Source organism: Raphanus sativus, chromosome 9, assembly GCF_000801105.2.
Source record: "Raphanus sativus cultivar WK10039 chromosome 9, ASM80110v3, whole genome shotgun sequence".
Lineage (NCBI taxonomy): Eukaryota > Viridiplantae > Streptophyta > Magnoliopsida > Brassicales > Brassicaceae > Raphanus > Raphanus sativus.
In genome coordinates this window covers 29,116,940-29,189,028 of record NC_079519.1, presented here as the reverse complement: position 1 = coordinate 29,189,028, position 72,089 = coordinate 29,116,940, and the positions used below count along the sequence as shown (strand labels likewise).

At 32.4% G+C, this 72,089-nt stretch overlaps 5 protein-coding genes and 1 long non-coding RNA gene across 10 annotated transcripts; 2 read left to right on the top strand and 4 right to left on the bottom strand.

Annotated features, from left to right (window-relative positions):
- Window positions 1–3,100: 3,100 nt before the first annotated feature.
- On the bottom strand, window positions 3,101–8,293 carry LOC108823562 (leucine-rich repeat receptor protein kinase HPCA1-like). 2 transcript variants are annotated; one of them, XM_018596796.2, is made up of 19 exons: window positions 8,155–8,293; window positions 7,955–8,078; window positions 7,801–7,872; window positions 7,626–7,700; window positions 7,451–7,522; window positions 6,893–7,057; window positions 6,726–6,800; window positions 6,543–6,614; window positions 6,373–6,444; window positions 6,225–6,293; window positions 6,047–6,121; window positions 5,876–5,947; window positions 5,642–5,782; window positions 5,084–5,568; window positions 4,849–4,998; window positions 4,638–4,774; window positions 4,332–4,551; window positions 3,790–4,025; window positions 3,101–3,723 (listed from the first exon to the last, which is right to left on the bottom strand). In XM_018596796.2, the coding sequence occupies exons 1-19, from the start codon at window positions 8,252–8,254 to the stop codon at window positions 3,292–3,294; spliced, it is 2,844 nt and encodes a 947-aa protein (XP_018452298.1). In that variant the 5' UTR covers window positions 8,255–8,293; the 3' UTR covers window positions 3,101–3,291. The 2 variants fall into 2 exon arrangements, with proteins under 2 accessions (XP_018452298.1, XP_018452299.1); XM_018596797.2 differs by having other exon boundaries at window positions 4,849–4,995.
- A 2,305-nt stretch (window positions 8,294–10,598) lies between these two features.
- On the bottom strand, window positions 10,599–12,081 carry LOC130500202 (GDP-L-galactose phosphorylase 1-like). The gene is made up of 5 exons (XM_056994959.1): window positions 12,026–12,081; window positions 11,848–11,954; window positions 11,663–11,757; window positions 11,060–11,398; window positions 10,599–10,978 (listed from the first exon to the last, which is right to left on the bottom strand). Exons 1-5 carry the CDS (start codon window positions 12,079–12,081, stop codon window positions 10,733–10,735), a joined length of 843 nt encoding a protein of 280 aa, XP_056850939.1. The 3' UTR covers window positions 10,599–10,732.
- Window positions 12,082–12,901: 820 nt separating this feature from the next.
- Window positions 12,902–17,743, bottom strand: LOC108823563 (CSC1-like protein At1g62320). Of its 4 annotated transcripts, none has more exons than XM_018596798.2 (13): window positions 17,248–17,743; window positions 17,113–17,148; window positions 16,676–17,029; window positions 16,138–16,293; window positions 15,886–16,021; window positions 15,693–15,794; window positions 15,490–15,609; window positions 15,338–15,418; window positions 14,931–15,271; window positions 14,605–14,850; window positions 14,207–14,531; window positions 13,579–13,812; window positions 12,902–13,425 (listed from the first exon to the last, which is right to left on the bottom strand). In XM_018596798.2, the coding sequence occupies exons 3-13, from the start codon at window positions 16,987–16,989 to the stop codon at window positions 13,141–13,143; spliced, it is 2,340 nt and encodes a 779-aa protein (XP_018452300.1). In that variant the 5' UTR covers window positions 16,990–17,029; window positions 17,113–17,148; window positions 17,248–17,743; the 3' UTR covers window positions 12,902–13,140. The 4 variants fall into 4 exon arrangements, with proteins under 4 accessions (XP_018452300.1, XP_056851414.1, XP_056851413.1 ...); XM_056995434.1 differs by having other exon boundaries at window positions 17,455–17,743; XM_056995433.1 differs by having other exon boundaries at window positions 17,113–17,743.
- Window positions 17,744–34,801: 17,058 nt separating this feature from the next.
- LOC108828395 (O-fucosyltransferase 15) lies at window positions 34,802–38,166 on the top strand. The gene is made up of 10 exons (XM_018602075.2): window positions 34,802–35,409; window positions 35,925–36,017; window positions 36,107–36,206; window positions 36,291–36,352; window positions 36,434–36,522; window positions 36,605–36,725; window positions 36,809–36,952; window positions 37,020–37,357; window positions 37,433–37,673; window positions 37,779–38,166. The coding sequence occupies exons 1-10, from the start codon at window positions 34,948–34,950 to the stop codon at window positions 38,085–38,087; spliced, it is 1,959 nt and encodes a 652-aa protein (XP_018457577.1). The 5' UTR covers window positions 34,802–34,947; the 3' UTR covers window positions 38,088–38,166.
- A 6,766-nt stretch (window positions 38,167–44,932) lies between these two features.
- On the bottom strand, window positions 44,933–48,103 carry LOC108823501 (homeobox protein SHOOT MERISTEMLESS). Its single transcript, XM_018596723.2, has 4 exons — window positions 47,644–48,103; window positions 46,910–47,165; window positions 45,979–46,232; window positions 44,933–45,382 (listed from the first exon to the last, which is right to left on the bottom strand). The coding sequence occupies exons 1-4, from the start codon at window positions 48,070–48,072 to the stop codon at window positions 45,173–45,175; spliced, it is 1,149 nt and encodes a 382-aa protein (XP_018452225.1). The 5' UTR covers window positions 48,073–48,103; the 3' UTR covers window positions 44,933–45,172.
- Window positions 48,104–68,142: 20,039 nt separating this feature from the next.
- Window positions 68,143–69,662, top strand: LOC130499661 (uncharacterized). The gene is made up of 2 exons (XR_008938545.1): window positions 68,143–68,908; window positions 69,344–69,662. It is a non-coding gene; the product is annotated as an uncharacterized LOC130499661 (long non-coding RNA).
- Window positions 69,663–72,089: the final 2,427 nt, after the last annotated feature.

The following is a 72,089-nucleotide window of genomic DNA, read 5'->3' as shown; positions in this document are numbered from 1 at the left end:
GATTTTACTTCAATAATAAGACAATTACTGTTTGTGTCAACTGTAATAAAGTTATATTTACCCGAATACTTCAGTAAACCTTTCTGTTAATTGAAAAATTCAGTAAACTTCTCATCTCAAATTAGTTTTCCTTACGTTAATATGGATATCAACGTTACTTATGCTAATCTATGATATGTATAATATGTCATTTCCCGTGTTTTCAATATCTATACATTAAATTTGTAATTTCTTTTAATCCGTTCATCCCGCGCAGGGCGCGGATCATCACCTAGTGTTTATATTATTTGATAGTCATAGTAGCACTTAAATTAATCGACTATCTATATGATATTGAGCCATGTTTCTTGTACTCAATGGGCGGATTAAGAAGGGAATACTGAATAGGGGGTAGGGGAGGGGGGTCAACTGACCCCACCTCATTTTGAAAAATATATGTAATTTTTTAGATAAGTAATATGCTGGCTTAGGGGTGGGTGTTCGTATATTCATTCCGGTTCGGTTGATTTATTCGGTTTTCGGGTTTGAATATTTCAACCATATTCGGATATTTATAAATTTCGGTTCGGGTTCGGGTTTGGCTCAGATTTTTGCAAGTTTGGATAACCGGCTTAAATTATTTTCAAAAAATTAAATTTATATATACTTTAATTTTCTCAAATATAAAAATAACAGAAAAATAATAATAATATATAACATATAAATTTGAATACATATGTCAAATATTAAAAGTTAACATTAAAAATTGATTTAACTTGAATATTTAGACGGAGAACCAATATATATTTTAAACTTTTTTGATGTTTTGAGTATTATTTAACTATTTTAGTTATTTACTTTTGACTATTCGTATATATCTCCAATTAATTTAGGCAACTCTAAAATATGTTATATATTTTGATATTTTGGATATTAGATCTAAAAATAACTAATATGTTTAAATATATCAAAATGATTCGGATACCTATAATATTTTGATTCAGATCAGATTCGATCCTAATTCTTTAGATCCAAAATTTTGAACTCATTCGGATAGTTAAAAGTTTTGATTTGGATTTAGTACTATTTCCGGATCAGATTTTTCTTAATAAAGTACACTCATGAATGATATATACTATATGTTGAAGTTCTCCTATGTTTATATTATTTGATAGTCATATTAGCACTTAAATAAATCGACTGATTGGTTGGGATTTAATTTTCAAAGTTAAAGTGTATAGCAAAAGTTTACAAACTATCACCAATCAAATTGTAGCTTTATATTTTCAAGATCCAGCAAAAAAAAAGTTAGAGTTTTTAATTTTTCTGTTCATTTTAGACAAAAATCCTACATCCCTACTATTTTTGGGGTGTAGAAAAAATTAATTAATAACTAAAAAAGAAAAGTATTTTCATCGACATATGAGATACGTATATATAGTCAAATATTTAGTATATTCAAATTAATCTTTGATCATAAACTAATAATTTAAAGCTAGATAACCTAAAGAAACCTTAACTTTTATAAGTACTATGTTTTCTTCAAATTAATAGACTAGAGACCATGAAAATGCACAAATGGTCGATTCTCGATAATATATTGAAGACTTTCGAGATATGATTGTAATAAATTTATGAAATTCTTCTAGATATTTATTTTTATTATTTAGATAGTGGTTTTTTTTAGTTTTTGTTTTTAGATGGTTTTTATTTTATTTTTAGATAAATATATTTTTTTTTTAAATAACACAAGTTTACAGCTACAACACAATTTATCCAATCATGTTTTGTTTTTAAAAAGTACAGCCAATAATTTACTGCTATAGTTATCGTAACTACAACAAAAATCTTTGTAGAAATATCTAATTTAGTAAATGTACAGCTAGATCTAATACACTTATAGCATAAATTCTATAGTAATTTTTTTTACCGTTACAATCCAACCAATCACCTCTTACTATATATATATGAGATTTGCGTATAATCATGGGCGGATTAAAAGAGAATAGGGAGTTAGTTGACCCCATCTCATTTTGAAAAATATATGTATTTTTTTAAGATAAGTAACTTAGGGGTGGGCATTCATATATACATTCGGGTTCGGTTGATTTATTCGGATTTGAAATTTTTTTGTATTTTATACATTTTTTATATTTTTTCTTTTTGACGCCGGTAAGAAAAAATTCTCACTCCACCACTGCTTATACTTACAGTTCAAACTCTTTACAACCGCCCTCTTTCACACTGTATATTGTCACCATGTTCCTTTTCACTTCATCATTTGGAGTTGTTTGAACTCCTTTCTTTTTTCTCACCAATATCTTATCATCTTCATAAAACATTTATTTTCAGTTTAGTTTTTACCAAAAAAGTGTTGATAAAGAATTTTTTTTTATTTTTTTTATAAAATTAGTTAGGCATATAATAGACAGTTGGATATCTATTCATATACGAATCATTTTTTTGGGTATTGTTTTTTTGGGATTTGAAATTAGACCCCCCTTTTTGATGGGTTTTGAGTTGGATCTTCTTGGAACACTCATCTCAACGTACAAATCTTTGCAAATGTCGAAATTTTCACTATTACATGAGTCTAATAATCTCCTTGTTGGAGTTTTCACTACAAGAATATTCTTCGACGACCACCATAAAACGATGAGAGCAGTGGCGGAGGGAGGTGGAGGTGGAGAGGAAGGGTGGCAGTTGCCCACCATGAAATATTTATTTTTGTGCATTTTCATTGATTATTCAATAATTTTTATGGTTTACATGGTAAAATTTCTATGATTGCCCCCTATAATTAAGTTCAAATCTTAGATTGCTCCCTGTAAATTTTAAGTCTGGCTCCGCTACTGGATGAGAGGCTCCAAATATGCATATCATGTTATAATCAATTTGAAACATCTTGAGAATCTAGTGTTTCAAAAAAAAACATCTTGAGAATCTAAGCAAGGAGAACCTACAGTTAGAAGACCATTTGATAGACTCTTTTTTTTTGTTCACCAAGACCATTTGATAGACATTGTAAGGAATTACACACATGATGTGTTCTTCTCAAATAATTTTTCTATCGCCCAAAACTTCGTTTAACAATATAGAAGTTGATAATTAAAAAAAAAAAGAGACGAATCAAGCAGACAAATGAATTATAGGTCCACAAAATCCTTAATACTTGAGAGTCAATTGAACCTGTAGAGGGTGATGAAATTATAAAGGAGAAGAAATATTAATCAAAACAAAGTCACTTACGAGACCACAATCACGAAGCATCAAGAAAGAAATCATTTATGAGTTCACAAAAAAAAAGTTCAATCACTGGATTTCATTGCCATAAGGATCACCAGATCCTTTGCTTGCTTCTTCGTACGTTCTCGAATTAGCCGCTGAATCAATAGTAGGGTCTAAACCCGCAAGTTGCATAATGTTCTCAATCTCTTTGACAACCTCACCCATCGATGGTCTCTTCACTCCTTCCTGCTCCACACATCTCAAAGCAAGATCCACATACTTCTCAAACCCGTTTAGATTTCCACTGTTTGCAATGATAGTAGTGTCCACCAATTCTTGCAGGTCATACAAGTTCCTTGATTTATCCATCTTTGCCTTCACCTCTCTCACCACGTATTTGCCGCCCACTATCGGACTTTTACCAGTTAATAGCTCAAGCATCACCACACCAAACCCATACACATCGCTCTTCTCAGTCAATTGATTCGTCATGTAGTACTCAGGATCCAGATAGCCCTGACACAAACAATAACATGAGTTTAAATGTATGCGACAAAGAGGGCTAAATGATTCTCTACTCACCATAGTTCCTTTCACTTGGGTTGTCACATGATTTTTCTCAGGGTCTCCCACAAGTTTGGAGAGGCCAAAGTCGGCAACCTTTGCATTTAGACTCTCATCAAGTAGTATATTATTTGATTTGATATCTCTGTGTATAATAGGTGGATCAGCAAGCTCATGAAGATAAGCCAAACCCTTGCTTGACCCAAGTGCTATTCTGAGCCTTCTTGTCCAATCAAGTCTAATACCATTCTTGCCTGCATTATCATCAAAATTAATAAGACCTAATGAGGTTAGTATACAAAAGAAAATGGATTCTTAGAACATTTCCAATGTATTTTTTTTATTTTTACCTTTAAAATAGAGGAATTTTATAATATATGTGAAATTTATTCCAATATATTATTCAAAAATATCAATCTCTAATTATAGAGAAATAAATAAAAATTTAGAAAAGAAAAATAGCAATCTATATTTTAAAGAAATAGAGTTGGATTAGAATGGATTGATTCTAAATGCTATTATAGAGATATTTACGAAGGGATTGGAGATGCTCTTACTACCTGTTAGACTGTCCGTAAGAGAGCCATTTGGAATGTACTCGTATACAAGCATTTGTTCATTTCGATCAAAACAAAAGCCTAAAAGCTTGACAACATTCTTATGATGGACCCTTGAAAGAAGCTCAATCTCAGTTTTAAATTCCAACTCCCCTTGTGAAGATCCTTGTTGCGCTCTTTTGATTGCTAGGAGTTTCCCAGAGGGAAGAATCCCTTTGTACACCTGTTTCACCAATCATATTGGAATTTGATTTAAGCTAATACAATTTCTTGGTTCAAACTGAGGCCATTGTAATTAAAGATACAAACCTTGCCATAACCTCCACCTCCAACATCATTTGCCCCTGAGAAGTTGTCCGTGCATTTCCTCAACTCTTCAAAAGTAAATGCTTTCGCTCCCATTAGCTGCGGAGCATCAACACTGCTTCTACTCGTATTCCATTTGGCTGCAAGAGACAATGTCATTATTTTCACCAATCAAAGAAAAGTCTTCTGTAAGAATAAAACCATTTATTCTTACCAAAAGGATTATTTTGACCAGTGGCTTTCTCTGCTCTCTTCTTCTGCCTAATAGCGTAAATCCCAGCTATGGTTAACAACAGTAGAAGAACCACAACACCAACTACTACTCCGATGATAACGCCAATGTTTACTGAAATGGAACCTCCTACTGTGGGTCAAAAAACAGAGTAGATGAGTTAACCAGTTTTAGATCGGGTTAGATTGCGTGTGTTGTGTTTTTCAATAATATATACCAGAAAACGGAGGGTACGGATCGGCACTGAAAATGTAAGGCCCAAATATTGAAGGAGGGTTATATAGATGAGTGCTAAACGCAGAGATAGCAGTTTTCATTTGTGTCTGATCAAACCTCTCCATGTTAAATGGAAATAACAAGAGGTCTACTAGAAGCTGATGACCAGTTGTACTCTCTCTAAAGTTTCTGATGACCACGGAGGCGACATCATACTTGGGGTCCTTAAAGAAATCTTCTATCCCCTGCTGGAGCGTTATGAAGTAGGTGTTATTGTTATACCCTGAGAAGGAAGGAGACCTGAAGATGATTATTCCTGTGATTGGATACAGACAGCGGCACGCTGGACTCCATTCTCTGCCTTGACCAGTACATGGTGGTGGACAGACTATTGGTGGAACAGAAATATTAGCACTATGTTGGATTGTTCTGCAGAAGTCACTCTGTCGGTTCCCTGCTTCTTGGCACACTGGATTATCTGCCAATCTGTGAAAATATTGACACACATCATAAGTAGTTGACTTGAAAAAAACAAGAATATTTGTGAACTGATACATACACTACTTGGAGGCCTTTATTAGCTGCTGGTTTATAATATTTAGTTATTTCATTGTTTTGTAAATCCACAAGCTCTAACTGTTTGCTATAGGTGGTAGTACCAAAATCCAATGTTCCATCTAACTGATTGCGCTTTAGTACACTGCAAAGTCAATTTTTTTTAAAAAAAACAACCCAGTTAATACAAGTGTGATTTGACTGTCCAAATGAAAGTTTCATGTTTAATTTTACTCACACAGTCTGCAATAAAGTAGGGGCAAAGAGCAAGATTGGTATTGGACCTTGGAGTTGAATCCCTTCCATCCTTCTACCAAGTAGAAGACCATTTTTTTTCTTTATAAGCATACACACTAATATATATACATACATATATATATTAAAGGAAAAGAGAGATATATATTCATACAATGTTGACAGGGAGGGTAATGTAGAGATCCATGATGGAATGAGTGAGAATGACAATTGGTTATTGCTCACATCTCTGTTATAAACACATTACATCATGTAAGTAGATTGATAAAGAAGAAGTTAGAGAAGGGCAAATTAAGCAGCAGCAATAGAGGAAGATAAATATAGAAACTTACAATGTGTAGAGCTTGGCCAAGCTTGTTAAATTTGGAAGGCTACCTGTAAGTCTGTTGTCAGCCAAGTACCTGATATGAAATCAACTACAACTTCACATCTTTCATTTACATCAACAAACACAAAGCAAGACTTTAGTTGCTCACTTACAGTTCGTTCAGCTCTGTGAGATTATTAAGACTTGAAGGAATATCTCCCGTTAGTTTATTCCTATCAAGGCGTCTGTAACAAAGATAAGAGCATGTGAGATTAAAGAAGTAGCATAATTAAATAAATGGAAACTTGAAATTTTATAAAATAGAAATCTTTGTAATACTTACAACACTTCCAACGTTTTAACGAGGCCGAGGCTGCTCGGTATTTTGCCTGTGAACTGGTTTCCATCGAATAGCCTAACGATAAAATAACAGATACTAATATTTAACCACTTATTTAGCTCTCTCTCTCTCCCTCTTTTTTTCTTTCTCGTAACCGTTTTATTCTACGTGTAATATGAAACTTACACATGTATTAAAGTCATGTTTGAGGAGAAGAGCTTTTCTGGGATATCCCCAGAAAGCGTGTTATTTCCAAAGTGACTGCAAGAGGAGGTGAAAAATAGTAAAGTAGATTAAAAAGGAGTGATTATAAATATAAACAGAAATGCGAAAATTTGGTATTATATACATACAAATGCTCAGTTTCAAGAAGCATGTCCAGTCCAGGTGAAGAAGTCCCATTAGAAACTGGAATGGTTCCTTCCAACTGATTGTCAGCTATATCTAACCAATTTAGTTTAGATAATCGTCCAATGGAAGCTGGAATTGTTCCACTAAATTTATTTAAGTTCAGGGATCTGTACGGAGAAAACACAAAACTGGTGACCACTAAAAGAATAATAAGAACAATGAGTAAAGGAATAAAAAGGAACAAAATAATATAAATATTTATTCCTTGTTGTTCCTCCCCGGATTTATTAAGGAATGGTTTTGTTCTTTGATTCCTTAAATTAAAAGGAATGATAAGGAATATTGAAGAAAAAAAATTCCTTATAAATGATGTCAAATTTAAGGAATGAAAAGGAATTAATTATTTTGTTTCTTATAAATGGTGTCAAGTTTAAGGAATCAAGAGGAATTAGCTATTCCCACTCATTCCTTTGGTCACCAGTTAGAGCCAAACATTAATACTAATGGATTTCTATATTGGAATTAAAAAAAAAAGAGACTTGCTTCAATCAAAATCTTACAGCGTTGTAAGTTGTTCTAGAGATCCTATGGAGTCAGGGATTTGACCGCTGAAACCGCATCCCATAAGGTTCCTGGAGAAAAAAAATTTAGTCAAAATAAATAATAAGAGAAGATTAACAAAAAAAAAAAGAATGACAAGATAAAAAGTAGTGGGGGGTCATCTTCTTTTCTTACAAGGTAGTCAACTTTTTGAGGTTACCAATATTTGATGGAAGCGATCCAGACAAATTGGAATTAGATGTCAAATCCCTGCAAAAATATAGGATTATAAGTTTTTTTTTCTTAGAAAAAAGTATTGGATTATAAGTTGAGAAAAAAAATCAATTTTATGCACAAAATTAAGACCTACAAGATCTGCAGTTCAGCCAACGAAGCAATATCGGCAGAAAGCGTTCCTTCCAAGTTAAGATTGCCTAATGATCTTCAACAAGCAACAACGCAACGTTAACGTCTGCATAGAATTATCAAAGACAGATAACACAAAGAAAAGACATAATTGTTACATTGAAATAACGTTATTGTTATTGTTACATGTAATTCCAATCCAACTGGCTCCACAAGGATCAGAGCCTTTCCAGTTCTTAGGAAACCTGGTCCATTCACTCTTCAAGGCTTGTAAAGCAGAAGCTGCGCCAATTTTGAAAAGAAATAAAATATTCCTATATCTGAATAACTCGGATCATGATCATCTTAATATACTTACCGTCTAAAGGATTTGTTAGCGCTGAAACAGAACAAAATTTGCAAAAAGTCAAAATCAGGAGCATGAAGACTTGAATTCTTGAACTCATCTTCAGAACCATTGTATCACAAAATCCTTCGAGAAGAAGTCTCGTAGCTAAGAAAACATGTACTCAATAATGTTATCAGAAAGGAGAACAAGACTTTGCAGAATTTAAATGAAAAATATGTGAAAATAATAAGAGACAGTGGACAATATAAAAACTTGATCTACTTGAAACAGCTAGTTATGAGATTGATGGAATGTTTCTTAAGTTGTTAGATTAATACGTCAACAGGGTAATTAGAAAAGAATAAACTATGCACACTACATTTAAGAAAAGAACACACTAGCAAATAGCAATGACCAGACATGCGTTGGAGAGGAACTAATCAAAGATAGGAATTATAGAAATAATACGTCAACTGTGAAACTTTCTTATCTATGAGAACATAAGGCACTTTGGATGATGTAGCTTAGATTACATCAACAATCTACACACTGGCCCATAATGCGGGATTAGACTGGAGGGCATCACCGGATCATGGACTAAATCAGCACGTAAGATGTCTTGAAGGGCTGGCTCGATGGAATGGTTCTTAAGTTGTTAAATTAATACGTCAACATGGAAAGGAATAAACTATGCACACTACATTTAAGAACACACTAGCAAATAGCAATGACCAGGCATGCGCTGGAGAAAGTCTAAAATCTAAACAATATTATCTCAACTGTCATATATATTAGGGCTCGTAAAGAGAAAAGTGACCAAATGTTTGATTTAAGAGGTAAAATACATTTATACATTAGATATATAAATACAAATAAATAAAATAAATAATGAAAATAATAATAATAATAATAATAATATAGTTTCAAATTCAAACTTTTTTATAATTTTTTTTTCGAATCTTTTTTGATTTTTAAAAAATGTTTTTTCAAATTCTCTTTTGAAATTATAAAATTTTAATCTTAATCCCACAATCCCACTTCCTCTAAACCATAAGATCTAAGATTAGTTAACATTAGAGAGATATAAATGTATATTTACTCTTTTAATGAAATACTTTGGTCATCTTGATTTTAATATGCTATATTTGTGACAAAAAAATAGGACTATATTAATATGTTTGTAACATGCACTTCCTTTTCTTAAGAACATTTTATCGATTGTAACTTAATTTAAAACTAGATCATGACCCGCTCGACCGAGCGGGAGTCAATTTTTTTTTTATTTTTGTTTTTAGTAAATGTTATACATGATCGCAATGTGTATTAATATAAAATTTTGATAAATAAAAATGTGTACTAATGTGTTTAAATAAGCAATGTGTTTAATTACTAAATTTGATTTTTAAATTTTATGATAACGTAAAGTAATTTTTTCTATATTATTTAAAATATATAGTGCTTTATATTTTGTATTTTCAACATTTATCATACAAAACTTACATTGGGATATTATTTATATGAAAATATGTGTAACATAATATATTTATATATTATATAAACATATGCACACCCGCACGGGTTTTATTTTTAAAATGTATTATATATTATTTAGTTTTATGTAGTATCGAGTTTGAATATTCAATTTTGTGTTTAAAGAACAATATCAAAACTGTCTTTCGTATGTAAAAATAACATTTTGCAATCGCGAGTTGTGTCTTTTTATTGTAACACAAAATTTTATATAAAACTTATGTTTTTTGTACATTACGAAATTTAATTTTTTAAAATAATTATTACGTAATTTCAAAATGAATTTGATCTCTGAGGTCTAATATATTTTGTGTGTAATGGTTCAAAGCATTTTTGATATATATTATATTTCAGTTTGGTTTGTTTTTAATATTACTGTATAAGTATAATACTATACAATATTACTATATTCTATACAATATATGAAGCTATGTGTTATTTGTTTTAGAAAGTAGATTAGGCCCAACATAGTTATAAGAATAGTCATATCTTTATGTATGTGTCTATGACTTATCTACCTAATGTTATTCGTACTAATAAAATTAATATGGCCAATGAAAGTATACTGATCAATTTAAAATGAATTGTATAGGGTAATTATAGAACGATTAATATTTTTAGTATTCTTAGTATATATCTTATTTAAATCGACATGTAATAAATGTAAAATTCATATATGAAATATGGACAAAAAGAAGAACTGTATTTAAGGAAATACATCAATGCAAAGTTAAACTATGGTACGTATTATATATAAAGAATGAGACATTTAATTTAAATATATGAGGTCCATCTTTAAAAATCCACCTAGAAGAAGTTGTAATGTTCCTGTTTTAATAAGATAGAAGTTTTTCATTCAATTCTCACTCAATCCAAAATAGTGTTTTTTAAATCCAAAATAGTGTTTTCCTAATCCAAAATAGTGTTTTGCAAAACCGTTCATAGGAAAACAAAAGAAACCGATTGCATAAACATCTCAAAAAATTAAAACATATCAAAAAACCTGGAACTAACACATCAAAGGTCATACAGAGAATAAATCATAGCCATGGCTGTAAGGAAATGAAAATTATTAGGGTTAATGGCTTATGATTCGGGCTTTTAGAGCATCATTATTGGTTGTCCCAAAATTTGAATCCTTAAATATTTTATTATTACTACTTAAGAAACTTTGGTAAGGACAATCATAAAAATAGAGATTATTGGTAAGGACTATGGTTCCTTCAACCTCCTCCTCTTGGTAACTACAACCTATGGCTTCAAAGATGAGAGCATAAACCTCCTTGAAGTATGGTTCCTTCAACCTCCTCCTCTCTGCGTAACACTGCAATTTACACATTCAAGCTGTTATTTCGATGGATTCACAACCCAAGTGATCCAACTGTATGCAAGTTATATGTTATACATGTGGCATCAGGAAGATCTGCCTTCCACAATCAGCGATGAGAATGTTGAAAGGAATGTTGTTGTTCTGGAGGCAGACACAGGCATCTGATACAGTATCAGATAGGTCTTGCATAGAGCTTCCACCTTCAAAGAAAAGACTTCTCACAGGGTAACTCAGAAGCTCTGAGATTTTCACACCACTAGCAGTGGTTATCATCTTCATGGAAGGAGCTTTCTCTAATGGAAAGGCATGGCCAGGTAATGGCAAAACCTTATCTACACGGAACTCGGTGGGCCTCTTCTTTAGGTCACGACCTTCGTTTAGCTGAGCAACGAAACCATACTTCCCCGGGATCACCTAAAACAAACCAAAGAGACAGATATGAAACAAAGATCTTGGATTTCCCAGCAACAAACTAAAAACCACAAGATTGCCTTCAGAGAGATCAAACATAAAATTTAAGAAAGGCAATTACTTTGGTCTCGCACTAAAACATAAAGAAGGGATACTAATAATGATTAGCCTCACTCAAAACCACATAACCCACAAACAAAAACCACATAACCCACAAACAAAGTAACAAGTGCTAGCAGCTGCTAGGCTTATAAATATGTGTCTTACCTCTCCAAGAACGAGGGACTCGAGAAAAGCCACCGGCTTCTCTCCGGCACATGATTTTTCAAGTTTCTGGCAGACATACAACGGAAGCCTTGCCCCTGAGATCAAAACCCATCAATAGAAATTGATCAAACAGGAAACTTTTGTTACATGAAAACAAAAGCAACGATTCAGCTTCGAATCATTACCGTTAATGCAACAAGCTCCGAGACAATTACGTCCACAGCCGACAGATTCATCAGAAGCCTCATCCTTCTGGTAATTAGACACAACAGTCAGAACCCTCTTTCGGCACCTGATTTTTCACTTTTGAAGCTCTGTGTATCTCTTTCGTCCTTTCGCCGTCCAGAGATATTCGGGAGAGACCAAGAGAGAGTTGTGAGACGAGAAAAGGTCTTGCCCCACGCCGCTTCCTTCTCCATTCGTCACCTGTCACTAAGGACCAACGCAAAAACTTCTTAGTTTAGGACTTTTGCCAAACATTTCTTAGTTATTTCAGCCTTTTTCATTTTCTTTTGGGCCCAAAAATGTTAAGGACTGGGTCTAAGGACACCAGTAAAGATGCTCTTATACTTAAACAAACCCACTTATAATCGATCGGAGTTTAAATTGGATTCCATTTGGATTTTGGTTTTATTTGGTTTATTTAGGTTTAAATTTCTTTAACCAAGTGCCAAACCAAAATTAGTTTAGTTTGGTTTGATTTGTGATTTGTGTTTAGTTTTGTTTGTGTTTGTTGAGTTCAACCAAATTAATTTTTTTAGTTTTGTTTTAATTCGTTTATGAAAATTTAATTTATAAAATATAAAATAAATTATCATTTGAGACTATAGTATTAATTTCTTCATATTTATATTTATGCATAAATTTAACATCACAATAAAAATATAAAACATGTAATTTAATAATATATATTATTAACCAAATATAAATATCATAATTAATTTTTAGGTTTTAATGATAGTGTTTGAGATTCATATTCTTCTATTTTATTGTTAGCTATGCTTGTTCCATTCTTTTAGGAGTAAAATATATAAAATTATGTTACTTGTTTATATTAGATTTTAATATATTTAAATAATCTAATTAAATAAACACTTCAGTTTTTTTTTGGTCCAGTTTAAAATTGAATTGTAAATGGACCAACTAGATTGATAAAACTTTTAACCAAATAGTTAGAACATGAAATTTGATTTGTATTGGGTTCAGTAGAATCGATTCAGTTTGGTTTTCTCACCCCTAATTACAATGTTACCAACCATGCAAAATAGTTTTTTTTGTCTTACAAAATTGGTCGTGTAATTTTTTGCATACAATCATGTAAAAGAATTGTGATAACAAACTCAAACAACACACAATCATACAAATATACAAAACTGTCCACAAAAATCCAAACAAAATGATATATATGCTCATTGAACATCAAGGCTCCGGTTCGTCACAAGCCATGTCTTGTAATCAATCATGTAAAAAAAAAAACATCAAAGCTCCGGTTTTCCTTTACCCGTGTCAGGTTGATTACAAGACAGGGCTTGTGACGAACCACAATTCGGATTTCTGCTGGTAGCGGTGGTTCTCCGAGACTGCCGTTTGGTCGGTACAACTACACAATTTTCGTCATCCGAATCCTCGATAAGTTCCTCATACTGGTCATCTTCGCATTCTTCGTCTTTAAAAACTGGATGAATATATGCGTTTTGAAGAAACCCTTTAAGATTCAAGTTGGGTTCTCTTGCGCGTTCCAATGTGTCCTTAATCATAGCTTCCTGTAACACAATACTAACAGACTAAATAATACATACCGAATCGAACGAAAATTAAGCTAAAGCTACCATCGGTTAACATAACTGGTAGGCTGATGTAAATATTTTTTTCACTCTTGGTATAAGGAAAGTGGGCTGAAATGATATTATACTAACCTGCAAAGGGTTAACTACGAATGCAGATTCATACCGGCCTTTACAGAACCGGTGAAAACCGACGGTGAGAATGGGTAGAATGACAAGAAAAGGCGTGGACTGAGCTTTTCCTTTTGTGCTCATTAATCCAATCAAAAGGATTTGAGAGATGATCAGTGCTGATATTATACGTCCATGAACGTCTGGCCAGAACGCAGCCCCGCTCTCATACTCTTGATTATACACATTTATGATCTGCAAAGAAATCTGGTTTAGCTAAAACCAAATCGACAGGCTTCAAGAATCTTGAAGTTAGATATCTGGATAGACCAAATTGATTAAACTGTTGTTTTTTTTTGGTCAAAGATTAAACTGTTGTTATTCTTTAGATATCCAGGGAAAAAAAAACAATTTAAAAAAAAATTGGGGAGTAAAATTTAGTTTCACTTCTGTAAGAAACACATTTTAACTTCCAAATGATTTTCAATACAAATATGAACCAAGAAACACAATTATTTGAAAACTGAACATTTATTCAACTAAAAAAATCATTAATTGTCATTTTCGTCTAAAAAACAAGAAATCAAAACTGAAGTAAAGTACCTAGATGAAATTGTCAAGTTAGCATAAATAAGAGTTGGCTTTTCACCTGATGACGGAAGATGAGGTAAGCGAAACCAAAGAAGAAGATGATGAACGGAAGTAGAACAGGTGTGACCGGGGCATAGACGAGACCAAGGAGGAAGTAGAGTTGAATCCGAGGCTCCGTTGCATAAAATTCAATCTGACCCGGATCCATTGCTTCTTCTCTATCCTTTTCAGTTTTCACCAAGAAGAAGTTCTTCAAATGGAAAATGACAAACGGTTTCAACCTAAGAATCTCTCCAGCCACACCGGCCCAACCATCAACCATAATATAAGTTATAAAGAATGTTGCCTTTATCGGAATGGCTACCCCAACCGTCCGTGGAATCCTAATAACAAGAAGGCAAGAACGTTGAGAAACAAAAGTTTTCTAAGAGTAATATAAAGTGCGGCTGTGCTTACTGATCAGCGGATTGTTTAAGGAAAGAATCTAGCTGTTCAAATGCAGATCCGGTGACTATACTACCGAGGAATACGTTCACAAGGTTGAATAGATAATATCTGAAAGCGGCTCTTCTCTCTAATGATGATATTGAAACAAACCCTTCGAATTTCGACATGATCATCAAGATCGTTGGCAGAAATATCAGAAAGAGCTTCAAGACAATACCGGGAAGAAACCCTTGGATCAACGATTTAATAAAATCCCTGCACACCGCAAGAGTGATCAAGATTTGATTCTCAATCGAAACCCTAAGCAAGAAACAGAGAAAATGCTGCGAACATACTTTTCTATGATGGTATTGAGGAACGGAGCGGATTTTTGGATACCTTCTATACTCGCAAGGGATTGCACAAATGCGATTGGGATTATGAAGAAGAAAGTGAGGAAGAAGAAGGCGACGTGCATTACAAGTCTCCTTACCGTGAGAGACACGTAAGGCATGGCTAGGTTTGGCCAATACACTTCTCTTGCCTCCGGAGCCCATGCGGTTAACCACTCGGTTGGATTCTTTGTCTGTTGGGTCTGTGCGCAAACCGCAGCGCCCCAACGTGTTTTAAAAGAGACAAAAGCTGCTGGCATTACACCTTTGTTGTCTTTCTTTATTCTCTTCCTTTCTTCCATTATCTGGTGAAAAGCCAAAAATGTCACATTTTGAAGTGTTCATGGGAAAGAACACGTAATAATACTTACTTGTTCGCTTAGCTTCTTCAGCTCATCTGTGTAATGATCCATTGCATCTACTTTCTTTCCCCACAGCCCGAGAAATCCCAACTACGAGATGACACATAATTAGATCTAAGCTTCTTTGTAAGATGTGTTTTCGTGTTTCTCCAAGTACTTACCTTTACTCTTGGCCTTTGTTCCTTGTTTCTTGTATACTTCAACTGGTAGTAATCAAACCAGTTCTGCATTTTCTTCTTCTCTGCTACTAACCCAGCCAATTCATTTGCATTATAAACCACCTATATATATAATCAACTAGACTTAACCAAGAAAACATCGTTTAACAGAATCAAGATTAGGTTCTTTATGACTCTGTGCTAACCTGATTTGTAAGATAGTGATCCGGATGGTTGACCATAAAGAAATGCTCCACATTTTCGCTAATTGACTCGTGTGAGTCTGGTGGTACGTTCCTAACCAGAACCTGTCGAAGTGAAAACATTAAGAAGCTATTTCATAGATAGTATAGACCAAAAAAAAGTAGATTATATAAAAATGAAACGAAGCATCTTTACGGTGAATTGATCGGCACGTCGCTTCTCGGATTGGAGAAATGCTAACCGCATTGAAGCTATTTTCTTATATTCATTCTTTAAAACATAACAAGTCCAGAATGTGAATGCGTATTCCATCACGAGATGCGACCAAAACCTTTACCAAAATTAACAGATTTATAATCATTAGGGTGTTTTAAAAAAAAAGATATAATCATTAGGGTTGAAAATAAAAAGAAATTTCCTATTCAATATATTATTTCTGTAACGAACCTGTCTGATCCATATTCGACATTTGATATCGAAAGCTTATCTATATCGCTTGATGTTACATTACGTAGTTTTGCTAGCTGCAGTCCATCACTAGTCCAGTTAACAGGTACCAAAATTGACCATGAAAGTAATGCGATCGGTACGAAGATCTTAAGTCTGTAAAATAGTAAAAACACAGCAAAGAATAAATGGTAGGAACAAAGATCTATCTAATTTATTTTATTAAAAATATCTGGAAATGTAACAATGAAATAATAAACCGACTACAAAATAAGTAAACATAAAATTTATTTATATGATATTATTTTAATTTTAATAAATATTATATTTAATATTTATTAATTTCATATTAGTGAATTATTCAAATATTTTCGGGATTCGCCATGTTATTAATCATTCTCTTCTACTATCTCAAAGATCATTAATCATACGAATTTCTAGTCCTTAAGACAACAATTTATGCAATAATAAAAACTTAAAAAGGGGGTTGAACATTTTGATAATCCAATAATCTAGAGAGATTGAACATTTTGATTACCCAATCAAGTAAATCCTCAAGTAGACAGCAGAATCCAAACCAGCATGATCAATAAGTTCAGCTTCTGGCATCTTTAGCGCCGCAGGGATCCAGTTCAAGAACCGTATGTAAGATCGGAAATCGAAATTCGCAATTTTGCTCACAAAAGCACCCGAAGTAACCGGGCTGCTTCTAAGACCTTTTAAGTACCATTTAGGGAAATAAACCCTATCGTTGAATGGTTGGATCCTCAAGATTGCAAATAGCAAAAGGAATATCAAAGCACTTAGAATGTTTATTGCAGCCGCTACTCCAATATCTGATAGTGTAGCCATCTCTTTAAACTATATATAACACCCTTTAAATTTCTTTCACCTGCAAAAACAGTTTAGACTTTAGAACCCTGAGTAAAATTATTTTCAAAATGTGGATGTTTAACAATAAAATAATGACATGACCTGAGAGTTTTTTTTTTGCTAAAATTTGGACATGACCTGAGAGTTTAGACAACAGAATCAAGATCAAGTACCAGATATTTGTAAAATATCAAAGAAGTTGACATTTTACAGAACCCACTGAATCAAAAACCAAACCTTTAAAATCTTTTAGCTTTCATTGACCAAAAATAAAGTCAACCCTTTTTCAAGAAGCCACATTGCGATCAGGTTAGAGAATGATGCCGAATAAAAGACAAGAACCCAGAAAAATAATTGGAGCATGTTTGGATAGTCATGAAGGAATACTATTCCTCATAGTTTTATCCAAGGAAAAGCATTGCGCAAATCCAAACAAGTATTTACCTTTCTCTTCTGCCTTCTCTGACACAAAGCTAAAGATGAAACAAAACAGAAACAGATAAGGAAAAAAGAAGCAGAATGAGAAAGATAGAAAGAGGAAAAACAGAGTATTGAAACAGAGAGATCGGTTATGTTTAACAGCACACAAATTTGGAAGAGAAAAAGGAGAAGTCGTGCCGTTTTTCTTAAATACATAACGCTGAAACTACACGGAGAAAGAGAAAAATATTGAAGAATTTCTGTCACTCGGCCTATGCCAAGGTTGGCCGGCGTCTATTCGTAGACTCTGTCTTTGAAAAACGTCTCATTCCGTTTACCTAAATTTACTTAACCTCCTCTAAGTTTCTTTTTATTACACAATTGCCTTCTAGTTTCAACGATGTAATGGGAATAGGAATGGGAATGGCCAATGCGTCAAATGTCTATATAGGGTTGGGCGTTCGGGTATCCATTCGGGTTTTGGTTCAGTCCATTCGGTTTTCGGGTTTTCGGGGTCAAAGATTTCAGCCCCATTCAGATAACCCATTTAAAATGTTTTTAAGTTTTCAAAATTCATTATATACTTTAAATTTTCAAAATCTATAAGAAAGATAATATATTACATATAAATTTTCATAACATATATGTCAAAATACCTTAATTTAACATATAAATTGGTTTTCTTTGAGTATTTGGATAAAGAATCAATAGATATTTAACTATTTTAGTGTTTTCAATATATTTTAGCTATTTTAAACATTTACTTTTGACTATTTGCATATATTTTCCGAGTATTTTGGAAAACTTAAAGGTATCTTATATATTTTTAATATTTTTAATATACATTATATATAAAAATAGTGTATATATTTAAGTATATAAATTTATTTCGGATACATTCGGGTATCCAAAATATTTCGGTTCGGATCGGGTTCGGTTTCGATTCTTTAAATACCGAAAATTTTGAACCCGTTCGGATATTTAATCAATTTCGATTCGGGTTCGGTGCTACTTTTTCGGATCGGGTTCGGTTCGGTTTTTCGGGTTCGGATTTTTTGCCAGCCCTAGTCTATAATTTTGAGGGTTTTCCTATTCAAAAATTATTAATCAACAAAAAGAAAACTAGCTAAATTCATTGCTTAATCTTTAACAAACATGTTCCATCTAAATATTTCTATACATATTGGTTTATATTTTTAATAACCATAAAAATAAATTATATACTATTTGAACCAATATATAATATATGTGTGTGTATATTTACAGATACTAAAGTCATACCAAAAAGTCTGCATATATAACTATTTCTTGTTGCCAAAACAAAAAAATATACATATAATTATTTCTTTTTGTAGCATATAACTATTTCTCTATATATAAATTTAATATTTGGAACTGGATTATACCAAATGTGATATATTTATCATCTTACTGAATGGTTCTATATCTATATTTATGTTTATACTATAATTAAAGTGAGATTAAATAAATGAAACAATAACTCAGTTGCCTAAATAAGATAATAATTTCATAGTTGACTAATAAATTATCCCTAGCTCCTCTGGTTCTTGGGAACACTCCTTTGTACTCCTGGGTCTTGGGAACACTCCCTTATACTCTTGGCTCCTGTGAATTCTTTGCACGAATAGAAATAAACTGTTGTTTGAGAATAAATCCTTTTCGGAGGGGTTCACAAATCTTAAAGATATTCAGGATGCTCGGGCTTGGATGGAGGTTCAGCGCATCTTGGAAAAGTTTGTTGTACCATACTCTGTGGTCCCGTGTGTTGCAAAATTACGAATGCTAATAGTAGTATGTTGTCCTTATTTGATGAATCTGAATGTAAGTCTTGTGTTAAGTTAATTTCATATGTAAATTTTTAGAAAATGAAATTTTGAAGTTGCTAGAAACAACTGGTAACGCCTGGTAAATTTCAAAAGTATAGGGACCGATATGAAGTATAAAATATTTTCGGATTCAACCAACTGGAATTTTTTTTTAAAAAAAAAACAACTGGAATTTTTTGATCATGTCCGAAATCGGCAACCTTGCGACATATGCCAGCCACATGGTTAGGCCTGGGTTCGCGGGTCAACCTGGTCCGATCCGTCCCACGACCCGCGGATCGATTTATTTTTTTTGGTTCAAAAATTTGATCTGTATGACCCGCGAGTAAGAAAAATAAGACCCGCACCCGCCCCGTTCATTTAAGCGAGTCACCCGCGGGATCCGCGGGTAATATTAAAAATAATAAAAATAATAATTTTATATATTTTATTAATTTTTTAAAAAAAATATTTTTAAAATATTATATTTTTATTGATATTTTAAAAAAATATTTAAAAAATAATATAATTAAATTATAATTTTATATATATTCGTAATATTAAATATTTTATAAAAAAATTATATTTTTTCAAAAAAAATTTTTTTTTTTAATTTTGCGGGTTAGCGGGTACCCGCAGTTAAAATTCGATCGATCCGCATCCGCCCCGCATAAAATATGCTTGACCCGCACTCTCACCCGCCCCGCAAATTTTTCAAATCTGTTGATCCGCACCCACCCCGCAACGAATCAAACTGGGCGGGACCCGCGGGTAAAGAATCAAATTCCTAGCTCTACCCATGGTGGTATTAACGGTGATATCATGATTTTGACGTCGTTTAGTAAAACGTCGGTCTCATTCGCGTTTTCACGAAATAGCGTGCCATCACGTTGAACTCTATTTTAATCATATTTATTTTCCATTATGAATTATTTTGTTTGACTCTCAATATATGAATACCGTTTCTGCGTCCAAATCATTATTTTTGTGACCACCTTTCTGTATATTTATCATAGAAAAATACAATATGTGGGCGTTTGATTAGAAAAATATGGAATATGGAAAAACAAAAGTTGATTGGTGCGTACGCGAAAACCCTAGGGCTCTCGAGGGCGATCATGGAGGCGATTCAGATCCAGAATTTTCTTTGAAATTCTGATCCCAAACTGATTAACACGACCATTGTCGGTGATCAGCATTCCCCGCTTCTTGTTCTCTCTCTCGGTGATTCACTCTCTCTCGATTGCGTATCCGCCACTCTAAAGCTCTGCAACGCCTTGCCTCGCTACGGATTCACAAGGACACATCTCCGGCACGCCAACGATCTGTCTCGCGGTGAAGTCTCCGTTTTCAGATCAGCATAGTAACCTTTGTTACGCTCTCTGATCTATTCACCAACTGACGTAAAGAGCTTCCACTGTCTCAATTACGTCACGTTCTCTCATTGGTGTTCTCTGACGATAATATTTATTGGCTATATTGGATCGATCGTTGTTTATCCTGTCTCCGACGTGCTGCTCCTTTGACACACGTTGTTTCAATTATAAAACAGAGTCTTCCTCTGTTCTGCTCTGTTTTTGGTACGGAAAAACAGAGTACTGACTTGAGAGATTTCTAAGATGGGATCGTCTTCTAGATTCACGTCTACTCATATGGTAGATATCAAGGGAAAGGGAATCCTTTATGAGGATAATGATGAACCTATTCAGCTCATTGATCAGGATGAGAAGCAAGCTATCAAAGAATTCAAAATGTCTTTAATTGGGAAGATCCTTAATCCAAAGAAACAAGATGTAGAGAAGCTAATTCATTACATGCCTAACAGTTGGGGTGTTCAGGATCGAGTAACGGCAAATGATCTTGGGAATGGGAAGTTCCTTTTTAACTTCACCAGTGAAGAGGACATCAAACATGTACTTCAACAGGGTCCTTTCCATTTTAACTACTGCATGTTTGTGCTCGTAAGGTGGGAACCAATCATACATGATGCTTATCCTTGGGTCATTCCATTCTGGGTGACTATAACCGGCATGCCGCTACACCTATGGATCGTTGACAATTTGAAAAGAATTGGGCAACGTTTGGGGCATGTTGATACCATGGAGCTGGAAGAGGGACGGATGCTGATTGATGTTGATACACGAAAACCGCTAATATTCAGCAGGAAGGTTGCGTCTAAGGGTGGAGAAGTGACAATTCAGATCAAGTATGACCTTCTCTTTAAACACTGCACAACTTGTGGGTTCTTAACTCATGAGAAAGAGTACTGTCCAACGAAGACGGAGGTTCAGCAGCTTGTACGTGTACCTCCAGCTCAAATGCAACCTCGTCCAGCGGTTTTTGATCGGGTTCAAAGACCATTTGAGGAAGATGATCGACGACCAGTGATGCGCAATGACACAGATAGGTCTCGGTCCATACAAGGTGGTTTGAGAGAGGCTGGCTCTCGGATGAATGTTTCTCCTAGGAGGTACCAGAACAGGTTATCTTATCAGGAGAAGGAATCCTATAACAATCGCAACTACAACCAAAGACCTTCATATAAGGATAGAGTATTGAGGAAAAGGGATGATCGTAACTCTCGAAACAGCCGTCATGGTCCATATGATCGCAAGGACGAGTTGGAATGGCGAGAGAAGCGCAGACACCATGTTCAGTTGCCAATGACATCTGAGTCTCGAGACATAGTTCCTTATGAACATGGATCAAGAATACAAGCTATCAGAAGAGGAAATGGACCTGATGATGCGGAACCGCTACAGATCATGCGTGTAGAAGTTCAGAATTCTGGGCGTGTGGAATCTGCAAGTAAGAAAATCGCAAGCAAGATTGTGACCTCAACCCATGACAATGTTACCATTCGGAACATTGCCCCACGATCTCTTACTTATTCACCGGATACAAGTCCTCCCAAGGATGCTGTTATCATTGGTGCGTTAAATGGTATGGAGATCTCCGACTCTTTTGTGGAGCCAGAAGCGACTCATTTTGATGATGATGTTGAGATGGACGATTTATTGGGCGATGATCTCATAGAGATGGAACAAGGAGATTACTCTAGGGCGCAACAAGAGGAGAAGCTGGAGAGAACCGGAAAAGATGTGTCTAGAAAGAAGACCACAAGTAGGAAGTCGGCCTCCAAAAAGAATGCTCCATTGGGTATTCAAAATAAGAAATTTTCTTTTCTTCGTCGTGGATCACCTAGACCCCGTTCTACTACACCGTCGCTACCATCTAATGGGGAGGGCGAGAGTGGGAGGCATACAGGAAGGTACAAGGGTACTGGTTCGTCTAAAGTGAATGGTTTGATGAGTTCCAAAAACTCATCAAAACATTTCCCATGAAGACAATCAGTTGGAACTGTCGAGGGATAGGGAGCGACCTCACAGTTCGACGCCTTACGGAGATGTGTCAGAAGCATCGCCCAGGACTTGTGTTCCTTTCTGAAACGAAGAACAAGAAGCTGCTGTTGCAAAACATTCAGGCTGATTTAGGATTTGATCGTTTGTTTACCGTTGAGCCACTTGGTCTCAGCGGAGGTTTAGCTCTTTTTTTTATGGATGAATTTCAAGTTAATGTTTTATTTTCAAATAACAGAATGATTGACATTGAGGCAGTAATTGATGGAATAAAAGTCTTTATGACGTTTGTTTATGGGGATCCTGTACTAGAACGAAGAGATCAAGTTTGGGAACGTCTTACGCGTTTCTCAACAACAAGAACTGGACCTTGGTTTATGATAGGAGATTTCAATGAGATTACTGGTCATAATGAAAAAGAAGGAGGTAGACAACGTACTGATAGCTCATTTCTACCTTTCAAGCAAATGCTGAGCGACTGTGGGATGCTAGAATTTCCATACACTGGAGACATGCTATCATGGGTTGGTAAGAGAGCAGGGAGAGTAACCGTAAGATGTCGTCTGGACAGAGCAGTAGGAAATGCAGACTGGCATGATAAGTTCCCTCATTCGAAGACGAAGTATATGAGGTTATGGGGTTCGGATCATCGTCCGATACTTGCTGATATCCTCAAAAAACCATCCAGGAGATCGAGGAAATTCAAGTTTGACAAAAGATGGTTGGACAATGAGGAACTGAGACAAGTTATATTAGAGGGATGGAAATCACCTGATCTTTCTCCCAATGCTTCTATAATGGAACATATTGCCAGTTGTAGGAAAGCATTGAGCGAGTGGAGGAGACAAAATAATATCAACTCTGCAAAACTGGTGGAAGAGCTTAAAGAAAAAGTAGAGGGTCTATATGCAGATGATAATGCCACAACTGAGGAAATTGCAGCGGCTTTGAAGGAGCTTTCTGATGCTCTTAAGGCAGAAGAAATGTTCTGGAAACAAAAGAGTCGCGTATTTTGGTTGAGAGAAGGAGATCGTAATACGAAATTTTTCCATGCCTTAACGAAACAAAGGAGAGCAAGGAACAAGATCACTCAGCTACTGGATGAAAATGGAAATATTGTGGAAGATGAAGAAGGATTAGTAGCCATTGCTACTAGTTATTTTAGACAAATCTTTGAGTCTTCTAATCCACATGATATTGAAGAAGCTCTATCTGAAGTTCCTACGACAATAACGGAGCCAATGAATGAAAGTCTTACAGCACCGGTATCGGAGTGGGAGATTAAATTAGCACTCTTTGCTATGCATCCAGAAAAAGCTCCGGGACCAGATGGGATGACTGCGCTGTTTTACCAGAAGTTCTGGGATATAGTAAAGGATGATTTAACTCTTATGGTTAATAAATTCCTTACTGAAGGGATAATGCCAGATGGACTGAATGAGACTAATATTTGTCTAATCCCAAAGACAACAAAACCTAATGAGATGGCTCAGTTTCGGCCTATTAGTTTGTGTAACGTAAGTTACAAGATTATCTCTAAAGTCCTATGCCAGAGACTTAAAAAGGTATTGCCAGAATTAATATCGGAAACCCAGTCAGCCTTTGTTGCTGGAAGACAGATATCTGACAATATTATGATTGCTCAAGAGATGTTTCATGCTCTAAGGACCAAGCCAAGTGGGCGCAACAAAAGAATGGCTATTAAAACAGATATGAGTAAAGCCTATGATAGGATGGAATGGTCATTTATTGATGCTGTGATGAGAAAGATGGGTTTCTCAGAAACATGGATCACATGGATAATGAGATGTATTACGTCGGTACAATACAAAGTCCTCATGAATGGGCAACCAAGAGGAAATATTATCCCAGGAAGGGGACTACGACAAGGGGATCCTTTATCTCCTTTCATTTTTATTCTATGCACGGAAGCGCTCGTTAGCCTTCTTAATCATGCAGAGAACCAGGGAAAGATAACGGGGATGCGCGTTACCCGCGCGTGTCCATCGGTATCTCACCTACTATTTGCTGATGATAGCCTTTTCTTTTGTAAGGCGGAGCCCCGTGAATGTGAAGAAGTAATGAAAGTGATCAGGATCTATGGTAAAGCATCAGGACAATGTATTAACTTTGATAAATCCTCCTTACTCTTTGGTAAGAGGATTAACGCAACCACAAGGCAAGAGATCAAAGATGTACTTGGAATACAAAATGATGGAGGGATGGGGACTTACTTGGGTATCCCAGAAGATATTAGTGGTTCAAAATGCAAGCTCTTTGCCTTCCTAAAAGACAAATTAATGCATAGAGTGAATGGCTGGACAGGTCGTTGGCTCTCGAAAGGTGGGAAGGAGGTATTGATTAAGTCCATTTTGCTAGCTCTCCCGACGTATGTTATGTCTACTTTCCTGCTCCCATTGGAGATATGTGAAAAACTTGCCAGTGCTATTGCTCAATTCTGGTGGAGCTCAAATCCCCCAAAAAGAGGAATACACTGGTCGAAATGGGAGAAAGTTTGCCTACCGAGAGAAGAAGGAGGGATTGGATTTCGTATGATCCATGAGTTCAACTTGGCATTATTAGCAAAACAATTATGGAGGCTAACACAAACTCCGGATTCGCTGGTCGCCCGGGTCTTAAGAGGAAGATATTACAGACTAAGCTCGCCTTTGCGAGTAAATTCTGTAAATAGTCCTTCTTATGTGTGGATTAGTATTTCCGCTGCGAGGGAGCTTTTGTTGTTGGGAATAAGGCAGAAAATACATTCTGGTTATGAGGTGAAGGTGTGGGAGGATCCCTGGATTCCAATGACCCCTGCTAGGCCGGCTATACCTATAGCGCCAGTTATGCATCCAAATATGAGGGTGAGTGATCTTATTAATCAGGAGTTGAAGGAATGGGATGTTGATTTACTGGAACAATATGTCAGCCCTGCTGACATACCCCTTATAAGGAGTTTGGCCATAAGCACAACGCATAGGCCTGACACGTTTTGCTGGAGCTTCACAAAAAATGGACAATATACAGTCAAGTCGGGATATTGGGTTGCTCAAAATCTTCTAAAGGATGCAGACGAAAAACAAGTGCTAGAGCCAAGTATTACAAAGCTTCAAGCCTTTGCTTGGAAGATAAAGGCGCCGAAGAAAATTTGTCACCTTATATGGCAATTGTTAACTGGTCAAGTGGCAGTAACGAGAAACCTAGTAAGGCGAAATATTAGATGTGATAATTACTGCCCAAGATGTGGTGAGCCAGAGGAATCAGTAACACATGCTATTTTCGAATGCCCACCTGCTCTACAAGTTTGGCTACACTCATCAACTCCAACGAGTCCTGCTGTTTTTCCAACGCCAAGTATATACACGAGTATGAACTACCTCTTCTGGGAAAAGAACGGTACATTTGAACCAGATCAAGACAGGGATCCTTATCCCTGGCTGATTTGGTATATTTGGAAGGCTCGAAATGATAAACTCTTTAGGGGCATAGACAGAGATCCTCTGGAACTAGTTCGATATGCTGAGAGTGAGTGTCAAGCTTGGTTTAATGCCAATGAAACGATACCACCAGTGGTACAGGAGAGTAATGCAGAGGAACCTCAAGTCATAAGCTTGGGGAATATTTGTTTGCTGGATGGATCATGGACATCTCAGGCTCAATTTAGTGGGTGTGGATGGGTCTGGTTGGACAGCAGGGGAGTCACGAAACTCATGGGATCACAGAACATCCCCAGAAGAGAATCAGCTCTGCACTCAGAAGTGGGAGCACTGCGATGGGCGATGGAAAATATGCTTCAACATTCAATTTGCCAGAACTTTGGAACAGACTGCAAGGACTTGATTGCTATGATCAAGGAACCTCATGCTTGGCCAAGTTTTGCTACGGAACTAGAGAGGATAGAGACACTGCTCATATGCTTTCCAGACTTCAAGATTTCGTATATTCCTAGAGCGCGTAATCAGATTTCAGATTTTTTAGCTAAGACAGCTAGATCCTTCCATAGGAAGTTACATTTTATTGGTTGTTCTATTCCGGTCTGGTTACCTAGACCACCTCAAGCCTGAGTAATAGAATAGCCGTTTGCCGTCAAAAAAAAAAAAAAAAAAAAAAAAAAAAAAAATATGGAATATGGAATATGTCAGACTATAAATATTATCTTCAAAGACTTTTCTTATAAAGGTAAAACATATAAACCATTCTTTTTTCAAATCGACAAATCGTTTGATTTTTTTTTTGTAACCACTATAAATCGTTTGATTTTATCTATTAGAATAGAAATTATTACTTTTTCATGTGAGATTTTTTTTATTTGAACAATTTGTTAAATGTATGATTTTATTTACTTAATAATATCCTAACAATAAATTTTTATCTAACACAGATAATATTTAGGAAAAATTTGGAGAAATTCATTTGTACTACATTTTATTTTGAAGTTACACTCCTACCTTTTTTTAGAAAACTATACTTCTTTGTAAATAAAATGACTAAATTATCCAATTCTTGAAACCTATAATTATTATAGAGATTTACAATATCTCAAATAAAGAATATCTTCGTCTATGTTTTTTCTCCACACAAAAAAAATGTTTTTTCTTCCCTTGGTGGATATGTTGGATAATTATTCTAGTGGTTGTCCAAGGAAAAGGATAACTATTCTAGTGATTTTCCTTAGCATCAAAGTGTTTATTTTTCAGATTCTTTTGTTACGTTGGTATGGTTCTTTGATTACATTCACGGTTTTGAATTCTTTAAATGAGGTTATCATTGTTACATTACTGCAATTATCTTTTTTTTTTAAGATGGAAAATCATCTTTTTAGATCGTTTTTGTTTACCTATATGTATAATTGTGTTTAAATAAGAATTTTAGTGATTATTATATAATTTCTCTGTTTTTAATTGTAACTAGTTTTGCTTAAAAGCAAGAATATTTAGAAAATTATTATTTTAACAAAATATGATTTAATTAATTAATTTAACCAATTATAAAAAATCTAACATTAATGGTCACACATTATCTAATAAATAAAAAGGTGCATTAAAATATATAAACTAATTATATTTTGAAATAAACTTTTTTTTGCTAAAGCTACCTACAATTTAAAACAGATGGAGTGGTACTTACAACCTTAAATTTCTCTGATTTCGATACAATCAATAAGATTCATAGCTGTCATTGTTTTCTACTACCTCCGTTCCTGAAAATAAGATTTTTTAGATTTTAGTTTTGTTCCATAATGACAGACTTTCTATATTTTAAAGTACTTTTTATACTTTTAAAACACATTAATTAAAAACAATTGAATTGACTAAATATTATTGGGTCATAGTTATTGGAAAGTGTATAATAAATATAAATAAAAAATTTAATTGAAAACATTGATTATTTTTTAATATGCGTGAATTTTCTAGAAAATCTTATTTTCAGGAACGGATGGAGTAGATTTTCTATATATGCAAAAGAACAATAAAATAAATAAAAGTCTTCAAAAATAAATGACAATCCAACTTTTACCCAATCTTAATCTGGGTAGTCATTAATATAGCTTGATAGAGAATTTCAACAAAATTGTATATGTTGGGTGAACGAGAAATGTTTTATGTTAGGAATGAAAGTTATTTTGCAACGTTTTTTTGAAAGATTTATAAAATGATTTTCAGACATAGACATTAAACTGTTTTTACCACTCTCAAATGTTATTTTATAATGGTGATAATATATAGTATTATTGATTTTGTACTTTATTTCTTAAAACAAATAGTTTTAGTTAAGATATGGATAAACATGTCTTATCACATTTACTAAAGTGTAGTTTAAAAAAATTGAAATGTATATTCAAATTTTGAATTATAAATAGCGTATTTTTCAAATTGTTCCTAATATTTATTCAAAATATAAATTACCTAAACTATTGTAACAAGATTATTAGCAACAAAATAATAAATATTATACTAAAAATAATAAATATAAATAAAAACTAAATCCTAAATTGCGTAAAACTAAACAAAGATTTAAGTTTATAGGTTTAGCTTTATAGACATTCAAATTTGTCGCCCAAAATGTAACTAAATCTGATTTATGGTGGAAATAAGATAGTTTACATAATGTATTTTAAAAAAAAAAAATTGAGTAAGTAAGAAGGGAGATTCTAACCTGTGTTCTCATATCTTTGCATAATATATGATCATATTTTACATAACAAATGTTATAGAATGCTAACTTACTTTCTTGTTGCTTATAAATTATACTCCGTCTTTTTTACTTTATTTGCAGAGTAAAATTTTTTTTTAAAATAGGTATTTTTTACAATTTCAATGCAAAATTTATAAATAATATTTTCTACTTTTTTATTGATTGAAATATGGTTAAGTGTATATATAATGATATTTTCATTCTAAAATATACAAAATTAAATAATTTCTTAGTTTGGGTGTATAAATATAAATCGCAATTTAAATGAAAGAGAGAGAATATTGTCTAAGCATGTTATGTATAATGAGTAAGAAAGATTTATCTCGTTATATTAAAATATATATTTTAGTTATAATGAATAAATTAAAAAAAAACTAAAATATAATATGAAAGTCAAATATGGTTTGGAATGTATAGTTTTAGAACTCATCTTTTGAAAATTTTATGTGATATTTGATTTTTTTAACAAGTGATTTTGGTTTTACAAAATTTTAAAAATTATTAAAAATGTTTCATTGCAATATGTTTGCCAAATGTAAATGTAGATTTCAAATAAATATGTAAAGCTTCTCTCTCCTTTATGATCAAATGTTAAACTTCTAAGACCTAATAAAACTAAAATAATTTATTTAATAAATTTCTTTCAAAATACAAAAATTAAAATATATATGCTTATGTTTTGGGTAAAAAATATCTACAAGTCCCAATAAATTAACCCATCTAATAAAACAACTAAAATAAAATGTATATACAAATTAAAACATAAATTCTGTGCAAAATATAACCTTTCAAAAAATATTTTTCAATCAAATAATAATCTCTCACTTTAAAAACATAAATTAAAATATCATATTTTTCAGACATAGCAATTCCACCTTATATTAACAACATAGACATATTTAGTCAATTTTGTAGCATTTCATATTTATAGAATTATTTTGAAAAAAATAATGCTAAACAGGTTAAAAGATGGATTATCCTATTTTGATTGTCACATACTTATCTTTTATATAAACCTTTTAACTTAAAACATACATTTTCAAAATGTAAAACACATATATTTTATAAAATACTTAATCGTATATATTCTTGTAAGAATTAACTTCTATTAAATTAAATTTTGTTAACAAAAGATAAGCCCACGTTTTGAAAATTCGGTTCAAAACTAACACTATAATTTTTTTAAAAAAATATTCGATGTTAAATTTGACTAACAAAAATAAAACCACATTAGTGTGCCGTCAAAAAAAAACCATATTAGCGTAATCGCACAGACCAATCTGTAGTGTATTTTACAATTGGTGACATATTATCAAATGGATCCCCAAGGTTGCATAGATTTCTTTTGAGACAATTTACAAGACTCTCTGCCACAAAGACGTGCTGCTAAAATCAAGTTCTATATGTGAAGGATACTTAACGGGCTAGGCTTTATTCTTTTGGTTCACCCGAATCCTGCTTCTGACTGCTGAGAGTTGACGCAATAAGTAATGAGTCGAACCTGCAAATAATGCAACAATCTGCTTTCACTAACACTGAAAAATTGGTTTAGATGAGTCGTCAATATACAGTTCAGTCAGGATATTAATTCTCCAAAATGGGAATGCTTCCAGTTTTGGCAAGTTCCCAAACAATGAGATTCTCCTGATCATGTGGGCTTTTATGTATGGTAAGAACTCTTCTACTCCTCCTGGATCGTCGGATATACTTCTCATATGCTTAGGAACCTCTCCTAGTCGCCATTATTTAGTTTGACTAAGATTGAACCGGTGAGACTCCAAATCAGGCAAGTGAAGAACTGGTTTGAACGGTTTAGTGAACTTAATAATAACTATATATTTCTGTGGTCATTTCTTCTCATATTGGGCTTGTTGGAAAGATAAGAGATCCATCTTGAATTCTATAACTGGCTTTGGTTCAGGAAGTCTCTTCTTTGGATTGAAATCTTCTCTTAAAGACCGGTAATTGCAGATAAATGGGTTGTGGAACTTCTGGTTTTTAAAATTCATAACTTCCTGTTCCATGAAGCTTTTAATATGATTCCACTTGGTAATGAAACCTTATTGAGTTTAGAATCCATGAAAGTTGGTTTCGTGACAAACTTCCTCCAAGTTGGTGAGATATCGCATTTTTACTGCACATACATCCTGGTTGGTTCTCTAGTTGGTGGAGTGGTGCTTCTGACTGGCGTCTGGTTCAGCTACGGTTCCGGAGACCTCATCAGGATCAAAGGTGACAGACTTTAACAAATTGAGAATTTTTTTCTTGAATTTTTAGCTGAGAGATTGCTTTACAATGTATATTTAGTTGATAGTTTTTATTACTTTCTTTGTGTTTCTCAAGATGGTTTTTTTTGGGTGTAAATGTTAAAATTCATACCAAGGTTTTTCAGTTTACAAGATTTGTGGCAAGCCACTTATTACAAGAAGGGGAAGAGAACTTTAGAGTTACAAGAAGAGCAAAAGTTACAGACAAAGCAGAGCAAAAGTTACAGACCAGCAGGCATGAGAGAGAGGTAGAGCAGCATCAACGATGGGGAAGGAGGAGGATGGAGATGACGTGTGATGGCGAGGAGGCGGTCACGGATGAGACGATTAACCAGAGAGAACACTTCATCATGCGTTGAGGATGTTTGCTGGAAGATGCGTAGGTTACGTTCCCGCCAAGTGCAATAAACAACCACCTGCAATAGAAGCTTGAGCACGACATGGAGACCCACAATATCTGAGATACGGGGATCAGCAATGACGTCTGAGAACGCCTGAATAGAAGCCGGAGCTAATAAGATCGGGCTAGCAGAGAACTTTGCCCAAATTGCTGCAACAAAGGGGCACTAAAAAAAGAGATGAGAATGAGACTCTGCTCCAGAGAGACAAAGAACGCACTGCACTTGGACATTGATGCCCTACGAAACAAGACGATCCTTGGTAGGCAGCCTAGCAAGGACTGCCATACAAGTAACAAACGAGCATCTCAGTATTTCCTCCTTGAACCAAACCAAATTGCTCCACGGAACCAGTGGCGATGGCTGTCTCAATCTTTGCCATGTAGACCTGACTGAGAACTTTGGAACAAAATGATCCTCACCATTCCGCCATAGGAAAACATCATCACCATTTGCATCTGAAGGAGGATTCATGGTTGTGAGAACAATCTGGAGAGTTTCTGCCACATCCGAACGAGCTGCTGGTAACGACCAGTTTCCATTCACCAGAGCGTCACAAACATTTGCCTCCCTTCTAAGGTGTAACTCCCTAGTACCCGATTCTCCGAAAGCTGGTAAAAGAGGGCCTATGTCTGTCCAAAAATCATGCCAGAACTTTGCTGTCTTCCCATTTCCAATGCTGCATCTTAAGAAGACAGCCACAATCTCCTTAATCTTCAGCATGCTTCGCACTGTAGGTGAAAAGCGCTGTGAATCTGTTACAGTCCAGTAACACTCGCGAGTAAACATATTAGCCTTCAACCAAGCCACCCATAAGGAGCCAGACCCTGAGAAATAATCCCAGACCCTCTTAAGGTCGAAAATGATCTGGTAGTCTTCTAGCTTTCTGATTCCAAGACCACCCTCTTTCTTTGGTTTACAAATGTTTTCCTAGCTAACTCTAGCTCCCACCGCCGAGGTAGTGCTATTCTTCCATAGAAAAGCAAAGCAGAGCAAAAAAAAAAAAAATCTCAAGATGATGGTCTTTATTACTAAAAAAGCTTATTTTTAAATAGAAAGAGTTCAGATCTTAGATCATAATCTTTATCTTTCCCAAAACTAGCATTTGCTAATGCTTGTAACACAATATAAAGTATTCTTTCTCATCCAGATTCGAATTAGAAACCCAGCAGAACTAACTCATATGCTTAACCACCTGTCTACAAACCGGTGATAAACGCTTTTTCACGTGAAACTAGTTAGCCCTTTTTGAACTTTGTCAACTAGATTAGACACGGAATATACAACCTCTCTCAAAATGATCCGAAATGATAAAAGATCATGTAGATTGCCAGATTGGTCTACTCTCAAATCATATTTAGACTATTTTTGTGTGCTATGAAACTTATTTACATATTTTTATTTTTGTTTGTGTAATTTGAATGTTTATGTTGATTTTTTATATTAAAAATGTGAATACAAATTTAAAACCATAAATCACAAAGAGACGATAGCAGTGCATCCTCTTGAAAATTGTACTATCTTTTTTTTTGGATCAAACAACATGCATTACTTAATAAGAGTTTACATCCCAAGTAAGGGTGTGGTTACAACCAAAGAGAGAGCTAATTTTGCCACTGCATCAGCCTCTCCATTAAAGTTTTGAGAAATGAAAATAGAATATATAACATCAAAATAAGACAAGTAGTTATAGATATCAAACATGATACCGAAAAGTTTCGGCTGAAATCCACCATTCTTCAATAGCTTGATGAGTGATAGAGAATCAGAGAGAACTCCCAAGGATAGGATGTTTGAGTAGACGGTAGTAGCTACCGCAAGACGGACAGCAATGGCTTCAGCCATGAGTGCTGATGATACATGATTGCGAGACTCGCAAAGGTTTGGTAGGGTGATGGTATTCTCACCCGAGAAGATGCCTCTGATGTCGCAGTGCCTAGACTTGGCGTCCCAAGCTGCATCCACATTGCAGAGACGTCCTCGTATCTTGACAACAGAGAACGAATCATCTATTGAGAAATCTTCCAATCTAGCTAAAAATCTGCAATTTACCATTAAGTACTCCACTCTAGAGGAAGTTAGACAGACCTGAAACCAGTAAATAATAGCCAGCGAACACTCTAGAACAGAGGAGAAGGAAGCAGTATGCAAAGCCAACTCTATAACAGAGTGGAAACCACCAAGAGACATAAAGATGCATCCGAAGGACACTGAGTCCATCAGTACATTACCAACTAAAGCTCGATTCACCCGCACATCTGGCATTGCCTCCCATTCAAAAGAATATGGATAACCAGAGAGTAAAGAGCTAAGGTGAACATGGATGTCTATAAGCGACTGGATAAAACGAAGGCTTGACCAAGAGCTGTGAGAAGACACATTCTGGAGCAAACAAAGATACAACATGTATACCACAGGAAAAGAACATTGACAGAGATATGACCTGTATACCACAGGAAAAGAAGGCCAGTAGACAAGTATAGTATCGTCAGTGACCACAAGAGCAGCATCACCATCACTGAGCTTACTTGATACCATTCAGAGTAGCATGAAGCTGACGGAAACGTCTGGTGGGTCTGGAGGTTCTGGTGGCTTGACAGGAGAGAGCGTTTCAACGGGAAAGTGCTTGTTCGGCGGCGGATCCGGAGGAGGACCGGGCTGTGCAGAAAGAGGAAGAGCTGTCATTATCATCTTCAAGGAGGAGGAGCAGTGCTGCATCAAGCCAAAGGACGGCGGCGGCGGAGTAGACATCTTCATGGCTGTGGTAAGGAAACAGAGCTTCAGAGAGAGGAGGGAGGAGCTGCGTGGTTGGAGCTGGGGAGATCCATCGGAGCGGCACCTTGGGATGCGGACTTGAGAGAGTTTCTCTCTAGGGTTTCCATTTTTTTTTTCGACCCACTTTTATTTATTTTATTGAAAAATTGTACTATCTATTTAGAATGGTAGATCTAGATAACAAAAATAAAATTATTATTATATACCTAGTTGGTTAAACTGATTTAATCTTTCATCAATTTGTATATAGTGGTAATAAGAAAATTATTATACATACCTAGTTGGTAGGAGCTAATCCAACTTTACAGTTTATCCAATATATTTTGTTGATAATTAATAATCAAAACAAATTAGACTTCAATAACTGTTTTTGAAAATGAATAACAACGGGTCATTTTTTTTCAAAATTAGAAACACAGATGACATAACGCATAAGGTTGTGTGCGTATCAAATAAAATAATACGGGTAAAGATAAAGTAATTTAAAAGGACAGGGACCTTTAAATTAATTAATACAAGCGTCAATCTCAAAGATTAGAACCATTATTACAATATTACGTTCGGACAAAAGACAATAATGATCCTCACTGAAATTCAAACAAACACACTCTCTCTCTTTCTTCACTTAAGCTCCGTTAGATTGGACTAGATCTTTCTCTTTCGTTTGTGAGAAAGAGTGAGCTCAGTGTTCTTCACTATGTCTCAAGAGAGACCTGACGAAGAGAAACCAGAGACTTGCGATATTCGAGTCCAAGATCGGATCCAAGGAGCAGCTAGTCCGGTTCAGTCACCGACCCGACTCGGCCCAACCCGGTTCTCTGAAGTAGCTGGAGAGAAAATCCGGAATACCGGGTCGGATTTGATAGGATCGATTTGGTCTTGGTTCAACGGCGACCCGAACCGGAATCTGAAAAATCCGGTTAAGAGAGGGAAGAGGAAGAGAATCAGAACGGCGAAAACAGCCGTGGGAGTAATCGCGCTTGTGGGCTTCTTCATTTTTGTTAATTGGTTTATGCTCTCTCAGCTCCACGAAGGTCGAGCTTGGCTTCGAAGAGGGTTCTCAAAGAACCGGAATCCGAAACCGAATCCGAAACCAAACCCGGATCTGAAACCGAGTACCAAACGGGTATCTGTTAAAGTGTCGGCAGCGTCGGTACAGGTAAATTAGTTATTAAATTGTAAATTTGGTCAGTAATTTTTAACTGTCAAGATTACATTGCACCTAGGCATTCGGTTCTACGATCGGGTCATTTCGGTTTTGAGATATTTATTATAGATTTGGTCCTATTTCGGTTCGGTTCTTTTGATTTTCGGTTTGAACCAATTAATACAAAAAAGTCCAAGCTTCATTCAGTTCCAGTTTAGCTCATTTTTTGGGGATAGTTTTGGGTTGTCCGGATGTAAGATAATGTGGATAAAATAATTTGGATAAAATATCGGTAATTTTGGATAATTTTGTTTTTGAGTAATTTAGTTTTCTTTTTCCGGATAATTTTGGATATTTTCTGATATAAATATTCGAATGAAAAAATTGTATTTTTAGATATTTGGTTATTTCAAATGGTAATGGTAATACTTATGTTATATGATTAGTTTTTATGGATTGATGTTTATGTTAAGTTTCATTTGATGTAAGCTTGTTTCTTGTTGATGCGTCTGTGATTGATGATATAGCACGTAGAGAAGAAAAAGATGGGGAAACCAAAGAAGAAATACAATGGAACATATGGTAGATTGTTGGCTTATGCTGCTCATGCATTAGCTGAGGTATTTTTTTAATACTTACTAATATTATTGTTCATACTGTTTCTTATGCATCACATTTTCACATATTCATAAAATTCGTTTTTTGTTAGGGACAAAACAAAATTGAGCCAAAAGAGTTGTGGCGAGAACCAAAGGACCAAGCTTTGGCTTGGAAGCCTTGCGCTGATCAACGTTCTTGGAAGCCCAACGGTCTCTCTCACTCTTTCTCCCCTAGCCTTCATTTCTTTTTCTAAATTCAGTCTTTTAAAATAGTTTCTTGATTTTGATATTTAGATGGGAAGAATGGATATATAATGGTAACTGCAAATGGTGGGATCAATCAACAGAGAGTTGCTGTAAGTTTGTTGTGATTTCTTTTACACATTACATATGAAAATACTTTTTAAAGGCTAACCTTTTTGGATCTATATAAACAGGTTTGTAACATTGTTGTTGTTGCTCGGTTACTCAACGCCATACTCGTTGTTCCCAAGTTTATGTTCAGCGATGTCTGGACCGATTCAAGGTAACTATTTAAAATCTCCCTCCTCTATCTTTGTCTCTATTCCTTCTTGACATTCTTGATTGGTGCATATTCTCTTTTATAGTCAGTTTGAAGATATCTACCAGGTGGAACATTTCATAAAGTATCTCTCTCCCGATATACGGATAGTAAAGAAACTACCAAAAGAGCTTCAGTCTCTAGACCTTGAGGCCATTGGCAGCCTCGTGAGTTCTTTTATACCAAAACAAAGCGTTTTCATCATCTTAGTCGTTTGTTTATATAACTTCCTTTTTTTGTCACCTTTAAGGTTACGGATATAGATGTTATGAAAGAAGCCAAGCCTGGATTCTACATGAAGCACATTCTCCCTCTTCTTCTCAAGAACAGAGTCGTCCACTTCTTCGGATTCGGAAACCGTTTGGCCTTTGACCCTATACCCTTTGAGTTACAGGTAGAGGTGACAACAAGACTTTCTTTGATCCTTTGATGCATTAATGATCCAACTTTTTTATTTGTAGAGGCTGCGGTGTAGATGTAACTTTCACGCGCTAAACTTCGTTCCAAAGATACAAGAAACGGGCGCTATTCTCGTAAGGAGGTTACGCGACAGCGGATCACACCTAGCACCGGTTGACCCGTATCTGGTCGGTCCAAAATACGCATCTTTCATATTGGACAAGAAGGCTGGTCCTCTCCACAAGGCTTCAAAGTATCTAGCGGTCCATCTCCGGTTCGAAATCGATATGGTGGCTCATTCTCTTTGTTACTTCGGTGGAGGCGACGCTGAAAAGACGGAGCTATCAGCTTACCGAGAAAAGCATTTCCCAACGCTTGCAAATTTTACAAAGACCAAGAAGTTTGTCTCTTTTCCTCTTTTCTTTTTGTTTGTCTTCAGGTTTGGTTTCTTTACGTTATGTATGGTCTTTTGTAGAATGCCATCTCCTGAAGATTTGAGGACGGAAGGGCTTTGTCCGTTATCACCTGAAGAAGCTGTGCTTATGCTTGCGGGTCTCGGTTTCAACCGCAAGACTCGTGTGTTCGTGGCTGGTGCGAATATATACGGTGGGACGAAGCGTCTAGCAGCTTTAACGAGTCTTTACCCGAACCTTGTTACTAAAGAGAATGTACTCTCTGAAACAGAGCTAGAGCCTTTCAAGAACTACTCTTCTCAGGTGAAATGATTGGGAAAATAAAAAAACAGAGTCAACTACTTTCCGGTTTATCGGTTAATTACCCGGTTATTGATTTTTTTTCCTTGGTTATTTCCGGTTATGTAGCTTGCGGTTCTTGATTTCATTGGTTGCGCTGCGTCGGACGCATTTGCAATGACGGATTCAGGGAGCCAGCTGTCGTCTCTGGTTTCCGGTTACAGGATTTATTACGGAGCAGGGAAGATGCCGACGATCAGACCGAACAAAAGGAGATTCTCGGACATATTGTTGAAGAACAATACTATAGAGTGGAAAGTGTTTGAGCAAAGAGTGAGAAAGAACGTTAGGCAAACAAAACATGTGTTGGTTAGACCAACGGGACGCAGTGTTTACCGTTATCCAAGATGTAAAGAATGTATGTGTAATGAAGATTGATTCTTTGTTCTTACATTATGGTTCGGTTCGGTTTCTGAAATGGTTGAACCAATTATTTATATGGCATTTTAGTTCAAGAGCCTACAGTTTTAGTTCTTCAAACAACAGTACTGCCTAGCAAAAAGACCTCTTCTCTTTTTTTTGAAACACAAAAAAAAATTATATCAGGCTGGGCATCATTACTCGATATGTCTTAAACTCGTCACTTGACTCTTATTCGCTTTGAAAAATCTAGTACTTGCCGTTAGCAAGGCAAGTAATAAGTCAAAAAATTTCACTACTTGCAAAGACAAGCAAATATCAAGTATCGTTTTATTTTTTGATACTTGTCTCGCAATTTTTTACTTATTACTAGTTGTAGGGCTCGGCAAAAATCCGAATCCGAAAAACCAAACCGAACCCGATCCGAAAAAATAGCACCGAACCTGAACCGAAATTGATTAAATATCCGAACATGTTCAAAATTTGGGTATTTAAAGAACCGAAACCGAACCCGATTCGAACCGAAGTATTTTGGATACCGAATGTATCCGAAATAAATTTATATACTTAAATATATACATTATTTTTATATATAATGTATATTAAAAATATTAAAAATATATAAGATACTTTTAAGTTTTCCAAAATACTCGAAAAATATATGCAAATAGTCAAAAGTAAATGTTTAAAATAGCTAAAGTATACTGAAAACACTAAAAATAGTTAAATATCTATTGATTCTTTATCCAAATATTCAAAAAAAACTAATTTATATGTTAAATTAAGGTATTTTGACATATATGTTATGAAAATTTATATGTAATATATTATCTTTCTTATAGATTTTGAAAATTTAAAGTATATAATGAATTTTGAAAATTTAAAAACATTTTAAATGGGTTATCCGAACCCGAACCGAACCCGCAAAGATTCGAACCGAACCCGAACCGAAATTTAGAAATATCCGAATGGAACTGAAATATTTGACTCCGAAAACCCGAAACCCGAATGGACTGAACCGAAACCCGAATGGGTACCCGAACGTCCAGTCCTAACTAGTTGTATAACTTTTCGTTATTTGCTAAATGATACTTATTATTTGAAAATAAGATCTCTTGTCGTTTGTTTAGTAATGGTTAATTACAATATTATTTTGTTTAATAAACAAAACAGCCCATTATTAAATAAGATATTAAAGTCTATATCAAAAAAAATTAAATCCACGTTTTGCCATTCTTTTTGCCAACAAAATATTATGAACAATGAGTTTCACATTGTCTTTCAATATTTCAAACACTTATTCACTTTTGTCTACTTCTTTGAATAATGTCTTTTTGTATGTAATCAAGAAATAATTACTTGGTTTGGCAGGTAACAAGGCAAAGCAAATTACTTGTAAGTATTATTTTTTTGGAAAAATGATTATTGGCTACGTTAAGTATTGACTATCACATGGCTAACCATGCAAAGTATACTAATGTATACCTAGCTATACGAAGTATATGTTATGCATGACAACATCTCTCAACTTAATGATGCTATGTACCTAACATCACAAGTTTAATTTTATTCATCGAAAAACAAATGTAGATGTTAGAGACCATTTAAATATCTCGTTTCATTAATTAAATATGACAAATCCGACAATAATTTAACTAAAATTAGATTTTAAACCAATGTATTAAAAGCGTAAGAATTGTATTATACATATCCAATATAAAAATCAATATGTTTTAACATTTCTGATATGTAGTGTTTTAACATTTTTATTTTAGTGTATTTGAAAATTATATATTTATATTATTTTATTTATATTAGATATGAAAGTAATATAAGATATTGTGTAATTTTGTTTTTTAATTATCTTAATATTTTTATGAAATTTTAATAATTTTCTGTATTTTTTTTTGATGAATTGTATGATATATACTTATTTGATAAATTTTAATTACAAAACTTATTTGACGTAAATTCATTGAGTCTAACATTTTATTTGTTTAAAACTTATTTGATGCCATTTAAACCAAAAAATCTCTCGTGTATAATTATTAATTATTGAATTTTAAGAATAAAATAATATAAGAATATAATATGGTTTAGTAAGTTAAATGAATGCAATTTTTTATGAAAATATAAATAAAATAATTCATTAATTTAACTAAATTAATTATTTTATATTAAAAATAAGATATTAGAGTTAGTAAATCGACATCAAATAATTTCTGTAATAAAAATAGATCATATATATATATATATCACACAATTAATCAAAAGAATTACATATATTTATTGTAATTTAATAACAAAACAGACTAAACTAATTAAAAACAAAACTAAATAATATCTTATATAACTTTCATATTTAATATAAATAAAATGATATAATTAGTATAGTTTTCAAATACACTAAAATAAAAAAATGTCAAAACACTACTTATCAAAATTTTGTAAAACATATTGATTTTATAAATTATATTTTGTTCAATTACCATCAATTACACCATAGTTTAATTAATGAAACGGTAGATTTAAACGGTTTCTGACATCTATATAACTTTTTGAATTAATGAATTTAAACTCGTGATGTTAATTACATAACATTATTAAGTTGATGGATGTAGTCATGCATAACATATACTTCGTGTAGCTAGGTATACATTAGTATACTCTGCATGGTTAGCCATGTGATGGCTAATACTTCACGTAGCGAGCAATCATTTTTCCAATTTTTTCTTCCAAATACTTGATAGCACAAATATTTATTTCAAGCAAGTCAAGTCAAGTCGCAAAAAAAATTTACTCGGATAAGCCAAGCCAAGTCAAGTAGCAAGTAACCAAGAATTGACAAATACTTGCCTCATGTGCACCCCTAATACATGCATAAGTTTGCAATTCTTCCACAATAAAGTTGGCTATTCGAGCAAACACATGCATTTATAATCTCTCTCTCTCCATACATACATAAGCATACATGTATAAATATGCAGTCTCTCTCTCTAAAGATAACTATAGTTCCGTTCTACTAACTAATGAGATTCGCTAACAGTACAAAGACTTGTAGATAACAATGATTTTCTATCTTGATGGTATATAAACTAAGTACACAACACATATTGCAATAACAAATTTCAAAAATAAAAATGCCTCATCCACCTCCTATTCACCACCCACCACCAACAAGACCACCTCATCTAGAGCCACATCCTCCTCCGCGATGTCCCTCGAGACTTCACCCACCACATCCACTCTGGAACTACATGGGTTTACGAGTCATTTGGGCCACACGACCACCATATTCGTTGTCTACTATGTCTAGTTAAGTGATTCAAAATTTATGTGTAGAAAGATCTTAGATATTGTAAGGTTTCATATGATCGCAATTCTTATAGTATCCTAACTTTTTTTGTTACATTGCTATGTGCTATTCTATAAAATTGACGAGTCTATCAGTTTATATGATATATTAGATTCATGTTAATTATGGGCTTCCAACTTAAAATCAATTGGCAATTAATGGATTGGCCCTAACCCTTTGTATATTACTTAATTATTTCTCCAACTACCGATGTGGGACTTTATTCATCAACACTCCCCCTCACGCACATGCGTGGACAACTGTGGGAATACCATCCACGGGGTAGCCCAAGATCGGGTGACTCTTTTTAATTTAACTTTGATCCACAAGGATCGACCGCTCTGATACCATATTAGATTCATGTTAATTATGGGTTTCCAACTTAAAACCAATTGGCAATTAATGGATTGGCCCTAACCCTTTGTATATTACTTAATTATTTCTCCAACTACCGATGTGGGACTTTATTCATCAACATGATATAATATAGTTTTTAATTTGGTTTTAATCATGACATAAGTTCAATTTAGAGTCTTTTATATATATATTTTAGTCGTTTTAAAGTTACTATAGGTTTAGGTACATTTTGAACAAGAACCTTTGGAGCAATTTAAAGACTGGAAAACCATGAAGTTGAAAAAATCAAGTTGGAGTTGACTTCTGAGTTTGGTGTCGATCTTTGAGTTTGATGTCTATCGACACTTTCTTTTTTTCATGATACAATCTAACTTTGAAGATCTCGACTTCTGAGTTTGGTGTCGATCTCTGAGTCTGGTGTCTATCGACACCTTCTTTTTTATGAGACAATCTAACTTTGAAGATATTTAAAACAACTCCAGAAGTTTTATTTATTAATTGCAAAAGAGTTCAATACATGTTTTAGACTATATCTTAGATTTTTAGAGATTTTGTAACATGAACTTGGATACTAGGAGATTAGAGCGAGAGCTTTTTGGAGAGATAAATATGAACTCATACGCTGTTGAGAGAAGATTTTGAACTCTTATCCATATTCTTATCTTATATTTATGCAATTTATTTAGATATTGATTTGTGTTTTTAGATCATGTTTGAGTAATTCTATTATTATATTTAGGATTCTTCAAAGGTTATTAAACGAATTGTTAGGGTAGTCCATTAGTTCTTCAGCTAAGTTGTTCTTAATACTAGTTATTGATTGACCACCTTGAATCTAGATCATTTGATTATTGATAGATGTGGACATCATGATTAGTTACATGAACTGAATTTAGATGAACTAAATATAGTGAACTAATCAAATTTGTTCTTAATGCTTATCTGAATTATTAAAATTTGCATAGAGATTTGAAATTCTAAAACTTAGACATAGATAATCTCTGCAACGTGAGTTGATTGATTATATTTTTGTGTTTTGAGTTCTAGAAAGGTTCTTAGTTAAATCTCTAACAATCTATATGATCTGCAATTCTGATATATCTATGAGTTTTTCTGAGTCTAGCATCTCTCATATCTGAATTTACAACAACTTTCTTTTAGTTGTCATTTACTGTATTAGATTCTCTACTGTTAACTTAATTAGAAAAAAGTCTATTGTGTGATCTTAGAATTTATGTAGATTCAACCTCTAAGTACACATAAACGAGAGAATCTGGATTCGTAGTTGGAACTCTCAGCGTAGTTAGATAAAAGGAATTTTGACTTTAACTTATTTAATACTAGATGACTTTAAGTGCTCATGCACAGATAAGTTTCTGACAAGGTTCATCCAACCAATAGGATTTCGTTATTTTATATTCAATATCTTTTAGAAAAAGAAACAAAATATTGTCAAAGTTTATTATATTTTTAAAATAAAAAATAAATATAAAATAATAGTAGTCACATAAAAAAAAGATTTTATATTTAAAATACCATCAGCAAAACACTAAATCCTAAACTCTAAACCCTAAATCATAAACCTTAAATCCATAGTAAATCTTTGGATAAATCCTAAATCTTTGGATTTAAAAAAAAAATATTTTTAACACAATCATTAAAACACTAAACCCTAAACCCTAAATACTAAACCCTAAATCCTTGGATAAATCATAAACCCTTGGATAAATCATAAACTGTAGGATTTAGAATTTATCCAACCATTTTGGATTTACCAAAGGTTTAGGGTTTATCCAAGGATTTAGGGTTTAGGATTTAGGGTTTAGTGTTTGGCTGACGGTATTAAAAATATATTTTTCTAAAACGTATATTTGTTTGCAATTAATATTATTTTTTATTTTTTAGTTTAAAAATATTAATATAATTTGACAATATTTTGTTTCCTTTTTTAAAAGACAGTGAATATGAAATAATGAAATTATATTGGTTGGGTGAACCTAAAAGTTCACTCTAGGGGTAAACCCAAGAATTTCTCTAAGTTTCTACTTTCTAGGTAAATGACAACTTTGCAAAGTTCACACATTAACATATTATTCCCTATGTTTCTTTTTATTCGAAGCTTCGAAATTATGCAAGAAAACATTTAATTTTATAGATTTTTAAATAAAACATCATTAACTATTTAGCTAATGATAATTTAACCCATAAAAATAGTTTGTAAAATATTAAAATTTATATAGATTAATATCAAAAAAATTAACATTTAATACTGAAAATATCATATAATTTGAAACAAAAATAAATATCCAAAGCATCATTTGTTAAAAAACGTAGAGAGTAAAAGAAAACAATTTTAAAATAAACATCTCTCCGGTTTATTCATTGAAACACTAGCATGTGAGTCATGTGACAAACATCTTGACCAGTAAGCTTACTCATGTGAAATAAAATAACAACAAAACAAAGTGTAAATCAAACATTAACACTTAGACAGTATACATTATCTTATACGCCGGAATTTCAAGTTGTTTAAAATAACCTTGACCGAGAACGCTTTCTCATTCATCCCGGCTCCCTTATTATTTTGTTTTCCTCTATTGATAATTGTTTTAGCTCCATAAATTCCCAGTGATCTGATTCCTTCACAGTTTATGTACTATTAGCTGCTTTCTAGATTGTCATCCTTGTCTCCAAGTAGTAATGTTTACTACGTTGGCTTCCGGAAGGAAACTTTACCTTGCCGACCTGATGGAATTTGTGTTTAAGTTTTATTATAAATCCAACAGACGACAAAATAAAAAAATAAACAACTTGAAATTCAGGTTTTTCGAGTTATTAGTTTCACTGGTTATCATATGTTTTACAATATCTTACAAGATCCTTTCGAATTTTTTTACGAAATCAGTTCAGATTTTTCTGATTCAGATTCGATTCAAATTTAGGTTTTTTTGGATTTTTTGCCTCTATCTGATTAAAACAATCCAAAAGATATTGTTTACTTTAAAAGGCCAATATATTACTGAACATGAAGTAAATTGAAACCATATCGAAACAAAATAACCAAAAAAAACTACTCTAGATTCAGAAATCTAGCACTCCTAACTCACAGATGGCTAATGTGATTTCTGTAAATACTATATGAAAAGTTGAAAGCGTGGAAACATTCTTTTAACACCATTGAAAACTATGCCACTCCAGCTTTATGCGTCATTGCTGAGATTACAAGTCACACAACACAACCCATATATAATTAGGGTAAACATTAAAAGCTTGTTCATCAGTCGGAACGTTCAACGTTCCTAAGTATTCCAAGAAACCATAGATTATACATATTTTAAAGCATTTTAATGATTATAAATATGATGAAATAAAGGTTTGTTCAAAGGATCGATCAAAGCATGGTCGAGGAGATGTGATCAATGGGGAAAGGATTTCCCATGACATTGTCCATGAAGTAATGGTGAGGATGTGTTGCGTCCATTACTACAAACTGCATATCCTCCGATGGTTTCCAATGCCTTTTCCTCTGGTTTATGAACCAATTGTTTATCTGTTTCTGGTCCAGCCCGGTTGATTCCGCTAGTGCTAACTTTTGCTGCTCCTGCCATTTCATATCCAAAAGTTGGTATTAATCATTAAGTTTCTTATAAATATTCTCAGTGTCGTACATGTTCTGATGCATCAAATATTTGAAAAGAATCGGTCTAACGCATACGTAACGTTGCTATATATATTTGGATTTCTAAAATAGATCATTCGAAAATATACCAAACGAGGAAAAACCATATACTGTATATGTACACAAGCCACTATTCCATTGGGGACAATGGGGAGTTGCATTTCAGGCACACTACTCGACTCTCGACAATGAGATTGCTTGATGTACGAGCATCTACGTTTTTGCTAAGTTATAGTATGGCCATAAGATGTGCATGTTATTCGGACCATTTCGTATGGAAGTAGGAATAAACGACTACATTAATGAGTTCAATTCATTCATCTTGATTAGTATTTTTCTAATTATGCAATTTATGCAACGCAGGAATCATGGAAGCATGAGCCGCCGATAGACCAAAACAACATAAATTGATCCAAAGAGTTCAATTTATTCGTCTTTGATTAGGATTTGCGATCATGTACAAGCAATTTATGCAATGCATTTAGAAACATAATAGCCAATATGGAGAAAGTGTTTACCGAAGGGTAAGGCCATTTGTAGTGTCGGCTCCACCAGTCAAGTAGTTGTTGGCGAGCTTCCTTAGGAAGCTTTCCTTTCTTCCTCTTCTTCATGAACTCTTGCTTGAGACTGCCTAAGTAACCACTGTACTTGCGCAAGAGCTGTCCTTTAAGCTCCCTATCCTCTGCCTGCGGATCTACAAATTCATTGTTCATATCGACTTCTTCCTCAGATGACCCATTGTTGTTTCTCTCAATAGCTGCCTCTCCATAACCTACTTTGATACATCATATGCAAAACAAAGTTATCACCAAAACCCGCTAAGGGGAATCAACTATAATGAGCTTGTGATCCAAACAATTCAAAGAAATAAGTTGAGCAAGTATGTGTGTGTATGTGTGTGTGTATACAAGCTTAACTACACTCGTGAAGACAAGAAACTAGTGATATGACATAGTGCATATGTATATGAGATTAAACATATGTATGTCTATATTGAGCAATAGATCTGTGGATGAACAAACACTAGATACAGATATTCTTTTTGATGCAATGAATAAAATAAATCCAACGGCGACGAATGAGACAAGAACAGTGAATGTTGTTGTACCAAGCAAAATAAATCACTTCAGAAAAAGAAACTTCAAATATTGTTTTTAAGCTTTTCTTTCAGTAAAACATGGACATACACATGTATAGATCGATTGTACACGTAAACCTAGAAGCTACATATTACAATCTGACACAGTGACACTAACCCTAGCAACAAGCATTAAGGGCACTAACCCAAGAAAAAGGAAAAATCTTTCTTAAAGCCCACAAAGGGAAAAAAAGCAACACTTTTCTTATCTTACGTTTAATATGACGCCATTATAAGAATAAATCAATATCTTATAGAAAAAGAGATTTAGAGAGAGAGAGAGAGAGAGAGAGAGAGAGAGAGAGAGTAACCAGAGAAGGAGGAAGGCGAGGAGAGAGAAAGGGATTTGAATTGACACTCAACGTGTTGAAGGAAGACCATAGCTTCTTTAAAAGGTTTAGAGAGTTCTTGCTCGTACTTCACGAGCATTTCACAGTAAGCTTCCATGAACTGATCAAGCCCTGGATCTTCGCCTAAAGACCCTGTGGGTCCCATCGACGCTGCAGCTGCTGCCGCAGACGAGCATGTTTCTTCCAGCCTCGTCTGCACTTCCGGTGGAGCTCCCACCTGGATAATTTTGTAATTAAATAATAGCCATAAAAAGCTTTAGTTAAAATGTAAAAGCAAAGATCGTCAAGTTTCTTGTGTGACATATGAGAAAGAGATCAAGCAAAGAAAATATAATATAATCTTAAATCCCACAACAATAGTTTGGATCATTTCTTGAATATAGGGTTCTTGAATTTAGCTTTTTTTTATTTGGTCCAAGCTTCTTGAAACTTTCTCAAATAAGGAAAACTTATTTCTATTGATGTTTAGGTATTTTGTTGGATTAAGTAAGAAATAAACAAAAAGGGGACATCAAAATCAAACTAAAACATCAAAGAAATGAAAGGGTTATGTAAAAAGTAAAGGAAGGGTAAAGTTTGGTAACTAGGGTTTCTAGAATCTTCTGCTTCTTTGTGTAGACAATTAAAAAAGGATCATTAGTTAATAAATCATTCAAAGTATAATTCTTGTAAAAAAGGTTTTCTTTGATCAGCACCTTCTGGCAATTGACATAGGCGAGCAAGAGGCGGTGGTAGTGAGGATGAGCCATGATTTTGGCCTTGACAGAGGCTGAAGAACAGGGATTGAGTCCTCCTGTGAGGAGTTCGTTTTGGTGATTGATCTCCATGAAAGAATAAGCAGGAGCACCAGAGGAAGGAGAACAAGAAGATGTAACGTTGTTCTTCGCTTCTTGGGACGGAGGAGTTAGTGATTGAAGAAAAAGGGAGTTGCTTTGTTGGTGGTGTGACTGATATGCATAACCATCATGTTGTTGTTGATGTTGATGTTGTTGATCATGACCATGATGTTGTTGATGGGATGTTATGATGGGCATCATCATCATCATCATAGGACACATCGGACCATCACTATTATCCCCGGCAAAAGCCATTGGACAAGAAGTGCTGTTGGAACCACTCTCCATCTTCTCTTTCTCTCACTAGTATTATTATTCACTTTGGCTTTGCTATATAGCTACTAGAAAGAAAGAAAAAGAAATAATAATAACAAAAAGGAGCAAAATAATAATAATAATGTTAATAAAAAGAAAAAGGAAGTAGAAGAGCATTTTAAATACAGCTAGCATTTATCATCAAATATTACGAAACACATTAAAGTACTATAAATTCAATGGGAAACCCTAAAAGAGTAAAGATACGTATATATAAATGTATATACAAGAGTTAGTTTAATTATTAAAAATGCAAAAGTGGTCTCCCGGGATTTAAGCGTCAACAATCAGCTTCCTTTTTCATATTCATTTCTATTATAAATAGTGATAGTTATGGGGGATAGGGAAACAGCAGACGAGACACCAGAAAGATAAATCTACTGAATTTTTCTTACAAAATAAATCGATAATTTTTTTTTTCTTTTTTCTAAAGCTAAGAATTTTTTTTAAAGAGGAAACATCAGACGTGGACAGAGATTGTGTCATCTGTGGGTTCTTAACTCTTTTATGTTCAGCTACTAAAATATGATTTCTAATTTTCATCTTTTTGAGGTAATAAACCGGACTAAAAAAAAAAACCGGACTGAAATCAATAGTGATACTTGCTTGAAATGGAGAAAACCGGAATGTTCTTCAGAAAGCGTAGGTGTAACAAGAAACACTTGGTTTGATCTTCATTAACCACTGATTTGCCAAAAGTTCGGTTTGATGTCATAATATACCTATTCAGTAATTTTGAATTAAAATATAAGGAGTGTGTGTATATATCATGTGAGGATACTCACCATTGTACAAACAAAGTTTCCTAGATTCTCAATAATTAACTGACAAAAGTATATTTTGAGTAGCCTAAGATATTGGAATTTTCTAGCATGAAAAGGAGAGTCACTATATATACTGGGGGGGGGGGGGGGTCATAGTAGAGTTAAGGAAAAAAATTAAAATCCAGCTTCTAGGGGATGTTTGGGATTAGTAATTATTTTGAAAATGAGTATACTCCCATACTTTTATGGTTATGGCTATGTCTATAAGTAATCTATTTAGAATATATTTTCAAGGGAAAACATAAGACGAGTATGAAAAAGCTTATCTTCTTGCTTTTAGGTTAAGTGTGATCCGTTGAAATCAAAAGTCCAAAAAAGGTGAAGAGTGAAATCTTCAAGGCAAAGTTTTACTTTCCCCATGAAAGAAAAGAAACTCTCTCCTCAGTTTTCTTGTTTGCTCTTACTGCCACTGCCCTTCACTGCCATTTCTGGCAAAGAAAAGATAACTGAGAAACTATTAGATAGAGCGAGAGATTACAAGGAACCCATCACATCATATTTATATTTGCCAAGTCCATCTCATTTTAATCTTTCAGTTTATACACACACAAATACTAAAATCTGTTATGACAAATATATATAAGCAGACAAAAGAAAAAGAAGAAGTTATGTTCGCTTAGTGTCGGCGTCTGAACGTGTTATTTTAAAATCGAAACATTACAACATACCGTAGCTACAAACTTATGTGGCTGTGTCAACAATTCCACTATCTCATAATAATATTCTCATTTTGAGAGATTTCAACATTGCAGAATGTTTATATATTTATTACTAGCATGTTTATATTAACTTCAAATGTAACCTTTTAAAAGTTCATATACTGTGAGTTTTTATTAAGTGCCTTTACGATATTCTAGTAGCTAAAGAGTAGCTGAAAGATAACAGTTCGATTTTTTTTACTGTGAATTTAATTATAACTAGATTCTGATATGCGATTTCACACATAATAATTTTCATTTTATTTATGTTTACAACTTTTAATAAATGATTTTAACATCATATTATCATTTCATGTAAAAATAGTTGTCTATAATGTATTTGATTAGTTAGATGTGTGTTAAGCCATGTTTAAAGAATTGTATTATTTTATTTTTAAATATTTATTTTTCTTAATACAAAAATTTTAAGAAGCTTATACGATATGAATATATACTAACTTTTTGAAAAACAAATTATGATCAATATATATGTTGAGCATATTTGTTTATTATATTATTATTCATTTACCAGATATAGCAATTTTATATAAATAGTTACCAAATATAGTATATAACACGTTTTCACATATTTTGATTTTTTTAAATGAATGTAACAACCATTTAATAGATAAGAATGTTTTTTGAAAAAATCAGTTGTTAAAACATCTTCAATGTATGCATATATGTTTTCCTTTAAAATAGATATCCATATTATAGAAGTGGATTTACTCCAATATATGACTATATAACAGAGTTTTTCTATTTTAAAGAAAAGTAGATAAATATTACATTTTATCTCTATATTTTTCTTCTATAAATAGAAGAAATCTATTATAAAGGGATACATCGGAGGAAATCTACCTCTATAATAAAAAAATTCTATTTTGGAAAAATATAGAAATTAAAATAGGAGTGTATTGGAGATGATCTTATATATCTTTGTGAATAGATACTCTATTTAGGAAAAGATACAAACTATCTTAAAAAGTATAATATAGTTAAACCTCTATAAATTAATAATGTTGGGACTACACCAAAACTATAATTTTTTATTAATTTATAGAGAATATTAATTTATCGAAATACTAATTGAACCAAAAATTCAATTTGGTACTATGAAATTATATTAATTTATAGATTATTAATTTAAAGAGGTTATATTGTATCTGATTTGCCAGTATTATATAAATTAGTTACTAAATGTACTTTATAAACATTTTTTACATATTTTCTGTATTTTCTGAAAAGTTGTTTATAAATATAAAAACTGGCTGCTGTATAAAACTTTATATTCCAGATATGATTTAATATTATACAAACTATACAGAATAAATATATATATACAAAATGTACCAGTTTTACCAAACAAATAACATACAAAATAAGTATCAATGTAAAAATTATCGTAACATTAGTGCTATTTTGAAATTATTTTTTTCATCTTCATCTTGTTAATTAATATGCAGGCTTAATTGGTAAAATATTATCAGAATAAATGGTTATATGACTATGAAAAATAACATCGATCTTGAAGAGATCTATGCTATTGCCTCCAAGACAAATGTTACTGCATACAGTTGATAAGAAATTAAGAACCATTATTGACATTAATGAGTATTGCTGTGTGGGTAATTTAATATGTTGGGTTCATATTTCATAACTTAGTTAATTTTGGAAAAGATTCTGATGCTAAATGAAATTGATGATACTATCCGAAATTGTGGAAGCTTTAAAAAGGAACAATGGCTAAGCAAATTAATATAATGATTAACCAAATTAATAGATTTGATTAGATTAAATTCAGTATTATATTTAGATTAACGAAACTTAACTTGAATAGATCTAAAGTTTAAATGACAACTTTTTCGTAGTAGATAACAAATAGAACTGTAAACTAATAAAATATTAGATTGATCACATAAATGTCTTAAATAGGGAATAATAATCAGGGTTTCTATATGAATTTTTATTTTATTCTTTTTTTATCAACTAATTACGTTATTCAAGCGTTTTTTGATAACCTATAGATTTTGAGCTGACATTTAGACTAGTTCCGATGGATTGTGAAGACCTTGATCATTTAAATTCCAAAATAGCCAAACCAAAGTTTAAAAAAATAAATAGTCAAACTATAATCGAAGTAGTATAGAACAGTTGGAAACTTTTTTTTTTCAACTCCAAGATGAATTATTATTTTTAACCGTATTCGTTTTGACTATTTGAAAACGAATCGTATCCATGTTATATATTGCTATTTGTATTCAAGCTATTCTTTACTGTTAACACACCCTTCAAAATCTTGATCATATTCATACTCGTATATTTAAGACGACTACTACTACTTCTTATATTATTGACGAGGGTATATTTTCTTTTATATAATAGGACAAATAATCCGACAGTGGTAGATATTGGAAGGAGAGTGAAAAGACATCATTACCAAAAAGCGATTTTGGATGTATCACTCGCAAGATGATGCTAATATTCTTCGAATACTTGCACAACTGTAAGTACTACTAAACGTTTGATTAAAAAAAAAAGCAAATACTACTAAACGAAGCTAATTACTAACACTAATCGTACCATACCTTTCTTATCACTGCGGCAACACATAATCAACGTTTTCTACTAGAGGCTGTATATAGAAAGTGCGAATGGATTACATGAGGAATCTAGTCTAGAGATTAGAAGTCTTATTTATTGTATATTTGTGGTAGTTACTATTGCATAATGGTGTCTTTTTTTGTTGAACAAAGCATAATGGTGTCTAAAGTTCGTTTAGAACTCTCCATTTTAGATTGTGTTGGATAAAAATTACGGAGGAGAAGTGCTGCTTGACTCCTATGGGAGTTTAATTGGATTATTTTTTATTTTCTTCTCGGAGAGTTTTTGTCGTGTTAAAATGTGAACTCATTTCATTTGAGAAAGGAGATACAATTGAACTTGAATCTAAAGCTGCTCAACAGAGCAAAATTCAATCTTTTATTCTTAAAAAAAATCTAAATAGATCCTAAGAGCATCATTAACCCTAAATTACTTAAGTTGGGATGTTTAAAAGAAAATCCAGGATGATGCTTCTTCTTCCTCTTCTACAGTGCAAGCAACATCAGTTTGGAGTGCTTAATTAAGCACTTATCCTTCTTCTTCCTCTTCTCTTTCCTCTTTTTTATAACTAAAAAATGGCTAAGCATTCCTTAAACATCTTGGGTTAATGATACTCTAAGATCATCTCCAATGAAACACTATTTTTATTATATATTTCATTCTATTTTAGAGTAATTCTATTATAGAGTTGGATTTGCTCCGATAATGAACTCTATAATAGAGTAGATTATAGAAGGATGTAATCATTTTACTATATTTTTGAAGCAAAATAGTTACATTCCTCTATTTTCCACTCTATTATAGAGTAATTCTATTATAGAATTCACACTACAAGAAAACATGCATATACCGAGGGAAAAAATCATCGGTATGTCATTGGAATAACGCTATTCCGACGACATACCGAAGAAATACGTTCTCGGAATTTTATATTTCCTCGGAATTCCCTCGAAAATTTCTAATGGAATTCCGAGGAACACAAATTCCGAAGAAATACCGAGGACCACTGTTCGTCGGAATATACTGAGAAATACGTCAGTCGGTATATACCGAGGACTATTCTGAAGAAAGTAATCGTCGGAAGTTCCGATTTGTACCGAGGGTATATTCCGAGGGAAGTGTTCCTCGGAATTTTCAAAAAAATTATTTTTTTTTAAAAATATTTTTTTTAAAATTAATTTTTGAAATTTAAATTTGAAAATATAAAATTTAAATTGGAAACATATTATTATATAAAATTCAAAGTCGTACAAATAAAAAAAACATTTCGAGTTTATAAAAAAAAAAGCTACGGGTTTTGGACGTTCGGGTCTAGCATGGTCAGGAGCACCTCGTTCGGGTGCAACCTCCTCATCATCTCCAACATTTGCTCGTTGAGCTTCTTCTGTGCCTCCCAGCCCACCTGTTGACTCGCCACCGTGGACTCCAACGCAGATATGCGGTCATCCTTGTCCTTCATCTGACCCAAAAGTACTTCCCTTCTAAAATGATCATTTACCATCTGCTCAGTACCTACACCATAATCTACATCCGTTCTAATTGGTTATTCTAATCTAACCGCCGGATGAGGTTCGCTAGTACTACCAAGTTCATAACCAGTTTCCCCATGATGGTACCAAATTTTGTAACTTCGTGTAAACCCACTCAAATATAGATGAGTCCAAACATCCCACTTTTTAATAACTTTTCTATTTTTACAATTAGAGTAAGGACATCTTAACTTACATGTTTCTGCTTCCGGTTGTCGGCGAACTAACCCCATAAATTCGGTTATACCTCGTTGGTATTCTTTCGTAAGCAATCTCGTCTCCGGATCCAAATGAGGTCGATCGATCCAAGAACGAAAATAATTTGAAGAAGACATGTTTTTTATATCAATTTCATGATAGTAGGAAAGAAGAAGAAGAAATAGAGTGAATGAAGAGGAAGAGGGGTGGCTGTATTTATAGATGAAATCCAGCCGATATACTGAGGAAATTCCGAGGAAAAATTACCTTTCCTCGAAATTTCCTTGGAATTTTTAAAATCGTCCAACGGCTATCCCAACGGCTCTCTAACAGCTACAAAATATCCTCAGAATTTTAGAAATATCCGTCGGTTTTTTCCGACGGACATGATTTTCTCGGTATTCTCTCGGAATATTCCGAGGAAATTCCGAGGAAACCACATTTCTGGTTTTCCTTGGAATTTCTTCGGTTTTTCGTCAAAAAATTTCGAGGAAATTATTTTTCTTCGGAATGTCTCTCAGAATATTGATATTTTTTTGTAGTGTCACCATTAGAATAAATCTAATTCTATACTCGAGTTACTCAAAAATAAAATGAAAATAGATAAAAAATAGTGTTCAATCGGAGATTCCCTAAAAATGTAACACTAGGTTTAATCAAATTCACTTTGTTCCAGTTCCCCTAGAATTGTGCTCCCATTTTCCCTCTTCTACTTTTTTATCATAAAATAGTTAGCTTATCTTTTCCTTAAAAAAAAAAAAGCAAGCTAACTGTTTTATGGTTTTTAAAAAAGCTAACTATTTTCTCTATAAATTTGTTCTAATTCGTTTATTCACTTATCATTAGTGAAAAAAGATTTTTTTTTTATCATAGTGAAAAGTTAGTTGTTAAACCAGACTATCTGATAGGTTTTTGAGCATCTAGCCGGTTCCGACGACACTCCGGTTGTTTTGTGCAGCAGGGGGTCCTTTTTCTGCATATAATTTATTCTATGTGTCAAGTGATCCCTGAATATAACTTGCTCATATAACTTTTGGCCACATCTTATTGTACATTTTTTTTGAAAAAATCTTATTGTAGATTTGGATCATGCAAGATCAATTTTCAACAAAACTTATGTTAACCCACAAAATAAAAATTCATAGACGAGTTATACGTTAAAACATATTATCGATGATATTATTAAATGATTTTTACATCCGAGGATGATGTGTGGCCAAATAACATCAACATATTTTGATTATTTTATGCACTCAGTAATACTAAAATTCAAATAATTTCTTGTTATTGGTTATACCAATTATATAGTAAATTTGTTAATTAAACCTTCTAATGTGATTGATTTATAGGTTCTTTATATATAATATTTTATAACATGATAAAACCAAATTTTAAAACATGATAAACATTTTATAAAAATGATAAACGGTAAGTAAAAACTTAAAGAGTCTGTAGTTGTAGGGAAAGCATTTCAAAGTTATACAAAAGAAAATTATAAAACAAAAGGACTGGAAACTGTTACTTGCAAGTTTTATTTAGTCCAAGTCAGAGCATATAATCTGCATTGATTAAAAAAAGTTTGTTCCTTATTTTAGTTATTGTAAGAATTTAAATCTGAACTAATATTATATAGTTATAAATAATCCTATTCTACAGAAAAGCTCGAAAAGCAAGTAGAGACAGTCCGAATGTCTTCTCTCTCTAAACAGTAGGGCTAGTCACTCTCCAGTAGTCTACACTCTACTCTTATATAGCTATTGATATTTAACAAAAATATTAAAAGCTAAGTGTATTTTTCTGCACATTTGCTCTTTTTATCCCATCGAGAAATTATGAAAAATTTACATTCATACACATGTTTTGAGTTTTTAATTTCCAAACACATTGTGCTTTCCACAAATTTTCTGATGAGAAAAAGACTTTAATGGCTCCTAACCAAAAAACTTAAGAACTGACCAAACCATTTTTCTTTTACAATTTAATTACTAAATTTCTCAAACATCTGCAAATGCTTTTTAATTTTTATTTTAATTACAATTTATATTTTCCATTTTTTTTTTGAATAAAGGCTTTCAAATTAAAAGACATAAATATTATAAGATAAAACTTACATGAAACAAGCTTCATGAATCATCGAATCCAACTTATGAAACAATAAAGATAAAGACTAGAATAACCAATAGAAAATAGAGAAAGCCTATATTTAGTGATAAGAACCACGACCACGACGGTCACATTTTCCTTTCTCTCAAATAGTCTTCCATTCCAAATTAATCTTGGTATTTAGTATGAGGTTTTGTCTCTCTACCACCTCTTGTCAAGCTGAGCGAGCTAGATGGCTATGTCACAACTTCATCTACATCTTCTTACACTTTGAACCGAGAAGGATTCTCAAATGCAAAAAAAATCGGATGATGTGGTTAAGGGATCAACAACTAAAGTTTCACAAACCTTAGAGTGGAAAATGATTGATGGAGAAAACTCCATAATAGGTGTTATAGTGGGAGTAGATTGTGAATCTACTAATATGGGTAAAGTGGTGATAGAGTTTGGAGAAGTAGTGGGAATCTCCTGCTCTAAAATAGATTGCAAAGCCAGAGTGATTTCAAGTGCATATACGCGACCTTCAATCTTTTTAATATGCTTTTGAGGCCCAGGGACACCACAATCCAGAATTTGAAAAGAGAGATTTGCATTGGCATGTAGTTCCTTTTGATAGACAGTTTCTGAAGTGGAGCTAGCATCCTTTTGCTGAAGGATAATATCAATATCCATTATAGGGACCTTAGAACATGTGTCTTTAAAAGGTGATGTGGAAGCAGAGACCTGAGCAATTGTAGGAGGTAAGAGCCATCCCTTCGTTTTATGCCCTAGATTACCACATCTCTCACACATAGACGGAATCCACGTGTATTCAACATTAATAAGAAAAATGTTATCTTGTTTATCATCCAGGGCAATAAGTTTTAGAAAGTTTCTGTCAAGCTCCATCTCAACTAAAACTTTTGCTTTGTTCATACTAGTAGGATCAAGCTGGATTTATGCGTAAGAATAGGTTTTCCAAGTCCTGAAACAACATCACTTATTCCTAGTCTTGAGTAGCAACAATCAAGAACATTTTTCAAGTTAGCCCAAACCGGAAGTGTAGAGATTTCAGGGATATTAAAAGACCCTTCTGGAGTCCATGGCACTACAAAGAGTAAGCAATCATCAATTTGTCATACTCCTCGCCGAATAACCAATGACGAATCGGTTGGTGCGGGATATGAAACATGAAAGATGAATCACCAAGATTCTTACAACTGATCTTACAACTTCTTCCCCAAATTCTATTTACCACAGGATGTATCAGACCACCTGAGGTAGAGAACACTTATGGAACTTGCCAATAATATACTCATCCTTATTTTCCGGACCTAACATAAGCACTTTCGAAGGGCAAAGAGTGACTAACTGATTTCTGACTATTGCAGGATCATAGTCTTGATGAGTACTTAGTTCAGGAGGAGTGATTAGAGGTTTAAAATAAAGAAGTTTAGTCCATGATCCCAAAGAAGGGACATTTTTTTTCTGGAGCTTGGACCCTACTGTCATCGTGAGAGTATGAAAAAAGGGTCTCATGAGGACGAGCTGGCTAAGACATAGGAGCATCGCTTTCACTAACCGATGTTACTGCGTTGACGGAGATAACTGAAGCTAGAGATAGTATGACGGCTTATGAAGTCAGTGGAGGAACCACATGTAGGGAGGTGTCGTGAGACAACATTACCAGATCAGAGGAGGTCAACGGCAGTGGAGTGGTGGTGTCGGACTGAAGAGTACTGGTGATAGGGAGAGAAGCCTTCTCCATTGTTTCTCGCACGTCAGTTCCCGGAGGAGGATGAGTTTCAGAGTTCTCCAAACCTTCAAGACATTCTGTAGTCGTTGATGGAAGTATCGGCAGAGACGATGAACACATCAGAGACAATGACCAACTTTCGCGACAATCTGAAGCCATAGGTAAAGGAGGAACCGGGGGAGACGACAAAGAGAGAACTGAGAACACATTAGTTAGAGACGACGTAGTAGACGAATCTTGATTCATAGGGTCCATGGTGGAGTAAGGAGATACATAGGGTAGAGGAGGAGACAGGTCACCACGAAGTGGATAGACCTACCGGCGACAACTCAGTGCGGCAGACTCGTCGAATTTTCACAGCGTGAGAAAGCTAGGGATTCGCTTTTACATTCGCTGTTTTTGGGGGCGCATGGTGCACGTGAGTTATTTTTCTATTTTTCTTTCCACTAATTATTTATATCACTTTTCAATAAAATTTAAGAACTTCAACACATCACCAATAATTTCCTTAATCTTAGCAATGATCATCCTAATCTTCCTAACATCATTAACACCTCCAGAAATATTCGTCTTAAGATATGTTTGAAAGATGTGGTTAACGTGCTGTAAAAATCGAACACGTCTTATGGAGAAGCATGACCGGATCAGGAACGAAGTTGAAGATGAACCATGAGAAAATAATTTTTTTTGGGTCTGAAGTTGAATCCGGATTTGGTGTGTTTAAGAGTTAGACTCAAAATCAAAGATTGAGGAGGATGCAAGGCTCGCGGCGGTCGTCAGGCTTGGAATCTTCCATGATGGCGTGTTCGTTGTCACTTCAGTTGCATAGTGATAGCTCGAGTAACAATGGTGAAGTTCTTTTTACACATTTGGTTCTTCAAATTTAAGTTATTCGCAATTTAACCTTAAATTTTTTGAAATTGCTTAAAAGGCCCAAATTTTCAATTATGCATTTTAGCCCATATCAACAAAAATCACATCCACATGTTCTATGTTCATACAAATTAAATAAAAAATTAGAATTTAAAGATTTATAAAATACCAATATATGGATATAATAATAAAAAGAAAAAAATTACATTTTCATGAGATTTGTAAATCTCATCCACAAAACTTTGTAAGATTTAGAACGTTCTATATTTCATCCACAAAACTTTCTAAGATTTAGAACGTTGTCCACCAAACTTATGATGATGACATATATGATATTATGTTAGTTTTTTCAAGGTGTATTATTAGGATTAGCATAAATTTCGATTCATAGTGTTTGAATATCCACTTCTTCTCGTACACATTTTTAATATCCATATCCATACATTTTGGTATAAATGTTTATATATATATGTGTGTGTGAAAATCGATGTTCAAAGATAGAAAATTTTATATATAATTTATTGTACTAATTATATTTATTTTATAGATCTTAATGTTTGAGATAAAAAGTAAATGAAAACATAAGTGAAATAAGGGAAACAATAATAATATAAAATATAAAATAACCAAAAAATATTCAATAAATTATCCACAATTTCTTTGTCCGCATCTACAAAATATATATTCAATAAATTATAATTTGAAAATTTTAGTTAAACTTTAATGTAGAAAGTATATGTATATGGATATCAAAATAATAAGCAAAATAATAGATTTTACATGGTCATTATAAATTTATTTGCATATTAGAAATTTAAATAATAATGAATAAAACATGATAGGATAAAAAGTACAAGTTATCCTACCCATAAGAGCTTATTTTATTTGTCCATCCGACGGCAAATAACATACCTTTTTTTCCTATATCTCAAAATATCTTAATAACTATTGTACGTCAAATAGGATTATGGTGTTACATATGATTTGCTAAGACTATAATAAATAGTCATTACACGAGTTCCTTGGTATGAAAACATATCAACTGAAGTCTGGATATCTGGTATTGAGAAGCATATGTTCAATATTATGTTAGTTGCAAAGAGACACTCTTGGAAAAAAGCATCGATTATAAAGATGTGTTTTCATCCGCCATGAAACGTATATCTATATTGTTTTTGTTGTCAACTACAGTGAATTTTGACTTAGAGTTTGAGTAACTAGTTGTAAAGATGACATTTTTTCATAGAACATTTTAGGAAGAAATTTACATGGAGCAACCGGAACAATTTGTGTTAAATGGAAAAAGGATCATGTTTGTTTATTTCCTAAGGCTCTTTATGAACTAAATCAAGCATCATGACAATATAAAAAGTGTTTAATTGAAGCATATATAAGTATGAAAGATATTACATGCATTAATGCTATTAGAATTATAATATGTACTACAATAAATACAAGATGTGATCTTACATATGTAATAGGGTTGAGTAGCAGGTTTATGAGTAAGCTTGAGATAGTTCATTACACTGCGGCTAAGTTGCTATTGAGATATCTCAAGGGAACACAAGATTTAAACTTGTGCTTCAGGAAAAAATAAGCGTTTAAAGTAAGTATTTTGTGATTCAGATTTTGCTTCAGATCTGGACAACAAAAGTCGATATTTAATTATGTTTTCGCCTGGTAATATAATAAGATGTATATTAAAAAAGTGTTTAAAGTAAGCATTTTGTGATTCAGATTGTGCTTCAGATTTGGACAACAAAAGTCGATATTTAATTATTTTTTCACGGCTGGTGGTAATACAATAAGCTGTAGATCAAATCTACAAAGTGTAGTGGTTTCGTCAATGTCTAAAGCAGAGTATATGGTATTAGATGAAGCTGTCAAATAAGCGTTTAAAATAAGCATTTTTTGATTCAGACTTTGCTCAGTTTGGATAACAAAAGTCGATATTTAATTATGTTCGCGGCTGGTGGTAATACAATAAGCTGTAGATCAAATCTACAAAGTGTGGTTTCATCAATGTCTAAAGCAGAGTATATGGTATTAGACGAAGCTGTGAAATAAAGAATGTGGTAAAGGGGCTTAGCGGAAGAGTTTGAATTTAAGTAAGACACAATTGATATATTGTTTGATACTCAAAGTGGATTGTGTCTACCAAAAAACAATGTTTATCAAGAGAGGACTAAAACACATCAGTAGAAAGATTGATTTCATCAAAGATATTATCGTTAAAAGTGATGTAAAGTGAAGAAGATATGTACTTAAGAGAATCATGCCGATATTTTAAATAAAGTGGTTTTTATTAAGAAGTTTGAAGAAGCGGTAGATTTTTTTGGTATGGCCGAATACTAAGTAACAACGACGTCGTCTGATAAGACATGGGTTTGCACGATCTAAGTAGTGTAATGTGTTTGTTATCATCAAAGTGAAGTTTGTTGGGATTCATTAAGGATTTGATGATATCGTGATAAAGACCAAAAATATCAAATATCTTAAACTAAAACAATAAAATCTATATTAGGAAAATAAAATATTGCTTTTATGATTGATAAAGTAGAAAATGTTTTGGAAATATTTATAACTAGATGATAACATGTGCCTCGCGCGAAGTGAATTTTTTTAATTATGATGTATTTAAATATTATAAACAATATTCATTTTGTTATCAGTAATTTTTTTATATCTGATTAAAGACGAACATTCAGGTATCATTTGCTTCAGTTTGGTTATGTCAGTTTGGATTTTTGCGGGTTTGGTTTCAGTTCTGATAATCCATTTATTTTTTAAAAAAAATTAAAGTTCATATATACTTTTAATTTTTTCTAAAACGATATTAATATATGAATATATATTAAGATCTTAATTTATGAACATATATTAAATGAGAGTTTATATTCATACAATTTTATAATCATTTGTATCTTGTTATAAGAAAAACAAAATTCATTCATTGATCACGTGATTCCAAAGTGGGATTTTTTTTTACATTTTCAGTAATTTATCGTCATTTTTTTTTAAATATCACATAAGAGAAAAACTAAGTTTTTTATTATATAGTTGATGTGATTGTTTAATTTCTTTTGATAATACAAAATTAAAAAAATGAGAAAAATATAAGAACTGTTATCAAATCTTTGTTATTCATAATCATCAATTGTCATTATCATATATATGTTAATCATATTAGGTAATTTTCTATTTTTTATTTTAAAAAAAAATTGAGAATATTCTTTTATACATTAGTAATCAATTTAACAGTTAGTTAAATAAAAAAATATAATATATATTAGAATGAGCCAACCTATTTTCTTAAAATTTATAAGGATTATTATGGTGATGACACGTGACTATATAAAAAAATGTTACGGAGAGAAACCCTAATATGACTAGATTAATATAATTAACTCTCTCTCTATATATATATATGTAAAGAGTTCGTGTATATTCTACTGTCTCTTATGCAAGCAAGCAGAATTGTAATCTTGAATGAAAAATAGATGTTTTAATTTTTGTTTTAAAATTATAGCGGATTATTTTTTGATAGGTCTGAAAGAAACGTAAGCACTTTAGATAAGCTTTGTCTAAGCAATTGTTTGTATTTATCTTCTAATTAATTCTTTCTGTGTTCCTTTTTTTAATGTTATTAGTTCTACAAAGTTTTAGTCTTTAACCTACTACATCCACACAAAAAATCTTACTACATCCACGAGTTCGTCCAAAAATGTGTTAGTAAATATGTGTATTGATTCTTGTTATAGGTTAAACTATATAAGCAATCGAGTTATAAAACCCCGCAATGTTTGATTCCTTTATTTATTCCGAATCTTAGGTTTTGAATGGTAATAACGGATTGAATGGTCGGAACAATCGATATAACTGTGGTGTGGTTTTAACAGTTATAAAAACATAGAAATATATAATATACGTAGAAATTTTTGTTACTCTCGATTGCGGTGCAATGTGGTGCGGATTATAATATTCGTAACCTTAGGATACTCTTGTCACGGGTATTTATGCGTTAAACAGGAAGTAGTAAAATTAATAATCTCATGGATAGGACTGGGCAAATAAACCGAATCCAAAAATCCGAACCAAATCCGATCCGATAAAAATGAATCTGAATCGATCCGAACCCGACATAAATACCGAATGGATCTTGTTTTTTGGTATTTCGGATTATGGGTATTATCCGAACCGAACCAGAATTTAAATGGATATCCGATAGAACCCGAAACATTCAAAACCCTAGAAAGGTCTTATACCAAATATGATCTCAATTCCTAATATGTGTTCAAAATACATTAAGATATATTGAATATCTAAAATATTTATGTATTACATAAATATTGGTGGTTCTATTATATGAAGGTTGATGGTTAAAGGTGGCTGTTAAATTTTGAAATACTTAGATTTAGATTTTGTTTTCATTAAACAATGTTTCTCATTTCATGAGGTCGTGGTTTTCATTTTATGATTTTATTTATTTAGTTTTCTTTTATCAATAAATATGTTTTCCTTTCGTTTAATTTTGAATGATCATGGTTGATGTTCGTTTCTTAATTTTAAATCGATTTTACTTATGTTTTAGTTATAAAGAGGTACAAATTAGGTATTTGAAACAAAAACAAACCAATTTTACTTAGGTTTTGGTTACAAAATAGGTACAAATCAGATATTTTTAAACCGAAAAACTGATTGGGACCCGAAACCGAAAGTACATTAGGTTGTACCGGTTCTTTGAAGATTTACTAACCCCGACCCGAACCCGATAGAACCCGAATCGATACCGAACCGAACTTTCAAATAATCCGAATGAAACTGATTTTGATAAACCCGAAAAACCGAAACCCGATTGGATAAAACCGAAACCCGATTGGGACCCCGAATGCCCATGCCTACTCATGGATAATGAATGTGAAAGAACGTGTTGCATTATGTCATGTTCGCTTTTCTTGACTGGTGTGAAAAGCTATTTTATTCCCATCATATTTTATTCCCATCATAATTTTCGGCAGATTAGTTGTTGACCAAACAATAAGTTCAGTAGATGTTCAGCATCAAAGGTAGTTATTTTTCCTAATAACATTACTCTCTCTTGATACATTAAAATAATAAATACCTAATTTATCTATTATTTTTTGGTTTTTGATAACAAGAACAATCATCAGATGGTGTATTGTATATATACCTGATTGAATATGACAATGATGCTAACAAAATAATATAGATGTGGGTTCTATTGTCCAAGTACTTGTCAATAAGTATTATAAATAAATTACATCATTGATCAAAAAAAAATTACATCAATGAGAATTTAGAAAATTAATAAGGGAAATTTGCACCTACGTACAAATGTACAACTATAAACAAATTATTATTAACAAACTAACCATAGCAATTACATGGCTATGATATAACATATTAGATTTTGTTTATAAAATCTTAATAATCAATAAGGATATTAAACAAAATCTTAATAATCAATAAAGATATTAATAATAAATTAATTTTTACTATTCATTTGAATCTTACTTTTTAGTTATAACAACATTTGATATGAAAAGTCTAAAAACAAATCCTACTAAAAGTTTTAAAATATTTTTATAAAAACAATGCATTAATAAAATTTAAATTAGTAATATAATATTACCATAATTTAATATAATTAAAAAATTTATCATAAAAAGTTTAAAAAATTCTATGCTATTTTGAAATCTTTATAATTATAATCTATATTATATTAAAGTAGAAGTAATATATGAATTAAATATAAAATACATTAAATTGGTAAATTAATATTTTTAAGATATTTTATATAAATAATTATTTATCTTCCACTGATAAAACAGGTTAAAATTCTTGAACAATGTAGTATTTTTATATAAAAACTATAATTATTAAAATATGTTAAATTTTTATATTTACAACTATATATTATCTTTTTGTTTATTTTGAAACTCACAACAATATTTATCTAAAAAGATTATATACAAAATATAATAGTATATAATTAACATTTAGTTCATGTATTATTTACAAAATATACCGTTAGAAAACTTTCAAAATTTAATAATCATTAAATATATTAATGAAAAATCAATTTAAATTAAGTTTAATATTTGCTTTAGCTATAACAAAAATATGTTGAAAAAATAAAATGCTTACCAAACAATCCAATTTTTTATAAAATGAAGTAACAAAAAAAAAGTCATAATATTCCAAACTCAAAATCATTGTGTAATTTTTCAAATTTCTCTTGGACAAATGTATAATTTGAAAATAAATATCCGAAACCCAAAATGATAGTATTCCAACTTTAAAACCATAGATGCTAAAGTGCAACTTTGAAATTCAATAATAAAAATATATGTTGTTAGAAAGTAATATAATTTCTTGAAATCTTATTGAATAACAAAAAAAAAAAAAATATAATACCATAACATCCAAAGATATTTACCCAAATAATATGATAGATGCTACAATACATAATATTACTAAAAACATGTATATATTTAAACTGAAAATTTTATTTATTTATATGATTCTATAAAATACTAAAAATGATAGATGTTAAAGTATATTTTTTAAAACACAACATGAAATTATAAATTGTTCTAAACAAATATCTTTTCTAGTATAACTAAATAATTTTTAAAAACGATACTGTATGCAATAACAATTAATGACGATTAAATCTATAATAAAAATCACTAAATATTAGCAATATCGAATAACAAATCTAAACAGTAAAATTATAGAATTACATACTCTCTCCGTTTCAAAACTATACATGTTTTAAAATTCTCATACTTTTTAGTAAAACATATTAAAAGTTACTAATAAATGTATAGTTTTCTATAATTTTATATTTTCTATATTTTTAAACCAGTAGAACTTTACAAAATACAATTAATGTTTTTGAACTTCACAATTTTTTATTATTAGTTAAAAAATTACACTCAGCTCTAGCGGTTCGCAATCCACAAACCAAAAAATATAAAAGATGTATCTTTTTGAAACAAAAAAAAATTCTATGTATGTTTTCGAAATGGAAGGAGTAATATATAACACTAAAAATGTAAATCATAAGTATATATATATAAAAAAAGAAAATATCTGCGTGGAAAAATATCAAAGCTTAAAAATCACAAGTTTATGTAATATTAAATATATATGATAAAATTAATAAAAATTCTTAAAATATTATCAGATATTTTGTGTTTTTTACGTTACGTACATGTCTACTAGTTCAACCATGGATCTGAGTCAAATATGGAAATACTTTTTAAAAGTCAAACATTATTTTAAAAAAACTTTAAAATTATATGTTTTCTAATAAAAAGTTATAAATTCATTTAAATCACTGTTGAAAAATTATTTGTTCTATTTCTTTTTTTTTGAAAAAAAAAACATAAAACTCAATTGTTGTGATTTAAAACAAAAATAGTGGTAATATGTAAATCAATTTTGGATCAATAATTGGAAAAAAGCGCGGATCAAAATATAATACATGTTTTAAAATTTTCATATTTTTAATAAAACATATTAAAATTTAGTAATAAATGTATAATTTTCTATAATTTTATATTTTCTATATTTTTAAATGAATATAACTTTACAAAATACAATTAATGTTTTTGAATTTCACAATTTTTCATTATTAGTTAAAAAAAATTGTACTGAAAATATAAAATATGTATCTTTTTCAAACAAAAAAAAAATCTATCCATGTTTTTGAAAGGGAGGGAGTAATATATAATACTAAAAATGTAAAGCATAAGTGGTTTAGAAGGTTAGTTACTTATTATAAAGTTGTAGTATCTGTTGTTGTATGTTACCCTGTTGTGAGTTCTAGTATCCGGAGATATCTCTGTTTTCCTCCGGTTCAGTTGACCACGGAAAGATTTGTTATCCGTTGGTGTTGTGTTGATTTCAAGTTGTTGTATTGGACTCAAGTTTTTAATGAAAATCTGTTGACGGAAAAAAAAAGTGAAGCATAAGGGCATCTCTAATGGTTGGTTTCATTTTTTGCTTCAAAATTGTACTTTATTCAAAATGAAGCAAGAAATAAAGCACATCTTCTCCAATGGTTTGCTTCATTTTTTTTTTGTAAAAGGAATATTTTAAGAATATTTTTTATCTCTTTTATCATTAATTATTAATAACACTCTATACTTTTTTATATTTGCTAATTTTACCCAACTATTTTGTTTTAACAATAATCCAACATAATTTTTATAGATTCAACATTATCATATAAAATTATTACACATAATAAAGAAAAACAATACTAGATTTTATAAAGAAGCACCAGCCATATATCTTTCCCACAAATGATCAATTAAATCGTTGCGAAGTGCGAAATGAGCGTCTTTATCTTTAATTCTTCTAAATCGCGCCAAAAACTCTTGGAAACGAATATGATCATGATCTTCGGTATCAACCTCCGTAGGTGGAACTTCTCTATTGACTTCAATTGGTGCTTCGAGATCACGCTCATCCTCAATTATCATATTATGTAAAATAATACATGTAGTCATTATATCATGTATCACATCTTTTTTCCAAAACCGAACTGGTCCTTTCACAATTGCAAAACGTAACTCTAAATGCACGTTCCACATCTTTCCGACATGCTTCTTGTTGCGTAGCAAAATATTACTTTTTGGACCTATTGGCTCATGAATAGTTTGTACTATGGTAGACCATTTTGGATATATACTATCGGCCAAATAATACCCATACTATAATTGTTTCCTTGAATGATAAAATGAACAGGAGGTGCAATACCTTGAGCAAGTCCGATCAGTTCTGGTCTCGTGTGGCAGAAGCTTACGAGATTGGAAAAAAAACACCTTGGAAGAAGGAAATAAAAAACTATTGGAGGAATTGAAGAAGACAAGCGAACAAAGACAACACTATTTGGAAATTCAAAGTAGGAATTATGCTTTGAAAAAACATAAAGAAGAAAACAAAATTTTGTTTTGTGATGTTAACTCCATAAAAGATCCTAAAGTTCGTGCTTACATGCAATCTCAAAAAAATCGGATTTTATTGGAGAGGAGTGAAGAACAACAAGCTCAACAACTTCCTCAAACATCAACTTCATTTGTGCAATTTTTTAATAATCTTAGTGGATCAGGAAGTGATTTAACAGATTATTAAGTATCATTTTATGTTGTAATAAATATTTTATGTTTAGTTTGGTGTTATCAATCATGTATTTTACTTTTATATTAATAATTTAATGTTATCTTTCATTTAATATATGTTTTTAAATATTTAATATTATAAATTAAATAAATTTATATAATAAATAAATATTAAAAAGTTAATTGAGTTATATTGATTAACTTATTTTATTTTAACAAAAAATAAGAACAAGCAAAAGTTAAGGACTAATTTATAATTTAGAAAGTTCAGCTTCAAAAATGAAGCAATGAACAGTATTGTTTTAAATTTGAAGCAGTACTGTTCATTATTTCATTTTAAAGCAAGAAATGAATCACCATTAGAGTAAAAGTTACTTCAAAATGAAGCAAAAAGTGAAAAATGAAGCATTATTGGAGATGGTCTAAGTATCTGCACGGAAAAAAAATTTTGTGCCATCTTCTCTAATCCTTCCTACTAGCCACCGCTTAACCTTTTTCGATATCTCTCTCCGGGGGTCAGTGTTTCTCACCGCCACCGTGGGAGAGAACCTCTATGTTTGCTTTACTGTTCAACCATCACTCTGCTAGATATTTTATGCGAGTTTCGGCCTGAGCCGTGGTCATGCAGTCTCTGGGGGTTGCGCCAGGCTTGTCTTCTGGTTTCTGGTTTTCGTCAGGTCTTGGTTCTATCCTGGCTCTCCTCGTTTGAGGAAAACGAGTAGAATAGTGATGTGTCAATTAGTTCTGTAGCTCCGTCTTTTAGATTCTCTGGTGAGTTTCATCCATGTTTGGTCTGTAGCAGTGTGGTTTTCTTTTTCAATTAGTTCTGTCGGTTTCTTTCTGTCTGGAGTATAGATATCGAGGGCGTCTCAATTCCGATTTGCTGCGGCTGCTGTCAGAAACTGTTCCACTTCTCTGTTATCAAAGTCTATTTGGATTGGTGATGGTTGTGGCCTGTTTTGTTTTCGTCGCTAGTGTTTCTTTTCGTCTGTGCCTGAGGTTTTTAAAGTTGGTTATCCACTTTTGGATTAACTGGTCTCTGTTGGTGGGAGGATGTTCTTCAGAAGTGATGTGGTTCTTGTTGATCTCGGTATGGTTGTGGCCTGTTTTTCTTTTTCTGTTTCCGCCTTTCCTCCGTGTTTGGTAACTGGTTTTGCTATTTGTGGATTTGAATCTTGGTTCTTTTGGAAGATCCTGGTGGTAGTGAAGGTTCGGTTTGAGGTTGCTTTCTCTTGTTTTTGGAAAACAATTGGTTGCTCTTTCGCCTAATTTATGCATGAAACGGATCTCCCGATTTCTATTTCAAGGATAAAAGTGTTTTCTGATTTAATTCTTTTGATCTATGGTTTCACTCTTTCATGTGCATTTTTGTTAAGGTGATAACTAGCTGTCCATATTGTGAACTCACGGGCGCAAAACTTTATATATTATAAATGGATCATATATTGCATAGAATAGTACGATTCGTAACGTTAGGACAGTTTTCTCATGTCTTTTTTTTTTGTTTAACCTGGGGGTATCCCAGGCCCAGAAGGCCCAGACTAATCCCCAAGGGGAAGGAATGCCCACGGATAGACGCCCCTCCCAGTTTTTCAAATGGGCCGAAAGCATGGCCCATATCCGTGTGGGTGACAAGAGCGTTGCAAGGTAGTTCCCTCCGGCGTGGATCGAACCCCCTACCTGGATGCAGGCGGGGACCCGTCCTAACCATTGGGCTACAACGTCTTGTCAATTTTCTCATGTCTTTTTACATGATTACTTTGTGCTACATTTATCATATTATTTGAATTTATGCAACCTTTACAACGTGTATCTAACTGATTATGCAAACATTTTTTCTCTTTTATGCTAGCATAACCTCCAAAAATGGTGAAATCAATTTATAAATGAAATATACATGTATATTAAATATTTACTTTTTTGGTGAAATTATTAAATATTTACTTGGATAGACTATACTTCTTTTAATAGTTTTATACACATAATATTTTGTTCTATAAACGTGGTTGTATTCATCAGTATCGTACATTACGTTGAATGCATTTACACATGTAATAAGGTTAAAATCGCGCAGAATCTATGATCAAATATGGTTGGTCCTGAAATTTTGGGGGCCTGAAATCATTTTTATGTAAATTTTCTTTTTACAAATTTTGGGGCTTAAAAATATTTTTTGGAAGTTTAAGTCTATGTAATTTTTTTCAAAACTTTTGAGAACCCGTAACGAATGTTTCACTAGGCATGGCTCAGAACTGTTTCTGCAAATATCACATCCTTATCGTGGTTATTAGGGTTTCACTAGTTGAAATTCAACGGTTGCTGGTGTTGTTATGAGAATTCGCTTGTGGTTCATTAACTATCAAGCGATTTATACAATTGATACAATAGTTAAATATTTTTTTACGTTTGTATGACATCTGTGACTGGTTGATTATAAAATATTGTTAAATTTTAACATATTATAACATTATAAAATATAAAAATACGCTATTATGATAAAATATAATACTTATTAATATAATATAATTAATTATAATATTATGATTATTTATTTAATTTTTAATGTAGATGAAAGTTAAAATTTCAATAAAATTTGTTACGAAGATTTATATTAAATTTTTTAAAATAATAATTTTTTTTATTTTATTATGATATCGTTTGTGAATTTAAGTTAAGATATAAATGTATATATATTTTTATTTATTTAAAATATTTTTGGAAAATATTTTATTTATACAGCCGCAACAGTTCGCCATCCCAATCGTCCGCAAAAACCTCATACGCTAATGGAAACCAACTTTTAATTTTAAGTGGTTTATAGCGGTTTAAAGTGATTTATAGTATTTTTATGATTATTATACAACGCCAACAACCGCTAACCAAAAAAATTCTTCTGCCAGTGGTAACAGAGTAACCTTAGTGGGAAAACATGCAAAACCAAATTAACAAAAAAAAACAAGAAAACATGCAAAACCAACCCAATACATTTGCATATCAGGAGGTTTCCTACTCTTTACGCACTTATAATAAATTTTCAAATAGTTTTTATTTTATTTTATTTTAATTAATATTAAATATAATCAATTTAGATTTTAATTTCTTGGTTTAAAAATTAAAAATATAAACTATTTATTTTGAATTTTGTTTAAATATTTTAAATTTATTTATATTTTCTAAATAATAAAATTTATATTATAACTATATTTATTTAATATCTAAATTATATAAATTATGGTCTTTGTTTTCTTTATATAAGATGGATTGAAATCAATCTATTAATTAATCATTCAATTTAGATACTTTAACATAAATTAAGGTGAATAAATTTATAATTTTGAAACTTAAATTAACTGTTTTCTTGTTTAACAATATCTTTATTTTATATTTTATCCTTTTTTTTAATAATTGTCGTTTAAAATTTTTGCACAAATTTTTTTTAAAATTGTTACTTTTTATTTTACCCATGTTTAATATATATATATATTTTATTGATTAATGAATTAAAAATAAAATTACAATTGGAAAACATATTAATATATGCATAGAAAGTAAAACGACATTTATAATGAAACAAAACTTATATGTTAACATGACAGTTAATATGAAATTTAATATGGAATACTTGGAGTATTTGATAAGACTTAAGACACATTTCTAATTAATTTTGACAAAACACATGTATATAAATTTTGTATGATTTATATGTGGAAATATTGCTCTATTATTAAATATATTACTAGTTTACTTTTTTAATGTTAATTATAATAAGTGTGTTATTATCATATTTTTAGAAAACTTAAAAAGATAAATTTACATAAATAAAATTGTCTATGTGATAATTATTTTGATGTCATTGTCATATTATTTATAAGATATGTCAAGCTTTTGTGAGAATTAAAATAATTGTGAAATATAATCTAATTTATTTCTCAAATAATTGTTAAAAGTATTTTCGATAAATATCTGGTTTATATAGCGGTGCAAGAACTAGGATTGGGTACAAAATCTGAATTCGAAGAACCGAATCAAATTCGAACCGAAAGTAGTATAAAATCCAAACCGAAATTGATTAAATATTCGAATGGGTTCAAAATTTTGGTATTTAAAGAATCGAAACCGAATCCGGTCCAAATCAAAATATTCTGGTACCCGAATGTATCCAAAATAGATTTATATACCTAAATATGTTAACTATTTTTAAATTTAGTGTATATTAAAAATATCCAAAATATATAAGATAATTTTAAATTGTCCAAAATACTTGAAAATAT

Coding starts and splice junctions, on each gene's coding strand:
- LOC108823562 (XM_018596796.2), bottom strand. CDS start 8,254: ATGGTTCTGAAGATGAGTTCAAGAATTCAAGTCTTCATGCTCCTGATT. Junction 6,122..6,224: donor TTGGCCAAGCTCTACACATT/GTAAGTTTCTAT, acceptor TGTTTATAACAG/AGATGTGAGCAATAACCAAT. Junction 4,999..5,083: donor TCCGTACCCTCCGTTTTCTG/GTATATATTATT, acceptor TTTGACCCACAG/TAGGAGGTTCCATTTCAGTA.
- LOC130500202 (XM_056994959.1), bottom strand. CDS start 12,081: ATGGAGAAGGAAGCGGCGTGGGGCAAGACCTTTTCTCGTCTCACAACT. Junction 11,955..12,025: donor CGTCTCACAACTCTCTCTTG/GTCTCTCCCGAA, acceptor GTGAAAAATCAG/GTGCCGAAAGAGGGTTCTGA. Junction 10,979..11,059: donor AGATCTTCCTGATGCCACAT/GTATAACATATA, acceptor TGTAAATTGCAG/TGTTACGCAGAGAGGAGGAG.
- LOC108823563 (XM_056995433.1), bottom strand. CDS start 16,989: ATGGCTACACTATCAGATATTGGAGTAGCGGCTGCAATAAACATTCTA. Junction 16,294..16,675: donor TTGAGGATTTACTTGATTGG/GTAATCAAAATG, acceptor ACTATTTTACAG/ACTTAAGATCTTCGTACCGA. Junction 14,851..14,930: donor CTCAATACCATCATAGAAAA/GTATGTTCGCAG, acceptor TGCGGTGTGCAG/GGATTTTATTAAATCGTTGA.
- LOC108828395 (XM_018602075.2), top strand. CDS start 34,948: ATGTCTCAAGAGAGACCTGACGAAGAGAAACCAGAGACTTGCGATATT. Junction 36,018..36,106: donor CTGCTCATGCATTAGCTGAG/GTATTTTTTTAA, acceptor GTTTTTTGTTAG/GGACAAAACAAAATTGAGCC. Junction 36,353..36,433: donor TCAATCAACAGAGAGTTGCT/GTAAGTTTGTTG, acceptor CTATATAAACAG/GTTTGTAACATTGTTGTTGT.
- LOC108823501 (XM_018596723.2), bottom strand. CDS start 48,072: ATGGAGAGTGGTTCCAACAGCACTTCTTGTCCAATGGCTTTTGCCGGG. Junction 46,233..46,909: donor CTCGCCTTCCTCCTTCTCTG/GTTACTCTCTCT, acceptor GTATCAAAGTAG/GTTATGGAGAGGCAGCTATT. Junction 45,383..45,978: donor ACAAATGGCCTTACCCTTCG/GTAAACACTTTC, acceptor ATGAAATGGCAG/GAGCAGCAAAAGTTAGCACT.